The sequence below is a fragment of the Juglans microcarpa x Juglans regia genome, chromosome 3D, assembly GCF_004785595.1.
Source record: "Juglans microcarpa x Juglans regia isolate MS1-56 chromosome 3D, Jm3101_v1.0, whole genome shotgun sequence".
NCBI classification, from domain to species: domain Eukaryota; kingdom Viridiplantae; phylum Streptophyta; class Magnoliopsida; order Fagales; family Juglandaceae; genus Juglans; species Juglans microcarpa x Juglans regia.
In genome coordinates, this window is record NC_054598.1 from 24,577,350 (window position 1) to 24,649,438 (window position 72,089).

Here is a 72,089-nt window from a genome sequence, read left to right on the forward strand (position 1 = left end):
TGCTGATATGTTGACAAAGGGTGTTACACTTGAGAAACTGAAGTTGTGCGCAACTTCAGTTGGTCTTCTTGCATGAAGACAGGAGCTGTGAGTTGCAGAGGTGGAGGATATCATGTTTGAGGCAGAGGGCGATACTGTGGGTGTACCAGTCTCCAAGTGGGAGAATTGTTGAGTATTTGGAGTCTGGTCCACGGCGCTCGAGCGGAGCATCTAGCCGCTCGAGCGAATACAAGTCAGAGAGCTTCGCTCAAAGATAGCTCGACAGACCGCCAAGCAAAGGCAAGTCAGAGAGTTTCGTTCGACACCGCTCGACACACAGCTCGAGCAGAGGGAAGTCAGAGAGCTTTGCTTGAGGAGCCGCTCGACACATGGCTTGAGCAGTTGCAAGAAACAGGTCCGCTTGATGCGGGCTCGACACGCCACTCGAGCGAACATCACTAATTCTGCTGAATTTAGGGTTTCCGCCGCATAACATATATATAGTGATATTTTATGGCTTGTACGGTATGAGAGTGAACAGTAGCCGTTCTACATACATTGTATTGTGATTCTTCAAGTAATACAAATCCTCTGCAGCTCCCGTGGACGTAGGCAATTTGCCGAACCACGTAAATACTGTGTCGTGTGTGATTGCTTGTTTTCCCGTGTTTGAATTTACTTTATTGTCATCGTTTTTCACAACAAATGAAACAAAAAGGTAAGACATGTTTATGTGATATAGCGATGTTTGTATTCAGTCCTTCCATTTTGTGCAGGTGTGTATGGACAAGAAATACGTTGTTGTATGCCATGATCATCTACGTAAGATTTGAATTGAGTATTAGTGAACTCAGTTCCACCATCACATTGAAAAGATTTAATATTAGAAAAAGAATTGATTTTCAACCAGTTTGTGAAACCAAAGGAAAACTGTGAAGAAACCAGCTTTGGTTTTGAGAGGATAAAATCTTGTGAACCGAGTGTGATCATTTATAAAAATGGCATAAAAATGAAAACCATTGATGGATGTAAGTAAGAAATAAATGACCAGTTTTATTCAAAATACTAAGTACATTATTTGAGACATGCCCTAAACGAGCATGCCATACAGAAAAAGAGTCACGCAATTTATTGTTGGTAAGACAGGTCATAGAGGTTCAATATCCTTGATCAAGAATGTAAAGGCCATCGACACATCTGCCCGTTCCCAACTCCAGTCCCATGGCTAGATCTTGTATAATGAAACCAGAGTGAACAAATTTAATTGAGCAATGATTATAAGCATTGAGCCTACTAATGGAAATAAGATTTTTGGTGATATGTGGAACAACAAGAACATCAGGTAAAGAAAGAGAATGGGTGGGTTTAAGATAACCAGTATGTGTAATAGAGAGAGTATTACCAGTTCCAACTAGAACTTGATCATTGCCTGAGTATGAAGTAGATTGAATGAGTTGTGTGGCATCTTTGGTCATATGGGAGGAGGCACCATTGTCAGTATACCAATATGAATTGGAAGGTTCGTTTAGTGTGCAGTTGGAGCAGACTTCAGCAACATTGGCCATGTGAGATTGCTGATTATATCATTCCTAACATATTACAGCAGTGTGACTAGTTTTGCCACATATTTGACAAGTGGGTTTGGGCTAATTTGCAGCAACAAAGGATTTTGAAGTGGTGTATTTGTTGTTGTAGTGTTGGCAGTCACCATTATTTTGATTTCCACGAGCACTGCCTCTTGAATGGCGTCCACCACGATGATTAATATTACCCCTTCATTGAGTAGTAAAGGCCACAACATGTGCAATATTATCAATAAGAGAATTAACAAAGAAGTTATCGCTCTCAACTTTGGAAATGATATCCTTAAAGCGAGGCAATGGTGTGTAGGACAACATAATGGTACATAATGTAGAAAATTCAGAATCTAGACCACATAGGAACTAATGAACTTTGTCTGCATCATCAATATGACAACCCATGGCAGCAAGTTGATCACAAATAGTCTTGAAGGCTTGAAGTCTTAAGAATATTCACTTACAGTACGAGTACCTTTCTTCATCAATTGAAGATCATCCTCGAGGCTTAATTCTTAGGCTCTGGATTTGTGAGAGAAAGAGTGTTCAAGAGCAATCCATGTATCACGGGAGGTTGTTAAGCCAAGGACTCCACTCATTGCCTCTTCAAAAAGTGAGGAACACAATAGATTGAAAATCAGTTGCTCAGTCTACTTCTAGGAGAGATATTGAGGATTCAGAACAGAGACATTGTCTTCGGATATGGTGGGTAAGGGTGGTGAGATTGTTCCACCAATATAGCCAAGTAAGTTTTGAGTAGTAACTAAAGGAAGAAACTGAGCAGATAATGGGTGGAGGTGAGTTTGATAGAGATCATATTTGTATTGATAGAGAGAAGAGAAAAAGAAGAAAAAGAAATGTCAGAAGCCATGGAAGTGGATTTGAATCCTTGGGGGCTTGGATACCATTAAAGGATTTGATTTTCCCACACTTAACACAATGTGTGATCTTGTATTATATAAAGTAAACTGTACAATTATTACTTTAAACATAAAAATTACAATGATGAAATCTATACACTAATCTTGCTAACATGCCAAAATTATTCCAGATCTTGATACATGGTTTACAATTGTCATGACTTTCCTTGTGCATGTGATTGTACTGACTTAGTTGGTTGGAGGGCTCCAGTTGTATCTTTAACATAGGCAATAGAACCAATAAATTGAACACATGCCCTTGTTCCTTGGCTTGGAGGGGAACTGCTCCAATAGCAATTATAAAATCCAATTGAGGGATTTGTCGAATGCGATTGTGATCCGCATCCGCAAAAGAAGTATTACAACCATCTGTTCTAGAGTTATTAACAAAAGTCTTCACATCCTTTTCTCCTAAATTCTCAGTTAGGAAAAGCTATAACATAGCCAGATAATTAGAATTTGGCAGTCCAAGTCCCTGGCAACCTTTCGGAGGAACGTGCAACAAAGAGAGCATCTGTGCTACACGCGCCTGTGGGAACGAAGTAAAGGGCCGAGACCCAAAGGATCCGAAGGTAGGGAAACAACTGTGCTACGTGTGGTAGTAAAAGGGTGCGTCAAAAAGATGCACAACTTGGGTGGCACGTGTGGATCACATAGGGTCATTTGGCAACTCCTCCACTACGGTTTTGAATAGGGGTGTAAAAGTTTTCCTTCATATTGAAAAAACTGATTGGTTTCGATTAGTCCGGAAGGATTGGACCGAACCGGTCAAGGGGTCAGTCGGTCTTGGTCCAATAAATTAAAGAAATTGAATTTTTTGTCCGGTCTCGGGGTAGGATTTTTTCACCTCGGACCAAACCAACCAAATTTAATATATAAGTTTTTAAATAGTTTTTTATATGATAGTTATAATTTTTTTTAAGCAGTTATACATAGGGGTAAAAAAACCGGTGAACCAGTAAACCAGACTGGACCAGACTGAAGGGTTTGGTTCGGTACCGGTTTCATTTTTCTCAAAACAAGTCAAAATCGGTCCCGTTCCGGTTTTCCTTTTTCTAACACTGGACCAGTTCATATATATTTTTTAATTTTATATTGTATAAAATATTTTTATATGATTTTTTACATTATATATATAACTTTTATATATAATATATAAAATTATATATAAAATAATTTTATATTATATGATAAATTACTAATTAATACAATATTAAATTTTAAAATCCTATGTCACTATATATTATAATATAATACAATATATTATCACTATATTATTATATACTATAATATATTATATTATATATACTATATAATATACCTAAACAATTGGACCGAACCGGTAAAACCGGAAGTACCAGTTTAGGGGTGTAACCGGTTCGATATCAGTTTTCAAATCTCAAAACCTGTACCTACCGGTTCGATTCTAAAATATACCTAAAACCGGACTGAATCGGACCTGTTACACCCCTAGTTATATAAATTAAAAGCAGGTACTTATGTAATTTTCTTCTAACTAATTATAAATAATTATTTAATTCTCTTTTAGCCAAATTATTTATGCTTAGATTATATAAAAATTAAAGGTTAATAATTTTATGACAAAATATTAACTATTGATTATTGATAGTACATATACTATTAGTACTATTAATTTATTATACTTAATTAGTTAAGTACATACTTAGTTAGACAATTTAGATTATATCATTCACTTGATTTTTTTTCATCATTTTATATAATTCTTTTTGTCAAAAACATGGGAAAAAAATGACTTGGACTGAAATACCCTGATAAGACTGACCAGGCCGAACCAAAGCACCAAGCGGTTCGTTTTGGTCCAAAGTCCTTATCGGTCTAAACTTTTGGTGGATCGAAAAAATGGGTCCAGTCCAAAATTTTCCTCCAAGTCTAGATCGAGTATAGCCCTAATTGTGAAGATCAATGGCTGGCAAGCACAATGGTGGGGGCGCGTGGCAATCCGATGGCCCAAAAGTGACACATCATAAATTTTTAATCTAATGAAAAAGGAAACAAACAAGCAAAAGAAAACCAATGACAAACGAGAGAAAAAATTGGAAAAGCGACAATATAGCAGCTAAGGAGGACGAGCTCCTCCCTGCTCTCCAACGAAAGTTTAAAGTGAAGGTAGCTACTATGTAGCATTGTAGCAACGTAAGTTTATGTTGAAGGTTCCGGAGAGAGATAGAGAGATGAAGTACTCCACTTAATTTACTTCATCACCAATAGCATTCAATTGATAGCATATGAGTAGTCTATTTTTCAGCAAATTTTTACAAAAATGTTAGTGCATTTGTGTAAGAAAGACGAAAACCCACAAACAAAAGATCCAACGAAGGTTTTCTACAACCAAAGAGGCTTGGATTTCCTTTTGAAGCGCCATCTATATTCAGTTTTAGTATGTGGATGACGGCATGTTAATATGGCTTGATATGGCTTTTGCTTTGTGATAAATGTAGCTAAACCAAAATATAAAGGAATTGGAAGAAGGGCGGAATCATCCCTCGTCTTGGCCAAAATTTAAAAATAAAATTAAAAACAAATGTTGCTAGTATTTTTATATGGGATATATGATTTATGAAAATTAGTTTTGCTCTCTATTTTCATAATCCCAAAAAAAATCTCGAATATTATGGGTCCGTCACTTATTAGGAATCTACCGTCCAATGTGAATAGTATTTCCCAGCTTCTGTAGTGTAAGGCTGTGGTTACTGAGCACTGAAGGGGTTAGTATTTTCTAGCAGATGCTTGTCTGTTGGCAATGCTGCCTTCCACTAACCACAAAAGAATTATACAAAAACAATCCCACAAATTAACGTGACTTGGTGTACGTAAGATTGTAAAATGTAAGGATCATGAGGATGTGTAGTAGTGCAGTGTGTGTTGAAAGGAATGAATGTGCAGCAACAGAAATTAGCTAAGTGTGGGAACTGAGAAGCTTGTGTCGTGAGGAACTGAACATCAAAACGATGCATTGGGAATATTAATGAAACGGTGTGCAGCAAATGAAGGAAGAAAGCATTAAGTGAAACGGTGCGCAGCAGTTAAGGAAGTCTGAAGGCAAGAGCGTGTAACAAAAATAATAGATTGAAGGCAGCAGTTCTATTTTTTTTGTTCATCTTCTTCAGTGTATAAATACAATGTTATTCATCAGAATGAATCATTCATCCTCTAGGTTAAAGATTGTTCATTTCTTGTAAGGAGGTTCAGGGTTCCTCGAAAACCTTGCTCAAGAATCAATAAAGTCTGTTCTTGGTTTCATCTTTGTCTTGTGTGTGTTGTGTATTTTCTAGCAATTGCGTACTGGAATCTTGTATTGATACCTTACATAAAATTACTTTTATTGTAAAGTATATTTAACAGATCAGATGAAACCATGTCATTTTATAAGATTACTTTTATGTATTTGTTTTGTAGATGTAACACTCCTTGTATATATATATATATATATATATATATATATATATATATATACATACATACATACATACTAGATTTACTGTTGGGTAGTTTGGTGTTAATCTGGTTCTGGTCTTAGGATATTATGTGTGTGTTGTACTATAAATTGGTTTACTTTCAGACTCTGAGCCTTGTTTGTTTTCACAGTTCATCTCATCTCATCTCATCTCATCACATCTCATCTAATCATTATAATTTTTTCAAATTTGCACACAAAATATAATAAATAATTTAATTTTTTTCAAATCCCAATTTAATTTTTTCAAATTCCAAAATAAAAATAATACTAAAAAATTATATTCTAACAATATTTTATTCAATTTTTAACTTTCATCTTAACTTATCTCATCTCATCTCAAAAAACAAACGAGACTAACAGACCCGTAATTTTGGGTAGTGCCTTATCATCATCATTTTATCAGGACAAAGATGAATTGATTTGAATGATCCCAACAATTAAAAGACAAAAAAACGAATGATCCCAATTATTAAATCTATAAAATTGTGGTTGAAGTAGAAGTATACCTAAAAGGACAAAATAAAGAAGAAAAGCCAATTTAATTGTTACTAAGCACCTTTGAACCGCACAAAGTAAGATCCATAAAAGTTGATCAGCCTTGGCCAACTTTGAAACCTTGAGGCTCGAGTTTTTATTTATTTTTTATTTTAATAAAAGGGGATGCAAGCAAGTTTATTTCTTTTATTTTTCTATTGAAACTGGGGAAATTAAAGTAAGAGTTGCACTATCCAATTACTCATATAAGTAAAATGAAAACATTATGATAAAATAATCTAATTTATTCTCACGATGCTACGTTTTCAATATCACACAGTATATTATTGTTAAACAACCATTATATTATAAAGTCACATCATCCATTCATTATTTTGAATTTTTTAGCTTTTATATTTTAATCATTCTATTTTTATTTAATAGATTTTAATAATCTTACTCGTCGCAAAGTAAGACTGTTCAACTGGACCGGATTTTTTCCCAACCCGATCCGGAACCCGGAAATCCGGGACCCGGTTATGGGTTCCAACCCAGATCAAACCCGGGTTTAAAAACCCGGACCTATCCGGCCCGGATACGGGTTACAAACCCAGGTACTGGGTTTTAAACCCGGTACCCGGGTCTTTTTACGCTTCCTAAACGAAACCCCCCCGAGTTCTCTCTCTCTCTCTCTCTCTCTCTCTCTCTACGCTTGCGAAAGTAGAAACCCTAAGTCCGTGCGTCCTCGCCGTGACCCCATTGCCGCCGTCGCATCTCCGTCGCCATCGACCTTTCCCTAAGTCTCTACCTCCATCGTGACCCCGTGAGTCTGTCTCTCTCACTCTCTCTCTATCTCTATCTCCCTCTCTCTCTCCATTGGATTTCTGGGTTTGGCTTTCCAAGAGAGAAAAGTATCGTTTCTGCATATATATGATTTCGTAGCTCCAAGATAAAAATTGTTGTTCACAATCGTTAGTCTAGAACTCGGCCTGATCTGGGTTTGGGTTGAAAATTATTTGAGTATCTTTTGTTATCTAATGGATGATGCTTCCTCTTATGCTCAAATAGTGCTGATTGATTTATATATTGTTGAGTTCATCGAACAGAATCATGTATAAGGAGTTTGTCAAATGCTTGAGGCATATTTGTTTACAGAACAATATATGTATAAAATCTAAAGCACTTAGATTAAGAAATGATGCCATAAATTATTTTGAGAAAAATGTAGTTGGACGCCATCAGCTGTCACAACATTTGTTTTGAGAAAAATGAAGCCAGTTAGGGTTGGGACATGGATATGGTGTACAGGGGTGCAGCTTTATAAGTTTTGAGATAGAGTGTTCATTTTTTCCTATATCTATAAAAATACTAAATATTTATCAATCGGTCTCTGGAGTCATCATTGTTATTACCTTTTCTGGGCTTAAGAATTCTCTATAGTTGATGAACTTTCAGTGAATAGGGTGTTATCTGAACTATTATAAGCTGAATTACTATATGAAAAATCATAAGATTTTCCATGCATGATCAAGCCATTAAAGCTAAAAGAGGGCTGGCAATATGATCATATATGTTTTCTTTACTATTTCATACCTATTCTAATTAGTTGTGTATTACAGCTTTTTCAGAACATTTTAACATCAACCGAGCTGCAATTTCCACAAGGTAGTTTGGAAGAAATACATCCAGATTGTGTGGATCTTGTCCGAAGTCTATTACGTCAAAACCCAGGTACTCTGTTGGGGTATTAATTTATTATATTCTTTTTTATTTGTTTTAGGTCGGTTGGGTGAGTGGGGTGGAGCGTTGGTGGATGTTTGTGGATTTATTTATATGAATTAGCGGTCAACAATCGAACATACTTATTATTTGTTCTGCTATTAGTTATTATAATCTTAAGTCTTTTGCCTGTGTAGCTCATCTAGAAACCTCCATGTACTAGGTGTTTCATTTTTACTAGGGCTTGACATGTGATCTTGTTGGACTGTAATCTTTATATCGAGATGGGAGTCATTATTCTTGCTGCATTCAGCAGCAGTTTGGATTCGAGTTGTGGCCTTGTGGGAGGATTATTTAAAGACTTCACCTCAAGTAGTTATGGTTTCCTAGGACAAATTCAGTGCACATCTATTAGTAGAGCTTGATGATAAGTATATATAGATTGTTGTTCTTGCATCTAAATGTGCTATTAACTTTAGTATGGAAAATTTGCATGTGTAGATGTTTCTCCAGCAACTATGTTCATGAATGTGCATTTCTACCTTCATTTGAAAGAAAATTGATGTCAATATGTAAGCAAACTACGTTCATAGCAATTTATATTTTGTAATTAGTAAAAATTTTGTTTTTTCAGGTTCTCTAGTTTCTCATGACGTGCAGATACAATTAGTAAATACTTCAAGGACACAAAAGCAGCTGAATAGATGGCAGTTTCAAACTTTCAATTGAAACATTTTGTAATTTTTTGTTTTGTAATGTAATTTAATTTAACATTTTTAATGTTTTTTAGTTTCATCAGTTTGTTTGACACATTATATGTGGTTGAAGTAAACTTTTCTTTGTACTTTTTTAAATGAATATGGGTCTGTAAATGTATGGGTCATTTTTAGATTTGGTGATCTCGAATTACATCTTCTGGGTTTTTTTGATTGATGTGGAAGGGCTCATGTTTATTCTCAAAATTTTGTATATTTCTTTGTGTTTCTTGACGTGTTTGTGGATAATGAATTAGATATCTGTGGTAATTTGACTTATATGTAGAAATAAAATCAGATTTAATGCTTTGAAGGCCATTTTTGCAAATTCTTTTTTTTTTTTTTTTACATAAGATTTATATGATAATTAATAGTTATTATGGTTTATCGTTGGGGTAGAAATCTTCAATGTAACATGTTTTGTTGTTAAAAAGGGGATGTCATCTCTTATGGATCTATTAATCCTTGTTATTTTTTCTTGGTTAAATAAAATTGAGCATCGAATTTATGAATTCTATTTTTAACTTTTGAAATCAGTGCTCAACTTCACATCATTATCTTTTTTTTTTTTTGAAAAAAAATTAGATACTTCAGGCTTTTATTTAAAAAAAAAAAAAAACTGTGTTGAATCCGAACCCGGATTTCCGGGTTGCTTAAACCCGATTTCATCCTGGTTTCGGCCCGGGTCATAACCCGGGTGTACCCGAGCCGGCCCCGGTTTTGAAGCCCGGGTTCTGGGCTAGGTATACCCGGAAATCCGGTCTGGAACTCAGTTGAACACTCTTATCGCAAAGGTTTTACGACCATTGATAATAAAAACAAGAAGAGAGACATAACAAATTTATTTATTTATTTATATATATATATATATTTTTTTTGTATCCAATCAAAATTTCAGAATACTGGGAGAATTTAACAGATGATAGTCCAAAGTTATGGGAAGTAGTTCTATAATTATAAAAGAGGAGTTCTTTAGATCAAGAACAGAATTCCTTTAGTGGAATTTGAGATACTGAAAAACAATGAACCTTGTATTCTTTTTTTTTTTTTTTTTTTTTGTCTAAGCAAGCTTGCATATTATAAATAAATAAAAACTATTACAAACTACTAAGGAGGATCATTTCCACTGTCAATATACAAAATAGCATAGGGAATAATATATAAAGGAATGCTACCAAACAAAGAATTTGTAGCTGCCCATTGCGCAACCAAGTGCGCGAATCGATTTTGGGATCGATCAATCTTAACGTCTCTCGCGAGCTTCCCAAAGGACACAGAAGGAATTCGGGCCACTTCTCCACAGAGTTTCATAGCCCTTTGCAGCGCTCATGGAGGCATCTTCTATGGCGTCCCTGGTGATGTACACGGTAGCGTCCTTTGCGACACTCATAGCGGCGCTCTAGTTGGTGATGCTCACAGCGGCGTTCCTCTGGATTGGATGGTGAGGATGGCTCCATCGACTATAGTCTACAGTGGCTCTCAAATTGCAATAAATGGTTCTACAGCAACCGAAACCCCCTCATTCACTTCGGGTGTTAGCTCTCCTTCACCAAATCCCGATCCATCAATCACTCAAGAGACAAAGGGTTCTCAATCAATCTCCCAACAGGTACTATGCAGTAACCTCAAGGGAACGGACTCGACGAACCTTATCTTCTCTCCATCTACACACACCGAAGAATAGGTCTCCAGCTGGTTGAAGACAAAAGTCAAAATATTTATACAAACTAATTTGACTAGCATCTCATTAGTGGCTAATCACTCAAAGCAGAGTTCGGTTAATTACTCTCTACAGAACCCAAGGGAGACAGAAGAGAACTCGAAAAGCCCACAAGTAGGTATGGCCCAAAATAAAAAATAGAAGTTCGGCCCCCCTTTCAATGCCTCAAGCCCCGCTGGACCCAAAACCAAAACAATTAAATTTTGTGTCTTCTATCACTTATCACCCTATTGTCCTAAGTGCTTATTCGACAGATTCAAGGCCCAATATACATTCTGCTGAGTCCTCACTACCAGTGTTTTCTCAAGCAAGTTCTCAAGAAATTTCAACTTCAAAAATCCCTATCAAAAGGGCAGCACCTCTATCTGACCAAGGCTTTGAACCACAAAAAACAAAAGTGCAAAAGAAACTTGAGGTTGATAACCCACAAACGGGTCACATTTTCAAAAATCCTGGAGATGAGGAAGAAGAAGCAGCCGGTTTGTTACTGTCTATCAAATCAAGAGGAGCATCATCTGGTAAGGCAAAAATATCAAAGGAAGCTGGAAGATCAAAGCCATACACCAGAGCTTCTTCCAAGGCATCACTTCCCGGTAAATCCAAGAAAGCTAACGAGGCAGGCTCTACCATGCCTCCAGCTCTTCCATGAAGACCCTGATTTGGAATTGCAGGGGTCTAGCCCGCCCTAAGGTAATCAGAAGTTTAAGGGCTTTTATAAATAATTATAGTCCGGATATTATCTTTTTGTCGGAAACCATGGTGTCTGATAATAGCACCTCTACTATTGTAAATAAACTGGGTTTCCAACTTTTTGTACACATCCCAGCCTCGGGGAAAAAAGGAGGCCTTTTGTTATTATGGAGACCGGGTGTAGATATCGAACTGGTTCATATTAATGCTAATGTTATTTCTATTTTGGTTTATTCTGATCCTCTCAATAATCCCTGGTTAGCAACTTTTGTTTATGCCCCAGCACAATGGCAACAAAAAGCAAAATTCTGGACTCAAATGGACTCAACTCACGCCTCTTTTTAATGGTCCATGGCTATGCATAGGTGAATTCAACGATTTGTTAGGCCAACAAGATAAATATGGTGGTAGACCAGTAACATCCTCATCCATAGGCGGCTTACAAAGTCTAATGAACTCTCATGGCCTCATTGATATTGGGTTCTCTGGACCTATTTTCACTTGGACAAATAACTGAATGGGGAATGCAATGATTAGAGAACGTCTGGACCGTGGTATAGCCAATGCAAATTGGTGCCTACTCTTTCTAGATGCCACTGTTCAACATATTGTTTCTTCAACCTCTGATCATAGCTTAATACTATGAAGATAAGGAAGAATCTATCTCCTTTCAAATTTGAGGAATTCTGGACTCGAGAGCCACTCAGCAATGTTATAATTCAAGAGGTATGGAACCATCATTTCTATGGGAACCCTGCTTTTATTCTGTGTAACAAAATCAAGGAAACAAAAAAAGCACTCAAGCTTTGGAATAAAATCCATTTTGGGAAGATTCATACCAACATCCAACACCTCGAGTTAGAGATAAGCAATCTTCAAAGTTACTCACCAAATCAGTGGAGTCTACAGAGGGAGAAGTTTCTCCATCACAAGTTTCAAGAACAACTCAAAAATGAAGAAACTATTTGGCGATAAAAATCAAGAATCACATGGCTCACCACAACTGATCTCAACACAAAGTTTTATCATCTATCAACGACTATTCGCCGAAGACAAAATGAGATCGACTCAATCAAGCTAAGCCCAGGTATTTGGACAATGGATCAAGATCTCATTGAATCTACTTTCATAGATTTTTTTAAATCCATTTATACCTCTACAACTCCCATCTTCCCGGAGCACCTAGAAAATCTTTTCGAAAGACAGATTTCAGAGGAAGAAAATAATCTCTTAACAGCTATGCCTTTGGAAGGGGAAATATTTGTTGCACTCAAACAAATTCCGAATCATAAAGCACCAAGACCAGACGGGATGACAGCTCTTTTCTACAAACATTACTGGCATATTATCAAAAAAGATGTGGTTGCGGCGATCCAAAATTTCTTTAGAAGCGGGAAACTTCTGAAACAAATAAACCACACCCATATAGCTCTCATCCCAAAAATAGTAAACCCCGTTTCCCCTCAGCATTTCCGACCAATAAGTCTGACAAATGTCATTTATAAAATCATCACAAAAATTTTGGCAAACCGGCTAAAAAAATCCCTTCCATATATAATTTCACATTTCCAAATGGCCTTTGTTCCCGGTCGTAATATCAAGGAAAATTCTATAATAGCTCATGAGATGTTTCATCACCTAAAGCATTACAAAGGGAAGAAAGGTCAGATGGCTTTAAAGCTAAACATGGAAAAGGCTTTCGACTTTATTGAATGAGATTTTCTTTATGCTGTTATGAGAACTTTGAGTTTCAACTCTACTTGGATAAATCTCATTAAAGAATATATTTCTACGGCTTCATTCTCTATCCTCATCAATGAATCTCCAAAAGGCCTCTTCAAAGCTCAAAGGGGTCTTCGGCAAGGCGATCTCGTATCGCCTTTTCTGTTCATCCTATGTACGGAGGTACTTTCAAAGCTATTGCCAAGATCAGAAGAATTAAAAAAATTGGAAGGTATTAAAATCAACAGAGATAGTCCCACAATATGTCACATTCTTTTCGCAAATGATTTAATTATATTTGCAAAATCAAAAGGAAGGTCGATACAAACGATCAATAATATTCTAGAGAAATATCAAGCTTGGTCTGGCCAGCACATCAATCAAAGCAAATCTTCTATCTACATTATTCAAAATATTAGTCAAGCAACAAGAAGAGTAATTTCAGAGAATACGCCATACAAAGAGTCGTCCTCAAAAATAAAATATTTGGACATGCTGACAACTTTTGGTCGATCTAGGAGAGAAGACTACAGAGATTTGATGGGGAAGATCAACAAAAGACTGGATGGTTGGAAATCAAAGATGCTCTCCCAAGCCGGTAGAACGATGCTCATCAGATCAGTAGTAAGTGCCATCCCAACATATCAAATGTCAACGCGTATGCTACCAAAATCAATATGCAAGAAGCTGAATACAAGCTTTAAAAAATTTTGGTGGGGAAAATCAAATAACCAAAAGCACAAACTATGCCTAAAATCATAGAAATCTATTTGTCAACCGAAAACAGATGGTGGACTGGGATTAAGACTGATGGAAAATATGAATGTGACTTTGATAGCAAAGACAGGATGAGAAATGAGCCAACCAAGCAACAAAATCTGGCACAAGCTTCTATCCAAGAAGTATTTGAAAGCAAACATCTTCGAATTAGCAACTAAGAAGGTAACTAACTCGAGTCTCTTGATAGGAATTCTAAAGACAAGATGACTCTTGGAAAAAGGTACTTGTTTCAAAATTTATTCATACTGTGGCTAAAATTTCTCAGACTTCCTATGCAGCCAGAATTTGTTTTCTAGGAAATACTATTTTCTTCTTCTTTCTCGGAATTGGCTAATTGGGAAGACCACCTTACCTGGAAAAACATTGGGTGACAACTGAGAAACATCGAGAAAGAAGGAACACAAAGTCAGGGAGAGAGCTCCGATACAGAAGTCAGGCTGGGCTCCCACCCCAATCCTCGGATTGGTTTTCCCTTTGGGAGTGGAGGTACAAAAGGCTTTTTCCCTCTAACACGATTCCTCGTTGAAGGTTTCGAGTCTTTTGAGCACTTTTCGGTCCTGTCCTTGGATTGATAAAAATCTTTTGCATAACAAATACGCTCCTCCAGGCCTACTTCACCTACATCTATGGTGATCTTCCAATCCCAAGTCTCCTTTTTTACTGCAACATGTTCTTTTACCTCGGCCTTCTTCCAGAGTTTATGCTTTAGTTTCTGCACAGTTGTGGATGGGACTACATAGTATTTCTGACCAGGCAAGAGACTGTCTTCCGGACATAATAGGGAATCGTGTGGACTTTTGAAGACTTCTGGCCGCGCAACAGACATCCCGGGATATTTTTCCATCAGCTTAGATGCAGGAATTGCATTTGGATAGAGTTCCTCACGCCCACCTGCATGAACTATTCTGACGTAAATATTTTTTGCCTGTAATCTCACGTCCAAGGATATGGAAGCTCCTCTCACTTCTTTCTTCCCTCTAGATTCAGATGATCTGTCGTCTGAAGCTCCTTCCAACTCTTTCCTCATACTGCTTTCTCTATTGCTGGAATACCGACCGAACCCTACCAAAGGAACGCACCTCTTCAGCATGGTTGCTAATCAAATGTCGTACACAGACCAAAGTTTTCGTCATAATCCGCTGACAGGGAATGTGGAGTGATTTGTGTATTGTGTTGCTTGAGTTATGCCACTGTTATCAAGCAATGTCAATGGAAGATTCCTTTTGTCTTTGACGGACGGCTTAACATTTTTCAATAGAAGACAGCGATGAAACCAAGGTGAGCCTTGAAGTGAAAGGGAATGACTTCATCTTGTATCTAGTTGGAAATATGTCCTCGTTTCTTTGAAGTGAAAACCAAAGACGTGAGCCTTGAGCATAGCATGAAAAGGCATCATCGCCTTGGCCTCAAAATTAGCAATTCGATTTAAACTAGTGCAAGTTTTGCAAGCACATTCTTGTACTAGAATCATAATCCCATAAGCCTGACAATACCTGTCTTTCCAGCTTCTTCAGTCTCCCACCAATCCAATTGTTGTGTAGAACAAAGCAACCCATCTTCACACAGGCAGCTTTAACGTTTTTCTTCCGCCACAGATCTAGGTAAGCACCGTTTGGGAAGAGGTTTCTATCTAAGAAATGAACAGTCAGATTCGTTTCAGGTTCCACACATCTATTATCCCCCATGCGATTGGATCCACTTTCGCCACACAATGTGTCATAGAAGCTTGGCTGCTCGGATAGGGCCGACATGGCTGCATGCTTCACCACCTTCTCCATAGCAGCAATAGTTGAATTGTCAGAACGAGCAAAGTAGAAACCAGAGTTTAAGCGCCTAGGTAAGTTTATTGGTCCTGTATACGCCACATCAGCAGAGAGGGATGAATTCAGTCACATGAAATTCAGAAGATGTTATCAATTAAGCAATTATAAGTGAATCACATGAAATTATCCAATGTATCAATGTTTCCTTCTTCAATAGCATATTTGTTTTTTGTAAGTTGTACCACTCAGAGAGGGGGTTACTCTTTGAAGTTAGAGAATGCTTGGATTATGCACCTGTCTTGTTAAATTCATCAGACTGTGCCACCAGAACAGCAGGGCCAAGAGAGTGAAGCAAAGGCAATGGATTCATAAACCAATATACATCCACATCACTTAGGAGCACGTTGTAACCAAGCTTCAGTATATTCAAAACCATTCTGGATTTCACTTTGGTCACCCTCTGAAAGCATTCTGTACCAAAGTGGCATTCATTGAAGCTGATGTTATTCGGAGCCACTGGGTCCTTGAAAACAGGCAGACCCTACCAGTAACCAGAATTTGTTTAATTTAGATTACGCATAGATGGGGGCAATAATAATTCCAAGGCATCAGGGGTAATCAGCAGACAGCAAGATAGAACACAAGGCACAACTCAGCAACTCAAGGGCTTTTCAATGTGTTTGATGCTAAAAGTAAGAAGGATATCAATTATACTAGCAAATATCAGAGTCTTGTAAACAATATGCAGACATATGGAGATCAGTCCACTACACAGACAAGCTTCAAGATTTCAAGGACCAAGCAGAGGGTTGATAAATATAGAGGCCACAAATTTGCCACCCTTGGGTGCAAAATGCATAATTACAACTTTCTCAAATTTTCACACAAAATATAATAAACAATTCAATTTTTTCAAATCCCAAAATAATAATAATATTAAAAAATAATATTTTATTTAACTTTCATCTCAACTCATCTCATCTCAACTCACTATCCAAACAGCACCTAAATCTGCTCAACCTAATGCATATGCCAAATAGAGCACATGGTTGTCCATAAACACGCATTTTGTGTAACGGAGAATGACCAAAAAGTTTATTAGAACGAAAAATAAAATAAAGAGAAATGATTTGTACAAGCCCCAAATAGACAAGCCCCATACAAGCCTTTGTAAAAAAGTGGACCCCACTTTAAAAAAGTGTAAAAAAAACTATTATTTATTAGTGAGACTCATTGTTTTATAAAAGGCTTGTATGGGGCTTGTCTATTTGGGGCTTGTATCTAGCATTACTCTAAAATAAAATTGTAGAAGGAAAAAAACACTGTAAAACTGTAGTGAAGCCTAAATACCTGCAGAACAGAGAACGAGTAGGTTTCTTGGTCAAGAGCACAGATCATAAAATTTGTAATCAGAAGGCGGCGTAATCTGCACACCCAATTCATTAGCATGTCCTTATAACTATATCCAGCAACTGCAAGCACAATTGTCTTATTCTTGTCTGCAATTAATGGAAGGAGTGACTCCAAGGAGAAAGAAAAATCTAATGGTGCTGAGGGCCTCATCTGATCCTTCAAAGAGCAATCTAGTATTTTGTCCAGTGATTTAATAGAATCAACACAAGCCATGATCCTCTTTTTCCACCATGAATGCAAGATCCTTCTCTTACATAAACTGCGGGCCCTCTGGTATCCGTATGGATAGACAGTTTTTTCAGTTGTGTTGGTGAAAACATATTGTCCGCTACACTTCAAAAGTTTTATCAGGCTAGAGTAATTAGCCTCGCGATATACCAATGATCCATACAATGCCCCAATATGGGAATTGCCAACATACTCCCACCTTCTCTTTTCAATATCTGAAACTCTGGAATCTCCAACTATTCCATTAGGCCAATTGTCCTGATGATTTAGATGGAAACTTGAGATGGTCCAACTGGCATCAAATACAAACCTGAGTTCAGATGACACGGCCTCATTAATGATCCAGTGGTTGTGGATCCCCTTCCCATACAAGAAAGGAGGAAGAACTCCTGTATGTAATGGCCAATCTCCGCTGTTCCAAGCCATAAGCATTCTTCCTTCACAACGATTCCATCGCCAGGTTTTAGAAAGCAGCTCCTGCAACTGAAGAAACGTAGAATAGTTGTTAAACGGACTAGTCTCGAGTGGGCTCATCAACTTTCAACCTGGAACAAGTTCTGTTGTACCTCCTGGGTTCTCACCCATTTTCCATCCCCTCTTCGCCAATGTTTCCCAGCTTCATCCAAGTATAATGGGAAGTAGGAGAAATTACGTGATGAAGCAACAAGGAGCCAATCACGGTCGAGTTCATAAACGTAGTTTAGGGTGGAAATGAAGTCAGGCAGAAGAATGGTTTCAGGATCAACAACAACGAAAATATCCGATGTGAATGACCGCGATCTTGCTATCATTGAATGGAAGAATGGGGTACCTAGGAACCTATATACATATATATACAGATCAAAAGGCAATGGATTCAATGTTTTTCCTTGTAAATGAGGCAAGAAACAGTCCTCCAACTTCCAACATAGCAAAAAATACCAAATTGAAGCTTTACAGATATAGCATTCTCGTTCAAATTAATACGGTCAATTCTATTTGATGGATTAAAAATCAATAAAATAACTTAATATGCTTACGTGAAATCAATGTTGGGCTCAACCAAAACCCTCGAGCCAAAGGGAACAGCGAAAGAAACAACGGAAGGGTCTTGGCTGAAGAGAACAACAGTAATTTGTGAGGACAGAGCAAGCCATGACCGAACAGCTAGACTCTGCCTAGCCCCAACAGAGCCATTGAATGGACTAGGTGCTGAGAATATGGTAACCTTCGGATTGTCTGGATCGCCGACAGCTTCTTGATCAAGTTTGGTCACTCTGATCCGATGATCCTTGAGGGTAGGTAACCTCTGAGTAGAATAGAGAGAGATACCAATTAACACAAACCCAGATAGCCAAATTGACCATAATCCAACTTGAAATGCCTGTGAACCAAAACAAACTGCTGAGCAACAATCCGCATGAATCCAAAACAGGAAATATAAAAAACTACGCAAACAAAGAGTACGAGGTGGTTTCATAAGAAGGCATGGATAACAACTTGGCATATTGGGGAATCAGACAACTTAACAGCAGAAAGAAGTGAAAAGAGAAAGGACCTTCATTGCTGTGTTGTGAGAAGAACGAAATGAAGTTGGTATGGAGAGGTTCGTTTTGTTTATCTATGGACTGTGTGAGTGGCGGCTGTGTTGGTTTTCTTTTCGGGGGAGGGGGTTAAACTCATTTCGACGTAGAAATACTCTTGAGTTTAATTTATCTCATTTTATTATTATAATTTTTTTAATTCTCATATAAAATATAATAAATAATTTAATTTTTTTAAATTTTAAAATAATAATAATTTTAAAAATAATATTTTAATAATATTTTATTTAATTCTTCTAAAATCATTTCATCATATTTCACGGTCAAAACGAGCTTACCTACTGAAAGATAAAACATGCGCGAGTATCGAACTTCTCCACTGGTATCAGCGCCACCAAGATGGGGAAGACCATGAGCCATGTGAGGTTTGCCGACATGGACACGTTGGTTGCCATTAAAAACCTTTTCCAGTTCCGCATTTGAAACTTCGAAATGTGTCGGTCAACCGAGAGAGAGAGAGTGAGCTTTGATTTGAGGAGACTCTTTGGGAGACGCATCTCTACTCTCTAGTCTCTTCTTCAAGTCGGCCTGCCTAAAATGCGTGCTACAAAGCCGTTTCCCCCAGGAAATATGCACGAGCAATCGTGGAAAGTTGAAACCACGTCTTTGCTTTAAAGTCAATTCGCCAATATGTGCAGAAACCAATGCCTCCGAACCCTCCCATCTTTTTTATACGGAAAGATGTCACCTCTTGTTGAAATAATTTGCGACCCAAAAGGCAGTTTTATGAACTTATTAATTTGTAATAAAGGTTAGATTTATATTTCATTTCATATACATATGCTGTGGGTAATAAATATGACATGAACTAAAAAAAAAAATCGCATGTGAGTTCTTAGATACAATGTTATTTGGGTAACGTTGCAAAAAAATAATAATAATAATAATAATAACTCACATCAATTACTATTCACTACCTCACATCTCACACTCATGAAAAACACTTCACACCTTATGAAAAAAAAAACTATCAGTTGTGGGTGTGGGTGTGGGTATGAATAGTAACTGATGTATAGAAAAATACAATAAAAAATAATTTTGATGATTAATGAATCAAAGGCATGGAGTAATAATATTGTTGAATTCCTTGTAAGCTCAAAAAATTTAGGTCGGGGTTTCAATCGGTTTTTTGCAATTATCACGTAACTTAGGTTGTGATAATTAATTAAAGAATAAATCTTCATAGTAACCACTGTTTCATTGCATCCGGGCGCACACCTAACGTGTCTATCAAACGGTACGTTTCGTTGAGTGAATTGAAAGTGACTGGCATAAACGGATTTGAGATATAGAATTTGTTGATGGATGAGAGAGAAAGACCAGAGGAGAGAGAGAGATGATAAGAGAGAGAGTGTCGTAGACGAGGGAGAGAAGTAGATGAGGTCTGCATTTTGCATATAATAAAAGTTGAAAATAAAAATAAGGGATTGCCACGTAGGGTAGGGTGTGCAAAATTGCACACCGCTACAATGGACGATCCCTATCAAAACTACCTTAAGAAGACAAGTAAATGTACGTAACAGGTTCATACATTGAACTGGATCCAACCAATAACACTTTGTGGAATGATCACTTTTTCATTTACAATTTACTTATAATACTTAGAACTAAGAGATTTGTGTGTATTAATTGTGTTTTTGCACAGAAACTTTGATCGTCTCAACCTCTAATGCTTACATAAGGACTAGTTCAAGTGTAAAGTCAATAAATTGAATACATCTTCGACGAGGAGTTCAGTCACTCGGAGAGATCAATGGTATATTCATAGTGGAGTTGGGGTTGAATAAAAATCGGCAGGTGAGATTTTCAAACTACATATTTATTTATACAAGATATATTTTTTTGAATTATTGAGGAGTTCAACGGAATTATAAAATTGATTAAGAATGCATGAGTTAGGAATTACGTTGTGAGCTGTGCTATGGATTAACTACTATTCACCTGGGGTGCGATACGGATCATCCAAAATAGTGGCTGCTCCCAATAGTTTTTCATATGTAATAATTGTAGGCAAATGGGCCTCGATTTTAAACTTCAAATCCTCGACATCAATTCCACATTGTTAATGAGCATTAGTGCAATTTGCAGAAGCCAGAATCTATTATGGCTCGCTCAGATTTTACAAGTATATTGAAAAAATAAATAAATAAAAGACTATATTTTATTAAAAAAAATAATATTTTCAGTCATAAAATATGTAAATGTCAAATATTCTTTTTTAAAAAAACGAGAAAATATAAATTCGTATAAAAAAATTAATTTTTTTATAATAGACCACACTCTTTCAAATGAGTATACGACGGTTACACAACTCATGACTATATCTAACATTACTCTTTTGTTAATGATCAACTATCATAATCTTTGTGCCATAGTTTTCAAAACTCTTGAGGAACTAGAGACAACACAATTGGGTTGCATTAAGAGTAAATTTTCTGGATCAAAGACAGGATTTTGTAATATACCAATCATATCCTAAGTTCTAGTTTGGTTTCACAAATTTTTCAAACCATTTGATCTTATCTTATTTTATCTCAACATCCAAACACCATTCAAACACATTTTTCAATTTCAAATTTTCAACTTATTCTTCTAATCATTATCTAATTATTACAACTTTCCCAAATTTCCAAACAAAATATAAAACAATTCAATTTTTTTAAATATCAAAACAAAAATAGTATCAAAATATTATATTATAACCCTTTTTTAACTTTATAATTTTTTTATTCAATTTTTTTCTCTCATTTTTCAAAACCCCATAAAAATCTTAATTCAAATTATTTCACTACAATTCACAGATGAGATAACCAAACGAGACACCCGTTTGAATAGTAAAAATGTTTTATCTCATCATTACAACTTTCCCAAATTCCCACACAAAATATAATAAACAATAAAACTTTTTCAATTTCCAAAATAATAATACAATTAAAAAATAATATTCTAACAATATTTTAATCAACTTTCATCTCAATTCATCACATCTCAACTCATTATCCAAATGGCACCTAAATTGAATAAAATATAAATCGTTTTTTATCATATTGGTTTAACCAAAACTACCAATTATTTTATTAAATCAATAAACCATTAAATCCAAGACAAAGTCTTCAAACTCATAAATTTATTATATCAATACATCAACAAAAAATAATTGCTGGAGGGAATGGAATACGGTAGGCTCCCCATATCGTGTTCCGTACTTACGGGAAGAATGGCATAACCAATGACAATGGAACCACCAAAGCATACACCAAAATCTGCGCGCACGCGAGAGATAGAGAGAGAGAGAGAATAAGATAAATGATGGAAAATCTCAACAAAACATCATTTTATAAATAATACAACGCAAAGAAACTATAAAAGACAAATACAATATAACCGAAACATTACTCAGTACCTATGTTCTTCGGCTAGGTTTGGGAGTGGACTGTCAAAAGTGTCTTGTCCTGGTGGTGAGAGATGGTAGATTAGTGAACATACAGATCAACAGAGGACTGGCAATGAGGTGAGTGGACGACGACAAATCAGAGGCTTAAATATCCATGGATAAGGAAAGTGGAGGAAAAAGGGAAAACTTGAAGAGAGATGATGGGAAATGTGATGACCGCCAGCCAAACAGAATCGGAACAGAAGAATCCAATCAAAAAAGGTTTGAAAGATAAGAGGGCAAAGGGCACGTAGTGGCATGCCAGTCGAAAGCAGCATATGCTGCCAAACACCAACAAAAATAGAGCAAAGTTGGGTGACTCAAGGAGATCAACAGACAACAATTCTGATGTTGTGGGCGGAGAATGGATGATCTAACTCCCAAAACTAATAGAAAATGAGAGAGAGAGAGAGAGAGGATTTCTGGCTTGAGAGACGGAAAGTAGTAGAAAGCTCCTTCCCTTGGTAGCAAATGGTGTATGGGTTGGGGTGGGGGAAGATTAGTTTTAAAACAATAATTTCATCAGCCACTATTCACCCTCACACTCTATGAAGTTAAAAAAGAAAAAGTTGTCAAGGGTGAGATATGGGATAAATAGTGACTGATGTATAGCAAATCCAGTCTTAAAATACTAGAGGAAACGGTTCGGGCTCAGTCAGTCTGTTAATAATTAGTCTTGTGACTGGTACAACTCAGTCTGTCTGTTAATCAGGTCTTGTGACTTTTACAAGTTACAGGCTACCATTCCTCTTAACCGGATGGTAGTGTCTCAGAATAAATACCACAACCTAACAAATAAAAATCAAAATGAAATATACGATTACACTTCAGGGGTTACAATTACAGATGATTCCTATAGAAAATATGCAATCCCAAGGCCACAAAACTGTAATAGAAACTTCTCCAGGAGCAGGGGAGTCAAGACGTGAAAACACAACATCTGTCAACCTTGATCCATCATTAACCCGTCTCAAATGTACTTTCCATTCATCTATCTGACCAACAAAGATATTACAGGACGTGCTTAACTTCCCTCACCATACACTATAATAGTGTCCAGGGTAACCGAGTACATCACTCAACCAAATGACTCTGCACCGATATTAGTGAACTCGAGCTTAACTTACCCTTGACATACACCAACACGATGTCTGGAGTAACCAAGTACATCAGTCAACCACCATGACTATGCACTGATACGAGTGAACCCGAGCCTAAAAGTGCCTATGATCTGGAGGGCTCCTCTCAGATTATCTATGCCTCCGAACAGGTGATTTGGACCTTGACCTTCTTCCCCTGCATTTAAATTAGTGAAATAAATGGACTAAACAATGTGGGGAGATAATTCACAAGCCTGACTCTTTCACCTGAGTTGCTTATTTGCTATGATGATGGGAGTGTATGTCACAACAATATTAATAATATCTTAAGCTAAGAGATATACCTGGTGGGATCAAGAGAAGAGTAGGGAGAATGCCTGCGCTGAGAATGCTTGCTATGCGGGGACCGCGAAACTTGTCTAGAAATGAAAACATCCATCATACTAATTTCGTGAGTTATATAAACGTAATTCAGGAGAGAAACGTTCAACCTTTTACATAGTCAAACTTGATAAGAATTTGCCTGTTTAGCATAGCATTTTCTGTTTATGATATAGAAATTAGAATGAGATAATTAAAACATCAATAGGGATCAATCCAAAAAAGAGTGAATATTGCTAATCCTCAAGAAAAACTGCAGATCCACCAATGAATATGATAAATCTTCTCCAGAGAACGCATTTTTCACATTTATTAAGAATTGAAATCAAATAAAAATCTCCCGTTACTATGATAGTAGCCTAGCAGACAGTACAAACAATAAGTATGTGACAGATGCATCAAAGTGAAACCACTCGATGTTTGTTGTCTACACCTGACTACTAAATACATTTAATAGATATTAATTAGATTAAAGAATGCAACAAAAAGATGAAACCATAATCAGAAGCATTGAAAGCAGTACAAATGATATTAATAAAAGATTAATGAACTGGAGAAACGCTCTAAATTCAGGAAAAATCAGTCTCCTCTATAAATTAATCACGAGGGGAAACCTGCCTTGCAGCTATAACTAGATTTTTCACAACTGATGTGAGTGTTCAGAAATAAACAAGGGCATATGCCAGCATACTGTTTGCAGCCAGATAAAAATAGAGGCAAAGGGAGGGGGAGAGAATCAGTAGAGAGAATTGACAGTCACTTGAAAGGAACTAATAGTATGATTTATATCAGTATGACTACTGATAGAAATTGAGGATCCCAAACGAATGATAAAGGAGCTAAAAACTTCGGTTTTCAATACTATATTCTTTTGGACAGCTTTTATAAATTTTAATAGGCTGAGTTTACATGATTTTCTTGTCTCTTTTTCTATTTCTAATTAAGGGTTACTCTTGCATACTTCTTGTCTACTTGGGATATGCCTTCTTTGTTCTCTAATAAATTCCTCGACTACTTAAAAAAATGAATTGACAAATATATCAAACCTTAGAAAATTGTCAACTCAACTCAACTAGGTTATCCCAACCAAATATGGAAGATGCAAGAGAATGGTCAGTTAGCAGAGTTAATATTTAGTCATTTAACCATTTCAAGAGCTGCGTTTACTGATTTTAAAAATAAAGAATAAAAAACTATTGCAAGAGCTGCGTGCAAAGAATAACTTAGTCAACACCCACACAGGAACTAAAAGGTAGCAAGGGCAAAGCATTAGAAGCTTCATACATAAAAAGGCTAAAGTTAAAATTTAGGGTGTGTTCCCTGAAAATATGCAGAAAGCAAGACTTAAGTGCAAACCTTAAAAGTCACATGGAAAGCATATTCTAAAAACTGAAGCACCCAACTATTTTCATTATTACATATCTATGTGCAAGCTTGCATAAATAGCAGTCTCCACAGAATGGAATGTAGAAAATAAAACTTCACCTTTTTTCTGGATAGGTAAAATAAGATTTTATTGAAACGTGTAAATAGGCATGGGCGTGGGCAACGCCTATTTCATTCTCATTAATAACGTTACCTTTACTTATCAAAAAATGTAAATAGGCATTGCCCAAGTTCACAGAAAGTAAACAAAAGGAAACACCTAGTTACAGACTAGCAACTAGAAAATGATACGAGAAACTTCACCTAAATTGAAACTATAGATCACTATTATTATGCAGACTTCTGACCTAACAGGATCACCCACACCAAAATCAGAATTGCAAGCTTAATCAGTCACATTTTTAAGATGCCTTCACCGTATATGTGAGTAACAGCATACTATCACAGTTCACTTCAATCATCCTTTGAGACCACAAAGTTTGCAAAAAAGAAAATGTTCGAAGTATATATTAGTATTGTATTAAAAGTTAAGTAAAAACAAATATTATGCCAGGCACTTAAACATAAACAGAAGTTTAACAAAAAGATTGCATATTTTTTTTTCTTGTACCAATAAATCAACATGCTAATGTCTTACATTTAATTTCCTAGGTGTTGATATCAAGTTAGTTTTCTAAAAATTAAGTAAAATAGAATGGGGTCAGTTTGATGTCGATAGGATTTTTTAAACAGCCCCTTGACATTTGTAAACCTGAACAAAAGCATAGAGATTTTGATAAATGGGTACCTTCCCCTAGACCTGACAGGTGATGGTGGTGTGTTCCGTTTCCTTGATTGCATCTTCCTGCAGTATATGACTGCAGATAAGGACCACTTAACACAACTGAAGACGAGAGGCAGAGTAAGAAGATTGTAATGGCGAACCTTTTAGAATCATCGGAGGCTTCATCACTTGAATTATTGGCATGACTAACAGCGATGTCCTTGCTGTTTCTACCTTTACTGCTAATGGAAGAAGAACGTCTTCTTTTGTGCCTGCTTGACTCACTTGCATTCTTTTTTCGTGACCCATCTTCCTCCTCATTCTTTCTGAGTTCTCTTTTTCTACTGGTATCTTCTTTAGCACTACCCCGATGGAATCTCTCTGCTTCTTTCCTGTCTTCCTTGACATCAAGATGGTCAGACTTTTTTCTTGCCTCAGATTGCTTTGCTTTTTCCCCGGGCTCTTTAATTCGCTCCTTTGGCCCATTCCAATCATCTTCTTTATCCTTTCTTGGATGTCTTTCATCTGGTCTCCTACGTTTCTCCTCTCCCTTCGCATCCGCCTTAATCTTACTACCCTCCCCCTCCTTGACAAAGTCTTTCCCAGAACTCCTTTTACTTTCCTGTTGATCACTTTTATCTAACTTCATTCCTGTTTCACTGTGTTGGGGATCATTAGTTGATGTTTTCTTAAAACTAACATACTCTCCAGGTTGTCCAGATTCCATTACTCCCACAGTGTTCTTTGAGCCATTGGTTCTATCTAGCATTTTCCCACCAACAGCAATTCCTTCATCACCATCTTCAGAGACCACCTTGGAAGAATAAGCATGGCCTAGACCCCCATCCACCCTATTATCATTCAACTCACTAATAGCAGCACCATTGTTGTTTTTGGGTTCAATGGAGCTGGTTTTGCCCATGCCACTCTCCATATTTTTCTTACTTCTGCTGTGCTCTTGAAGTTCTAGTTTGGAGATTCCATTCTCAGCAGCATCATGCGTATCTTCGGTAAGCATTGTAATGCCTGACTGCTGATTGGAATTTGTTAAACTTGAGCTTCGGATTTCATCATCTCCATCTTCATCATCAGAAGCATAATTTCCAAGACCTAAAATATCTCCTGGGGAGCTGGAACTAGATCTTTCACTGACACTTTTAGTGTTAGAATCTTTTGCAGATGCGGGAATTAGAACTTTCGCAGATGCCTTAGGAACTGGAACTGCCGGCAGAGACGATGGCGATTCCTTGTGATTGGAAGTGATAGTGTTCTGCTCAACTGTTACATCATAGTAAAGTTTTTTCAAATGGCAGAAAATTATAGCACTTCACAGCTAGCAGCACTAGTATATGGAAACTGATAACAAAAGTTGGAGGTTGAGATCCAATTACCACCGACTGTTAGATCATCTTCACCAATAACTTTAGTGGCAATTTCATCAAACAGCTCATCAGTAACCTAATAAAAATAATAACAATTAGAACTACAGAAGACACAAACTAAATAAGACAACCATCACACTTTCAGCAACTGTAACCTTTAAAAGAACTTCAGTTAGCACACGTTTTATTTCCTGGTTAATAGCTGCAGTTCTTTCTGCTTCCACATCATCCTACACAGAGCAAAACTATGGCTTATGAAGAACAAAAAGCAAACAATAGCTATATCACGAAGAAAAATTCATGAAAGAAGTAATGGAAAGGACTTCTCATGGTATGAAAAGAAACATTCACCAGAGGATAAAAAACAGAAAATCAATCATCTTTTTAAATCAACCAACTGAAGTATTGAAATGTTAAACAGTTAACGGAATAGAACCTCATCTTCTTCTTCTTCGGTTGACCTAGAAGAATCAATGCTTTTGCTATCTGCCTGGTCACCCTTCCCAATAGATTTATCAATACCTTCATCCTCAACGGATTGTGTTACCTCCTTAGGATGGTCCACAGAAGAACTTGTAATGACTGCTTTCTTTATTTCCTCTTTAAGCCAATTAGGCACTGAAGGCTGGAAAAAAGTTCCAAAAACAACAAATTTTAACTATGTCACTGTTTAATAATGAAGGCTGAAAAAGATTACCTTTTTAGGGCGTTCAGAAACTGTAGAAATTCCATATGCATCACCAGAGAAAGCTGTGGTAGGATGAAGTGTAGGTCCTGTACTGAGAGCAAAGGGTACACCACCAGATGGAATTGCTGGCTGACCTGGTCCATGGAACCTTCCAAATGGTGGGGCAACATGTCCAGGAACAGGAGACTGTATGGCCAGGGAAGGATCATGCTGCTAAATGAAACAAATGTCAGCATAGTCACATGAAGGCTCAAGAATTGGACAACTCAGGAAGCCAGAATCAAGACCTGTGCCCCTGATGTAATATCTGGAGAAATTGAAGGATAAACCAAACCAGGTGTAATAGGGGGAGTCCAGCTATTTATTGAGTGCCCTGCTGCAACAGGGTCGATGCTTCTTACAGGTCCAATTGAATCATGATGAGAATAAGTGGATTGCATATGTTGATCACGATCACGGTTAAATCTAGGTGCAAAATCTAAAGGCTGATCAGCAAGATTGGTTGTGGCATCAGCTGATTGATTGCCATATGTGAAGGGTACATGCATTGGTAAATGGTGTTGTCCCTCCTGAGCTGAGGAATTTGGCAGAGGCAACAGTTTGTACGACTGCTCATTTTGATCTGTTTTATCTTCTTTACCTGCCAATTAAGTAAATAGTCAAACAGCAAATAAAATGGGTCGTGTGTGGATGCATACTGGGGGGAAGAGGGGGGGACGGGGGTGTTGATGAAGTTCAGAAGGCTATCAAGAATCCACAACATAAAGGTAAGCAGACAAATCCTGGCTTCTTTAGACTTATAATTTTGATGTGATCGCAAGATTAGTGATGTAGCATCCTGTAATGAAATTATGTATTGCTTCTCATCTTAACTACAGCAGAAGCTGTGATTAAAGTGGAAACATAAAATAATTCTCTATAAGGCCCCAGTGATAAATTAATACAGTACCATAGAAGTATTTACTAAAGAGGGTTCCTTTGTTCCAGGACACACGGTGCCAACAAAAAAAAAAAAAAAAATATTAGTAAAAGAGTGTTCCATAGCAGCAGTTCTTTAACACAAGTTTCATGTACAAACTCAATATGCTAAGTGAATCATTACCTGTAATAGAAGAATAACTAGAAGGTACCTCCTGCTGATGAACAGATGAACTTGTGAGTACGTTTCCTTGATGATGAAATACAGCACTTGAATCTCCAGCCGATGTCCCATCTCTAATATTGTAAGGTAGACGCGCATCTGGAACATAAGAAGATAGCTCAGAGCCAATGGATGCAATCTCCTGGGAATAAACTATTGATGGCTGGTGAAGAGGTGCACCTGACACAGGAAACTGTTGATAGCTTGGAGCAGAAAGAGACTGATCTTGAATATCTGGGTAATGAGCATCAACGGCTTGTGGATACTGATCATAATAATGACTTTGATCTTCCACCCTGGCAACTGGTGTAAACTGAGATTGTGAATGCTGATTCTCCATTGCTGTTTTAGCATCTGCCCATGCTCGAGCCCTGGCAGCCCAATCTTCTTCATTATTATGGGCTGCATTATATAAACATGAAAATTTAAACCAAAACATCAACTTTTTTTAATAAGTTTAACCAAAATGTCAATTATTGATGAACTTAATAAATTTTTTTGGTTAGTACGAACTTAATAAATTTCTTACTCAAAAGGTAAAATATGGCCCACCCTCAAATAATAAGCAGCAGTATCATACATCAGTTGCACATTATGTTTCGAATTGCAGGTTCGACTGCTTATATGTATGGTTGGAATTAGCAAATATATTTTTATAAATAAGATTTTAACTATGATCCCATAGCAAGTAGTATGTATAATTACCATCATCACTTTAAATGCATAAAACACCTCTTAAATTACTATTTTCTGCAGCCTCACTGATACAAAGGTGTAATCAAGTAAACACAATACAGCCCAATGTCTACACGGTTAAGATAAAGCAGTGAGGATTACATGAAAAAAGATTATTTGTACAAAATTGTCATCTCTCAAACATAAAACCTACATCTGTTCTCATCCGAACTGGCTGTCTCCCAGCTTAGTGTGTTCCGAATATGTGTGGACACACCATAATAACACATACTTTGGGTGTCACAAGCCTTGCAATTAATCACATGCCATTTCAATGAAATGAATATTCACTAAAGCAAAATAATTATTCCTTTCTTCTTCATAACACAACTCTCACAACAGCATGAGATTGAGCCAATGACTTCTCCCTCCACCTGTAATACCCCAGATTGTGTATAGGAAAGTGAGATCCCACATTGCTTGGGAGGGAGAAACTCAAGCCCTTTATAATGCTTCCAAGGGAGTCCAATTATAACCTCAACTAGTTCTTTTGGAGCATAGGGCCAATGAGCCTTGAACATTCTTTGGATCATTACAAATGATATCATAGTTAACCCAACCAAAAGTGTGCGAATTGAGTCATGCCACTTACAATGGATAGAATGGCACGGTGAGGATGTCGGGGTTTTGAGGGAGGAGATTGTAATACCCTAGACTATGCATAAGAATGTGGTCACATAGGAGGGAGAAGTTCAAACCCTCCAGCTTCCAAGGGTCTCCAATTGTAACGCGAAAAAGCAGGGAAATAAAAGAAAAAGAAAAAAAAAAAAAAGGGCATGAGAGGCTCGGTCTTTGTAACTTGTTCAATATTTTTTTTTTGATAGGTAATCAAAGATATTGTATTCATAGAAATAGGCAAAGCCCAGGTACACAGGAAGTATACATGAAAAATGCCTAGCTAGGGGTTACAATAGAAAGAAGAAGATCATGGACACTAAGTCCATTACCAACTATAGCCCCCCCGCCCATAGGAACAATGACTTAAAAAAGAAAACTTTAAGCTCATCTATTGTTCTCTCTTGATCTTCAAAGCATCTAGCATTTCTCTCCCTCCAAATACACCAACACATACATATTGGTATCAATCTCCAAATTGCCGCTACCTGAGAGTCTCCATATAGTCCTCTCCAGCTTGCGAGGAAATCCACCAATCTACTAGGCATAACCCAAGACAATCCGACTCTTAAGAAAAAATCTTCCCATAAAACCTTGGCCACCTCGCAGTGTAAAAGCAGATAATCAACTGACTCCCCATGCTTCTTACACATACAACACCAATCTATGACAATAACCCGTCGTTTCCTAATATTATCTGTGGTGAGAATCTTGTCCAAAGATGCTGTCCAGACAAAGAATGCCGCTTTTGAAGGAGCTTTCGTCTTCCATATACTCTTCCACGGGAACATAGACCTTCCGGAGTTCGTGAGCTTTTGGTAAAAAGAACTGACAGAGAAGATACCTTTTTTAGAATGGTTCCAATGAATCTTATTTCCAGAGCCCCCTGGAATACTTGTGGAATATAATGCCGCAAAGAACTCCATAATAGACTCCAACTCCCAATCATGGGTTGTCCTAATGAAATCAATATTCCATTGAGGGGTGCCGTTTGAGAAAACCAGAAGGTCGGCAATCGATGCGTCCTTTGCTCTAGCAAGCGCAAAGATGGCAGGGAAGGTATCTCGTAGACAATGGTTACCACACCATATATCAAACCAAAAACGGACACGCGAACCATCACCTACAACAAAATGTTCATGTCCTCGAAAGGTCCCCCACAGGTGCCTTATGTTTTTCCACAAACCCACACCATAAGGGCCTCGTACCTCATTCGAGCACCATCCTCCCCAAGCTTCCCCAAACTGAGAATCTATAACAGACTTCCATAAGGCCTCCCTTTCATTTTGGTACCTCCACAACCACTTACCCAAAAGAGCTTGATTAAATTTCATCAAGTGGCGGATCCCCAACCCTCCCCCGAGATTGGTGTACAAACTGTTGACCAATTAACCAAATGGAATTTGAACTCTTCCCCCAATCCACTCCATAAGAAATCCCCCAATCCCAGCACTCTTTCTTGTTCAATATATGAATAGTTCAAAGACACCATGAGATGAATTGAAATACTCCCATGAAGTGTTTTATAAGACGTTTGGATATACAAGCAACTTTGGCCGTACAAAACCACCTCATATGGTTTGTGTTTCATCTAAAGCCCCAAACAAGGCCTCTCTCTCTCTGTGGAACTTTTGCCATAAACCTATGCCACTACATAGTAGCTACCCTTTTTCGGAGTATGGGCTTAGATATGGCTTGAGCCTTCCTTGGGTCGTTACACATGATATCAAAGCCAATCCCAACTAGAAGTGTGGGACTTGAGTTGTGCTACCTATGATGAAATAGCGGACATTGGGGAGATTATGATATCTCGAATTGTGGAAGTTTATTAGGAAATGATGGGATTATTTTGTGAAACAAGTCAAATTTGTGGTTGGTGATGGTTCAAGAGTTCGATTCTGGTTTGATGCTTGGTGTAGTGAGAATGCACTGTTTAGAGCTTTTCCGGCTGTTAGTCAGCAAGCATCAATTTTAGAGTTGATAAGCTACTCTAATCGAGAGGTGCATTAGATGTTAGATTTTTCAGACCTGTCCAAGATTGGGAAATTGAGGAGGTCGATGATTTTTTTAGCTTGTTGTACTCAGTGGATATTAGAAGACATGACAGGGATCAAATGTTCTGGAGATATACAGCATCTAAAAATTTTTCTGTTAGATCATTTTATAAGATGTTGTCCTTTCCTTGGAAGAGTATTTGGAAGGCTCATGTTCCGTCAAAGGTTGCTTTTTTTGTATGGACAGCAGCAATTGGGAATACTCAAACTACTGACAATCTGAGATAGCGTGGAATGATTGTTATGGAGTGGTACTTCATGTGCAAGAAAGCTGCGGAATCAGTGAATCATTTATTTCTACATTGTGATGTGGCTAAAGTGTTATGGGATGGTGTGTTTAGAAGATCTGGACTGATCTGGGTTATGCCAAAATCAATGGTAGATTTACTCGCATGTTGGACTAGACTTTCATACTTGCTCTCAAGTGGCAGCTGCGTGGAAGATGATTCCTTTGTGCATTATGTGGTGCCTTTGGTTGGAAATGAATGAGAGGTGTTTTAATAATAGGGAACACAATGTAGAAGAATTCTGGGAATTTTTTATGTGTTCCTTGTTTAGTTGGCTTTCAGCTATTGTACTCAATGGAGGGGCTGTTAATGAGTTTTTGTCCTCGTTTTTCTAGTATTAGAATGTATTTAGGTGTTTCTTTTGTATATTTCCTATGTACATGTACTTCGCCTATTGCATTTTATGAATAAAATTTTTACTTATCAAAAAAAATTATCTCGGATTTTGTATAGAAAGGTGGTAAATGAGATCCCACATTGCTTAAGAAGAAGAAGTCTAAGCCCTTTATAATGATTTCAAAACATTCCAATTGTAACATCAACTAGTTCTTTTAGAGCATGGGCTGATGTAGCTTAGGTCTTCCTTGCATTGTTAATACAATCTTTGGAATGGAAATAGGTGCCATTTGGCCAAAGACCATTGGCTCTCTACAACAAAATAAATGAAGCTCGAGATGATTATGCAAGATCAAGATTGCAAAGACAGCATAGACGCGGACATGTGACCTAAATAGAAGAGCCTAGAAATCCTGATAAAATCTTAATTACTTAACCAAAAAAAAAAATCCCAATAACTCTAGCACGGCATATACCCTGTGCACCAACACCTTCAACATGTATAGCATTCCACTTGAAATCATTAATAAAGATAAAGCACTATATTTTAAGCGTTGTTTCTATGTGACCAACTGAGCAATTTTAAAAACCACAGATATCAACCAAATTAAACACTTGCAAATTTTATTTTTTTTTTATAAGTAAAACACTTGCAAATTTAGCATTTAAACATGCTATATGCATCATTACTTAGTCACCAACAATCCTCTTCTCGGTCTTTTCAGAACATAATAGCTAAAACTCCATAATTTTTCAATCCAAGCAACGGCCACATCAGTCAAGACACAAACTGGAGATCATTTAATAGCAAAATTATTAAAATGATGCCTACTTTGACAGAAAATTATCATCTTCCATTTTACGTTGTTACAGAGTAAGCAGAACGTGAGGAACGATAATGACGCAATGCATTTACATACGAGAACGATGAAACAATTAATATATAGAAGCTTACCAGGATAACTCCAACCTTGATGGTGAGGCCAATTTGTACTGCCCCAGTCCTGCAAAAAAGAATATAATGAGTTAGAAAGCAGTCAAATATGCAAGCTACTCAATCATCCCAACTACGGGCTTGAGTGCGAAAGCATGCCGTCTCAAAAAAGAAATGAATGATCTGACAAGCATAGTTAATAACACTACACGATCCAACTAAAAGAAGCAATAAACCACCACCACCACACAAGAGCCTAACGAACCAATCAACATGAGATTCTAGAGACAGATACAAATTAGTGACTCAAAACCGGATCCTTAACTCAGAAAATTTATTCGAAAAGAACAGGAATGAAATTGATAAAGAAACGTAAAACCCTAGAGAATAAAAAAGGGCAAGATTAAAACAAAACCAAAGCTAAATAACAGAGAGAGAGTTGAGATTACTTGGCTGGCCTGAGGATAAGACTGGGGAAACTGGGAATGAGGAGGAGGAGGAGGAGGAGGCGGAGGAGGGAGGTGGGGAGGCACGTGGGTGCGAGAGGGGGGAGGAGGAGGGAACTGGTTGTGGTGGTGGAGGGGTGGCGGGTGCGCAGGGTAAGGGTGAGGGGGCGTAGGATAAGCAGAACCAGGTGGAGGAAGATGGTCCGAGTGAGGAGGAGGAGGCGGAGGAGCCCACTGCAAAGGAGGCGGTGACGGGGACTGGGAATGATGGTACTGAAACTGGTTGGAGAACCACGGCGGAGGTGGTTGCTGGTGATGTTGGAATTGTTGGTGGTGGGGATCCGACGTCGACGGTGGCGGTGGCGGGGGCCTCATGTATCGCTGAGGCTGCTGGTACGCGTCCATGTGGGGTTGAGCTGCGTGACTTGTATTAAAGGCACTACGGGCTTTTGGTCCTTCAATATTGGGATGGCCGACGAGGGTTCCTCGCAGCAGTGCAGCTGCAGGGGATGAACGAACGAGCAAATGAATGGAACGAAATGGGGGAAATTAGATTTTAGGAAGAGGGGGGGAGCAGGGAAGTCTCAATGACTGCTACCATTGGGAATTACTGCCCGTTTCAATTTAGACCCTACCGAGTTGGGCCTTCCACACCATTTTGGGCTTTCTTTATTATAGATCTGTTTATTAAGCCCCAAAGGACAGGCTGGGTTCAGCGAAAGCCATCTGCATCGACGCATAAGCAAGCAACACTTGGCGTTGGGGGTTAGGGACTGTTGTGAAATGTTATGGAAACATACACACTAACAATGATAAATAAAATAAAAACAATACAATCAAGAACACAACATACAATATACGTGATTTAAAAAATTGTCTACCTCCACAGAGCTGCATAAATCTTATTAACTAGAGGAGATTACAATCACTAATCTCAACTCACTCTCTAGGGCTTTTTGCTCTCTCACACAATATGTACTCACTAGACAATTATTCTCTCTCAAAAAATGCTTGAGGTCATCCAACACAAGTCTAATATGATATATTTATAGCGAGTGGCGCTGGAAACCTAATTTGGCAAAAATTACGTACTTCACTCGAGCTGAGTGTCAAACGCGCCTCAAGCGAACAGCCAAATGAACATTGGCTCGAGCGGAGTGTCGAGCGAACACTAGGGTTTTTGTCTCTCTCAAGTGGAGTGTCGAGCGAAACTCAAGTGAACTTTTCGGACTTGAGCTTCGCTCAAGCGGTATGTTGAGTGACAACGAGCGAACCAACTTTTAGCAAACACTTTTTCAGCTTTAAAACCAGTCTCCACATACACCCCAACAATCTCCAACTTGGAGACTAGGTCTCCACATTCCAACCACTATTTCCAGCCAAGCCCTATTATTTCTGCAGCTTGCAGCTCTCGTCTTCAAGTTCAAAAACGCACTAAAGTCAAGCCCGACTTCAGTCTTCCACATACATCACCCTTAGTCAGCACATCCACAGGGCAATTCACAACTCCCACTGCACCAGGAGTATCCGGTCTCAAATCGATCTTGGCAACCTTAGCCAACTTTCTCAGGCTTTCATGAGGAACGACAAAACTGACTCCATTTGGCTTTCTCACAGGTTTCACGCGATCAAGCCTGTATTTTTGCACTCTTGTATTTCTCCGTACATCACTGGACCCTGATGTTAAATACAAAGAGTTAGATCTCTTACCATGCGCTAGGACCAGTGCACCCTTAGTGATCTTCCAAGCTCCTCCAGAGAACGCTACTGCAAAACTGTTGTCATCAAGTTGTCCCACAGATATCAGGTGTTTCTTCAAATTTGGAACATGTTAGACTTGCTATAAAATCCACACGCTCCTGTTTGGAAGTGTGATGTGCACATCACCCACTCCCACTACATCCAGTGCCTCTCCATCAGCCGTATACATCTTTCCAAAATCACCAGCAATACAATTCTGCATGATTTCTTGATGTGAGGTGCTATGGAACGAAGACCCTGAATCCAACATCCAATCATCAATCAGACTGTGCACTGCAAGGAGTAAGACATCATGAATTTCATCTGTCACTACATTCGCAACATCATTATTAGAACTTTCTTGATTCTTACAGTTTCTCTTGATGTGGCCCGGCTTACCACAAATCCAGCACATGATCTGCTACCCAGATCTCATATTGCTTTTCCCTCTACTCTTGGAGTTTGACCTGTCATATCCTCTACCCCTATTTTCAACAATCAGGGCCGATCCAGAACCCGAGGACTCACCCAAGTCTCTCATACGTACTTTTTCAGCAAGCATCATGTCACGTATGTCATCGTAGTTCAATTTTGCCTTACCGGCTGAACTACTCACAGACATCCTAGTGGCCTCCCAACTATTTGGCAACAATGACAACAGAATCAACTCTCTAATTTCATCATCAAACTCAATCTCTACCAAAGATTATTGATTTTTGATCGTATTGAATTCATTCAAGTGTTGGGCTACAGATATACCTTCAGACATCTTCAGATTGAACAATTTCTTCATCACGTGCACCTATTGTTCGCAAACTGCTTTTCATACATACCTCACAAAGTCGCCATGAGATCCACCGTGATTCTCTCCTTACTGACATTGTATGCCGCTGTTCTGGACAAAGTCAGCCGAACAAGACCTAGAACCTGTCGATCTAACAGGGTCCACTCAGCATCAGCCATGTTCTCCGGCTTCTTTCCCAACAATGGAAAGTGAATCCTCTTCCCATAGGGATAATCCTCGATTTGCATCTTCCAGTACCCAAAATCAGTGTCGTCGAACTTCTCGATCCCGATGCGTTCACTTTATCTCCAGCCATCATTCTCCTTCAGATCCGACCTTGGCTCTTGATACCAGTTGTTGTGAAATGTTATGCAAACACACACACCAACAATGACAAATAAAGTAAAAGCAACACAATCAAGAACACGACACACAATATACTTGGTTCGGCAAATTGTCTACATCCACATAGCTGCAGAAATCTTATTAACCAAAGGAGATTACAAGTACTCAATCTCAACTCACACTTTCTAAGACTTTTCGCTCTCTCACACAATATGCACTCACTAGACAATTATTCTCTCTCAAAAAATGCTTGAGGCTGTCCAACACAAGTCTAATATGATATATTTATAGTGAATGGCGCTGGAAACCTAATTTGGCAAAAACTACGTACTTCGCTTGAGCGGAGTGTCGAGTGAACACTAGGGTTTTTGTCTCGCTCGAGCGGAGTGTCGAGCGGGATTCGAGCGAACTTCTCGGATTTGAGTTTCGCTCGAGCGGTATGTCGAGCAAACTTTGGCTCGAGCCAACTTTCAACAAACACTTTTTCAGCTCTAAAATCAGTCTCCATGCAAACCCCAGTAAGGGACCTGGGGTTGATATCAACATCATATGGTTTGGAGATGATGAAAAGAGGCAACACTTTGTTTGCGTAGAAGAAAAAGGATGGAAAAACATAAATATTTTACTAACAAACATATTACATAAAAATAAATTTATAAAGTAAGGTGATTTGATATAATTCGTCAGATTATAAATTTATTTTTATCGTAAAGTATATCTAATCACGCAAAACCAAGTCAGTTTATGAGTTTATTTTTGTATAATCCTTTTGTGTCTATAATATTGAACTCTGGTTTTTCTTATCTATTTTAAAATATGAGCAGATCAATTATTTTATAACTACTTATGATGCATTCCAACGGCTAGAAAATGACTAGTTTTCTTATTACATAACAAATGTTGTATAACAACCAGAAAATGGCTAGTTTTCTTCTATGTAACTAATGTCGTCTACTATTTCCTTCTTCATATATTTCAATGAGTTGACGTTCTCCGTCAATGCACAAGATTTTATTTAAACATATAAAAAAAATAAAATATTACATTCTTATTTAAAATACCCAAAAATAATTTTCTCATTTTAATAAAATCTAACATTCTCCCACTATTTGAAACCATAATTAACAAAAACATTATTATGCATATGGAAGAAATAAATTGTTTCGATAAAGATGCCTTTTGGACTTAAACCTTTACCTAATGTAATTATATCAAAGTTATGTCAAGGTAATAAGTGAACGTATCTTGAACTGATGACCTTATTAGACTAGCCGAATAGAATTCAAGCAATTATTTTCTAATTCTCCAAGTGTTTTAATTTAGCTTGCACTCTTATGGCCTTGTGCATATCCCAGTTTCATGAGAACTCTAGGCATCGTCAATACCATACGAAGCGGCCACACTTCCATTCTCATATAAGTAAGATCATCTAAGGTGATCATGTTTCACCTCGACAAAATTAATCAATGAACTTGTTAAGAGTTCTATTCATCTTTTAAACTCCAGAAACTATTAACATTAGAATACATCTTTTTGAAATTGGGTGTAAAAGGATAATTTCTTTTTAAACAGTTATCCAATATTAGACAATCATCACTCTATTGACTTGTTGATACCCATTGAACCTTGCCTATATTTCAAGTCCAAGATTAGGTTCCTATCGTAGGTGACTTAATTTATAGACCTCAGCCCCATTCCCATTGATGTTTTATAAATCATATCTCTTGGTATGCCTTTTGTTAACGGATCCACCAAATTTTGACTAGATTTAACATATTCAAAACTAATCACACCATTATTGAGTAATTCGTGCACATAATTGTGCCTTAAACTAATATGTCTTGATTTATTGTTATACATCTTGCTTGTACCTACTCGCAAGGTTACCTCACTATCACAATAAATCGTTAATGCAGGAAATGGTTTTGTCCAAATTGGAACATCTACCAACAGGTTCCTAAACCATTCTATTTCTTTACATGCAACTACTAAAATAATAAACTCATATTTCATTGTAGAATGAGTTATAAAAATTTGTTTCTTTGATCCCCATGAGATCGCAGCTCATCCTACGTAAAAATCCACCAACTTGTAGACTTAAAATTTGATTCTACACTATTTCAATTAGTATCATTGTATCCTTCTAATACATCGGGTTCTCCTTGATAGTGTAAATTGTAATTCATTGTCCCTTTCAGGCATTTTAGAACTTGAGAAATAGCATTCCAATGCTCTTTACTTGAATTGCTAGTAAATCTACTTAACATCCCAATACGAAGTGCAATATTAGGTCTAGTACAATGCATAACATACATTAAACTCCCTATCACACTAGTATATTCTAATTGGAATCTACATCTTCATGTGTTTTCTCTCAATTTAAGACTAAGATCATATAGAGTTAAGATTGATTTTTGGTCTTCATGACCATACTTCTTGATCACTTTCTCAATATAATGAGACCGTGTCAAGGATAAACCATTGATTGTCCTCACAATCTTGATTCCAAGAATCATGTTAACCTCTCCAATATCTTTTTTGTCAAATATTGAGGACAGAAACCTTTTAGTTTCTTCTACACATTGAAGATTACTTCCAAATATTAACATATCATCAACATACAAACATATGATCACACAATCATTATTATCTATTTTATAATAAACACATTTATCAGCATCATTCACTCTAAAATTATAAAATAAAACTATTTTATCAAATTTTTCATGTAATTGTTTAGGAGCTTGCTTTAAACTATAAAGCGATTTAATCAATTTACAAACTTTCTTTTCATGACTAGCCATTATAAAACCCTCGGATTGCTCCATATAAATCTCTTCCTCTAAGTCTCCATTTTAAAAAACAGTTTTTTACATCCATTTAGTGAACTACTAGATTATTGAGGGACGCAAGAGAAATTAAAATTCTAATAATGGATATTCTAGCAACAACAGCATATGTATCAAAATAATCTATACGTTTTCATTGTCTATATCTCTTAGCCACTAAAAGAGTTTTGAATTTATTAATAGAGCATCAGCATTAAGCTTTTCCTAAAAATCTACTTACATCTTATTGCTTTTGAACCGTAAATCAACTAGTTTTCAAGTTTAATTTGAAACTATTAATTCAATTTCATCATTTACAGTCTCTTCCCAAAAAATGACATCTTGTGATAACACAGCTTCTTGGTAAGATAAAAGATTACTTTCAATGTTAAAAACAAATTTAAATTCATTTTTCACCTCATTTCTTTCTCCTTCTACAAGATAGATAAGAAAATCGGGTCCAAATAATGTTTCTTTTCGAGGTCTTTTGCTCCTCCTTAGTTCAAACTCACTAGGAAGCTCAATTTCATTTTCAGAAGTATTTGGGATATGAACACAAGAATCATTCGGGATATGAACACAAGAATCATTCTTTCGAAAATCCGACTTAGTCAAATTTTCAAAACCTTCAACATCTCTATATTCATATATCTCATTTGAATCTAGGTTCAAAAATCTATAAGTCATGCTATTTGGGAATATCCAACAAAAACACATCTATATATTTTGAAACCCAATTTTAATCTTTTAAGATCTGGTTTTCTAATATGGGCTAAACAGCCCACACTTTCAATCTATTCAAATATGAAGAATATTTATGTCATAGTTCAAAATGAGTTTTTAAAACTTTCTTATGGGGCACTTTATTCAAAATATAACAAGCGGATAAAATTATTTCACCCCAAAAGTTAAGAGGAAGACTGAAACTTAAAAACATAGCATTCATCATCTCAACAAGAGTTCTATTTTTTCTTTCGACTATACCATTTTGTTGAAGTATGTAAGGGGCCATAACTTGGTGATTTATCCCATAAGTTTCAAAGAGTTTAGTAAACTCATTTGATAAATATTCATCATCACAATCAGACCTTTAGACCTTAATCTTTTTTTCCTTGTTGATATTTTACTTCAGCTTTGTAAATCAAATTTTTTGAAAAAACTTCATTTTTACTCTTAAGCAAATAAACATGTGAATATCTAATACAATCATCAATAAACGTAAGAAAATACTTATTACCACAACAAGATTCAACATTTTTAAGATCACAAACATCACTATGAATAAGTTTAAGAATTTCAAATTTACGCTCAACACTTTGAAAAGATTTTATAGTTATTTTTTATTGAGCACAAATCTAACATTTTTTAACATTATCATCAAAATTAGAAATCAAACTAAGATTAGACATATATTTTATCAGGACCAACGGTCAGACCGATGTTAAGGCAACAACAACATCCAATACAATTCCTCCACGTAAGCAAGCCCACACAAAAGCCATATAAGATCAATACACTAGATTCTCCCTCTTTTCTTCTCCCAGGCCATCTCTAATTCTTTCCATACTTGCCATCCAACTTTTCCTTTGTGATAATATCTGGATGAATTTAATTATTTTGCCTATTGAATATTGTGGAGGCTTTGTATATTTATAAGCATAGATAGTACAATGGAAATAAAAGTTTAATTACAATAGAAGTCTAGAAGTCTATCTAGAAAACGGTTGTTGTGTTGCTGTGTTGCATCTTTATCGGAAGGGATGAGTGTTGCTGGTGCTTATCAGTTGCTGAAGGCTTATCATTAACACGTCCCCTCAAGCCCAAGGTGGTGGACACCACGTTGAGCTTGTCCCTGAGAGTCATAAACCGAGTAGTAGACAGTGTTTTGATGAAAATGTTTGCTAGCTGATCTTGAGTAGACAGAAACTGAACATGAAGCCATTGTTGAGTTACCATATTGCAGACAAAGTGGAAATCAATTTCCACATGCTTCATGCCGGCATGAAAAACTGGGTTTGCCGATAGGTACGTAGCGCCAATGTTATCACACCACAATATTGGTGTCTTAGTTTGAGGAACACCTAGTTCAAACAGCAGAGATTTGAGCCATTGAAACTTGGCAGCTGTGTTTGCCAAGGCTTTGTATTCAGCCTCAGTGCTAGAACGTGCAACTGTTGCCTGCTTTTTACAACTCCAGGAAATAAGATTGTTACCAAGAAAAATGCAAAAACCACCTGTGGATCTTCTATCATTGCGCGAGCCTACCCAGTCCGCATCCGAGAATGCTTGGAGTTGAGTGCTGGAGGATTTTGATATTCGAAGACCAAATGTGAGTGTTTGTTTGAGATACCAAAGTAGTCGCTTGACGGATTGCCAGTGAGGTAACTTGGGGTCTTGCATAAACTGTGAGAGCTTGTTGACAGAATAGGCAATATCTGGGCGAATGATGGAGAGATATTGTAGAGCACCAACGGAACTACGATATAAAGTAGAATCTGAAAATGGTTCACCATCAAATGCCGAGAGACTTGTTGTTGTTACCATGGGGGAACCGATTGGTTTAGCGTCAATCATATTTGTTCTTTTTAACAAGTCAAGAATGTAACGATGTTGTGAGAGCACAATGGCTTCTTTGTCGCAGACAACTTCTATGCCAAGAAAAAAAGTTAAGCCACCCAAGTCTTTAATTGGAAATGATGCAGATAGGGAGTGTAGTAAGACGTCAATAGTAGAGGGCTTGGAGCTAGTGATGATGATATCATCGACATAGATCAAAATGTAAGTAGTGATGGTATCTGTGGTTTGTATAAAGAGAGAAGAATTGGACTGGCAGCCACGAAAACCAAGTTCTAGTAGTTGGTTTGTCAATCTAGAGAACCATACTCTTGGAGCTTGTTTGAGGCCATAGATGACCTTATGTAATTTGCAAATATGATGTGGATATTGAGAATGAGAGAAACCAGGAGGCTGCAACATGAACACTTCCTCAGAAAGTTCCCCGTGCAAAAATGCATTATGAACATCAACTTGACGGATTGACCAACCTGTCGAGAAGGTTAGAGATAGCACAGTGCGCACGGTAGTGGGTTTAATGACAGAACTATAAGTTTCAAAATAATCAATACTAGATTGTTGACGATAACCCTTTGCGACTAACCGCGCTTTGTACCGATCAATTTGGCCATTAGCTTTTCGTTTAATCCAAAACACCCACTTTGACCCAATAACATTATGAGCTTTATCTGGTGGAACAAGGGACCATGTATGGTTATGCAGCAGAGCATCAAATTCATTATTCATGGCCTGACGCCATTCAGAGTGTTTTACAGCAGAAGAATAACATGTGTGTTCAACCAGAGCAGAGTGCGTTTCGGCAATGAGGGCTTTGGGAATTGGGTAGCGGGTGGTGCCATCAGTGTAAACTCTGGGTTTAATTATATGCTTACGAGCACGAGTTATCATGGGGTGTGTGGAATAACTCGTGCTCGTAGGTATGAGTGGAGTAGGTAATTCAGGTTCAAGTTCAAGAGTGGTTGAGGGTGAGGTTGATGATGGTGTTACACGTGTCTGAGTTGGGTTAGGTGCTTGAGGAGAGTAAGATGACGTGCATATGGATGGACAATTTTCTGGACGACCAGTATCAAACCTGGGCTGTACATGTGAGATAGAGAGTGTTTGATGAGAAGATGAGTTAGTTGGCTGAGAAGAAATATGAGTTACAGTTAGAGCTAGGTAAAATTCTAGAAATTCCGACTCCGACCGACATCCGCTCCGATTCTGACTACGACGGAGTCGGAGTGGTCGGATTTCGAAGTCGGAGTTCGGAGTAGCTCCGAACCTAGTGTCGGAGTCGGAGTCGGAGTCGGAGTCGGAGTTCGGAGCTCCATGGAGCTCCGATTTTTTTTAACAAAACCCAGATGTAAAATGACGTCGTTTTACACCTGGGGGTTTTGTTAATGTGGGACGGCATCGTTTTATGGAACGGAGGGGGCCAAAATGCAGGAGCCCCCTTCTTTCATCCTTCTCAGTTCTCAGTTCTTTGTTCTCTCTCGTGACCTCGTCTGCTGCGTCCGCGACTCCGCGATCTGCTGTCGTGCTGCATCTCACGTCGCTCTCGCGTCTCCGTTGCCGCCGTTCATCGTTGCTCCTCCGTGCGACTTCAAGCCGAGCTTCAGCCTACGATGAGAGTGACGGGTTCCGAACTTCTGAGCCCTAGAATTAAATTTAGTAGTTTAATTAATTAATTTTATGTAAACGTCTCTCACTCTCTTGTGAATTGGTATTTTGTTGTGATTCCTATGAATTGATTTTGTAAATTTGTAGTAAGAAAATGTGTTTAATGAAATGTATGATGGATTTATAATTTGTTGTGTATGCATGCATAGTGTTTGATAAAATGTGTAAGAGATCTTCTCAACACGTGAATGCTGTGTTTTTTTTTTTTTTACAAATATCAATATGTGCATATTGATATTTGGGATGAATCTTAGACTTGCAAACGAAGGGGAAAAAAGAAATGGGAAATCAAAAGAAAAAGAAGAGGTTTAGGAATATATTATAGAGACATACGTATTATGGAAATAGAAAGGAGAGGAGCACAGACAATACATCCATTAATTCGACTTTTTAGAGACAAAAGCAAACTAATCCCCCCCTCCCAAAAAAAAAAAAAAAAATTAACTGCCAAAATCTGAATCCCATCAATTTGTAGTGCACCCAAGGGTTAAAGTCAGTTAAAAATTTGTGTAATTTTCGACTCATAAGTCATGAGCACTTTTAATGCTAAATTTTAGGCAGACATAAAACAAATTAAAGATATAATCAAAATTCAGTAACAAAATCAGAAGGAATATTTAAAGTATTGAAAACTCTTGAATAAACCAAATATGTGTAGATGGTTCACTTATAAAAAAATATATATGTTGCTGATTTCCGAACGGAGGTCGAAAATTTCATTCGGAGTCGGAGCTCCGACCATCGTTCGGAGTTCCGATCGGATGTCGAAGCTCCGACCTCCGATCGGAGTCAGAGGGGCAATTTGACTCCGACTTTTGTCGGAGTCGGAGGTCGGAAACGACAACTCCGACTCCGTTGGAGTCAAAGCCCACCCCTAGTTACAGTCTGGAATGGGAACTGAGATTCATCAAATACGACGTTGCTGGAGATTACGTATTTTCCAGTGGAGGGATTGAGACACTCATAGCCTTTGTGATGAATACTATAGCCAAGAAAGACACAACAAGTAGAGCGAGGTTGGAGCTTATAGCAGTTGTAGGGTCGAAGATTTGGCCAGCAAGCACTACAAAAATACGAAGAAAGCTGTAATTAGGAGTGAGTTTAAAAAGAGTTTCAAAAAGTGATTTGTGATGAAGAAGAGAGGTGGGCATTCGATTTATTAGATAGCATGTAGTGTGAAAAGCTTCATCCCAGTAGTTTAGAGGGATGTGACTGTGATGGAAAAGTGCAAGGCCAGTTTCAACAATGTGGTGGTGCTTTCGTTCAATGGCACCAATTTGTTGGTGCGTGTGAGGACAGGAACGTAGATGAACAATGCTGAGGGTGTCAAAAATTTTGGATAGAGGGCAAAACTCACCACCCAATCAAATTGGATGGATTTTATTTTACAATTGAAGAAACGCTCAACATATGGTTGGAATTTGTTAAAAATGCTAGTAATATCACTTTTGCAAGAAATTGGATAAAACCATGTGTATTTGCTATAAACATCTAGAAATGTAATGTAATAACGATTTCCATTATTTGAAAGAATAGGGGAAAGACCCCATACATCAGTGTAAATTAACTCAACAGGACTCAAGGAACGACTAGAAGACCGAGAGAAAGGTAATTGTTTGATTTTGGAACTTAAACATGAAGAACATGTAAGTTCTGACTTATTGGATTATACTGGAAGGTTGAATTGGGAGATGACTCTTCGAATAATGTTGAAAGCAGGATGGCCTAAGCGAGAGTGCCAATGGGAGAAAGAGGTACGTTCACCAATGAGAGCTGAAGGAGATGACTTTGTGATGGGTAAGAGTCGGTACAACCCATGTTTACTCGGCCCGTGCAGTAGAATTGTCCCTGTTGCTTGGTCCTTTACAAAGAAACAAGTGGGGTGAAATTCAAAATAGGTGTTAGTGGCTGTAGTGAATTTTTGGACTGAAATAAGGTTTTTGGTGATGTTAGGAACATGTAAAACGTTGTGTAATAAGAAAGAAAATTCTGGTGTGGATATTCGGGTAGTGACCAACTGATGAATAGGAATTGCATTACCGTTACCCATTCGAATCTGATCAAATCCAGTGTATTCCTTAGCTTTAACATTGAGATTGGCAAAGTCAGAAGTGAGATGATGCGTTGTGCCAATGTCGGGATACCAAGAAGGATCATAATTTTGAGATGACGAGGCAACATAGGCTTGTATGTTGGATGATTCACTTTGATAGTTGTCATCGTGCCTGTGGTAACAACGGAGAGCAGTCTGACCAGTTTTGTTGCATACTTGGCAAACCATTTTGGAGGGCTGAGAGCGACCACGCCCACTGCCTCGTGATCCTCTGTAAGAGTTGGTGTTGGTTGCACCTCGATAGCCAGAGAAAGATTGAGAACGCCCCCCTCGGTTTGGACGAGAAAAGGAAGATTTACAGTAAAATTTGTGCCAGCCACTGATAGATCTACAGTAGGTTGATGCTGCTCTAGGCGGAGCTCATAAGTAAGTGACCATAGTGATCCTGAATAGAAAACTAAGATGACAAACGGATCATATTCCAGACCGAGACCTGCTAAAAAAAATGAGACAAGTTCGAAATCATTAAGCGGCTGATTTGCAACAGCCAAGGTGTCCGCAAGAGATGTGAATTTATGGAAATAGTCAGCTATGGTGGAACTGCCCTTCTTGAGCGTTGCAAGCTGGTAGTGCAGGTTCATGGACCGAGCATGAGAGGAAGCAGTGAATAGGTTTTCTAAAGTGGACCACACATCACGAGAACTGGTGCAATTGACTATATGAGTCAATATTGATTCGGATAATGAGGAATTGAGGGCACTCAAGATGAGTTGATCCTGAAGCATCCAAGATGTATAGGCTGGATTGGGTACTGGCTGATTTGAAGGGGAATTTATAAGCAAGGGTGGGCAGATGAAATTGCCATCGACAAAGCCATAGAGATGTTGGCCTTTCAAATATGGAACTACTTGCGCCTTCCATAGAAGATAATTGTCCCGTGTGAGTTTAATGGTAATGAGATTGTGAAGGGGAACAACAGAGGTGGTCGTAGGTGGTGGTATAGGGGGGTACGTGAAGAAACAGGGGGGACATATCAGAAGCAGAGGAAGATTCAGCCATGAGATTTTGACGTAAGTTTGTTGACTCTTGATACCATGTGATAATATCTGGATGAATTTAAATATTTTGCCTATTGAATATTGTGCAGGCTTTGCATATTTATAAGCATAGGTAGTACAATGGAAATAGAAGTTTAATTACAATAGAAGTCTAGAAGTCTATCTAGAAAATAGTGGTTGTGTTGCAAGTACTGTGTTGCATCTTTATCGGAAGGGATGAGTGTTGTTGGTACTTATCAGTTGCTGAAGGTTTATCATTAACATCCTTCGTTTCCGAACTCTCTCTCTCAAGTCAAGTACAGAGCTACAAACTTTTTTATCAAATGCAAACGCACAAATAATTGCAAAAGCACAACCCAACCTCTGTCTCGTCTAAGCCACCGCCCTACCTAAGCCATATTGATGTCCCATTGCAGCCTGCAAAAGGAGAAGAGGGCAAACTCAAGGAAGCACTGCTTCTGTTGGAACAAATTGCTTTTCAAATTAAAATAAGCATCGTTTTTACTGAAATGCATCGTTCAAAGGCTGCAAGTTCATTTCTTTGCATGGATTTTCTGAAATCCACTAATACTTTTGTCGACAATTACCTGGGAATTTGAATTGTTTATTTTCCCTTCTCTTTTTCTTAATAGCTCCTTCATTTTTCGTTTTTTAGTTTTTTTGTATGCTTGTTTTGGTTTATATTCAACCAGAACTATAGATGTTAAAGAGAAGTTTTTTCTTTCGACAGAAACAGCTCGTTATCTGGTTGAAGAATTAGGATTTAACGCATAGTAAGTAAATGGGGTGGGGGGGGGGGGGGTCTGGGAGTTATTTTCTCTTTGATGGATTTCATGCGAGAGGATGGGAGATGGGAGATAGGGGGCTGTGGGGTGTGGGGTTTCACGTAGGGTCAGCGATGGTGGCTTCGATCGAGTGAGTTGGGTTACAATTTCCTTTTCGAAGAAGGGTGGGTGGAGAAGGGGTGGGTTTCATGCGAGAGGATGGGAGATGAGAGAGAGGGCATTGGGGGGTGTGGGGTTTCACGTAGGGTGCAAGCACATGAGAATTAAAATGAGGAGTCTATTTCTCAACAACCCATTGGAAGGCTGTTATTTGAGTTTATTAGACCGACCGGTCTGAAGTTATCCTCATATTTTATAGAACTATAATTTACATGTCATAATCTACCTTGTCATAAATTAAAAGAAGACACAACATAAATTGAATTCTCATCCTTTACATTCAATTTAATCATTTCATTACAAGAGTAGGCTTTCCCTACAAGCACCCTATTCTTGGATAAAATAAGTTTATCCGATTCATATACAAACTTAAAATCTCTCTTATTCAAAAGATCACTAGAAATTAAATTCGTTGTTGTGCTAGAAACATGGTCTACATTGACAAGAGTCAAAACTTTTCTAGTGGTGAACTTTAGCACAACGGTTCCTTTTCCAATGACCTTGGTTCGAATGTTGTTATCCATTTTCACTTCAATTACATCATCAACCTTTCATAAGTCTTGAAAAGTCTTCTATCCTTCGAGATATGAATTGTAGCTCCAGTATCAAGCCACCCTTGAATGTCACATGGTTAAATTCACAAATCGTTGCCACGAGATCATCGATCATGGCATTCACTTCTTCTTTCCTATATTGACATCGATAGGAACGATACCCTTGCTTGCCATAAACAAAACAATGATTTTTTTTCTTATTGTTATGATATTTGGGGTTAGGGCCATTTTTCTTCAACTTTTTTATTATTTTTTGCATGAAGCTTATTCTTCTGCTTGATTAACCTTTGTTTTCATTTAAGAAGAATCATTTTTTCTGTCTTTATTCCTAAAGTCTTCTTCAACGCGTAATAACTTTGAAAAAATATCAATTCCCTTCGGTTTAAGATCACCAACGATAAGCAATAATTCATATACTTGGGTTAAAATTGGCTTGTCGGTACTCATATTAAGATCCATAAAATTTGAAATAATAGACATTTAAATACCTGCTTGCTTGATTTTATATTTTTTTTTCCAAACTCTTCCATAAATCCATTGCTGAAGTAGCAGACGGATAGACATCATATATCAAATTGGACAACGCGTTGAGGATGTGGCCTTTGCATAGAAAGTCATCCTATTTCCGCTTCCTTCGCTTCTCCTTCAACTCAACATTTTCTTCTGGAGTAGGATCGGGAATTGCCTCCAAGTCACTTCCAAAATGTATGCAAGCTTCAAAATAGTGAAGAAGAACAACATCTTTTGCTACCAGATAATGAAGTTCTGACCATTGAATTGATCAAGACAAACAGAGTCTTGGTTCATCACTTGAATGGACTGCATTGCCTCAATGATACAAAATATGTTCTAAAACTGTTAGAAAATTATAATGAAAATAAGAATCACGAAGGCAGATAATAAATATATGGACTCCAATAATGATGATTTTTTAGAACATATTTTGTCCCCTTTCAACGTGCTATAAAGTATTGACAAAATTGTTTTCAAGATACAATGAAGCCCTCTCTTCTCGTTGTTCTACAATAGCATTTTTATAGAACAACTCAAAAACACTGTTTTTATTTAGAATTACAAGATTGAGAGATATATATTTTAGAATGAGAGCTTTGGTTTTTCTTATTTGTTCTAAAATTTGAATATATCAATTATTTTATAATAACTTATGATGCATTCCAAGTTCCAACGACTAGAAAATGACTAGTTTTTTTATTACGTAACAAAAGTCGTATAATAGCTAGTTTTCTTTTATATAACAAATGTCATCTAATATTTTATTATTCATATATATCAATAAGTTGTCGTTTTCCATCAACGAACAATATTTTATTTAAACATATAAGAAAAATGAAATATTATATTATTATTTAAAATACTCAAAATCAATTTTATCATCTTAATAGAATCTAACAATGTATTCCTTCGTTAAATAAATGTATATTTATTACAAACTCAAAGAACATGTGGAAACTTTTTTAAAAGAAGTGCCAGATCCATAAAATGATAAATAAATTTATAAATTAATATGATTTGATGTGTTACGTATATTTATTTTATAATAAAACAGAATTTTACAATCTATAAAGTTTGTAAACTTATTTTTGTAAAATATATTTAAGAATGAAATCATATATCTATTTTAAATGAGTTGGAGTAGAGGAAAAACCCGGTAATAGATTCATAAAAAATAAAAAAAATAAAAAATAAAAATCCACTAAAGAAATTAATTTAACTAAATGTGATATATTTATTTTATAATAAAAAAATTAAATTATAATTTATTAAAATAAATTATTTATAAATTTATTTTTATAATCAATATATTTGTTTTTAAAAAGTTAAGGGAGAAATGACTATAAATTGTTAAAATAAAAGAAAGATGTTAGAGCATTCCTAATGGGTTATGTAATATCCATATTTCTATAAAATTTAAAGAAATCAGCTCAAAAGTCCGTCCAATGGCCTTTATATTTTATCTATAATTTCGTTGCTACAGTGTTACCGCTACATGTAGCATGGACTGTTCATAAGAAAAATTCTAAATATAAGTCTCACACTCCTGTACATCACTTAAAAATATATAATTTTATAATTTTACCTTTATATTTCATGAAATATAAAATATAAAATATGAAGATAAGAAAATAAAATTATATATTTTTTAAGTGATGGGCAGAATGTAAGACTTCTGTATAATATAACTCCTGTTTATAATTGTATTTATTTTTAATTCATTTCTCCCTCTATGTACTTTCTTCTCCACTACCGAATTTCACTTTATTTCATTTCAGCCCCTTCCAGCGTCTGTTTATTTCGCGCGTCTTCCCTTCTTCACAGTTGGGTTCTGCTCATCTTCCATCAACCACAGTTTGCTGTCTCAAATCTCTACATTTCCAGTTCAAGCATCCAGTAGTCCGCCTGAGGTAAAGCTCCTAAAAAAATTCTCCTTGTCGCTCCTCCTTTTTCGAGTGGGTGACCAATAATTCCACAAAGTCGAGGAAGTATTATGCTAACAAATTCCAATCTTTGGGAATTTCAGTCACTGAGGTTATTTCTTTAAATCCGATTCTAATTTCATTAGCGTTTTCATAAATTGATTCTTTCTTTTTAAAGCTGATTCTCTCTCTTTTTTTTCATGGGATTTTTTTTTTTTTTTTTGGGCTTTAGGATGAGATATTCAGCTCATCCTTTGCAGCTGCTATGTTCTTGAAGGTCAGTAGTTTTTCTAGAGGAAAAAAGGTTCCTTGCTGCTTCTTTTCACTTATTTATTTTGCTTTTCGAATACCCATTTATGTACCTTAAAATAGAGAGAGAATACTACCTCGTAAGTTGTTTAATTGACTGGAGAATCGGTAGCCTACAATGCCACTTAAAACTATTCAGAATGACATACTCCCCATCCAAAGAAACATATCCTAGTACCATTGTCCAGTAAAACTGGGTTGTGGTGGTCTAAAGGAACTAGTATTTCTCATTTCATGCCTTGTTGTTACAAAATATTGGAAGGGACTGTATGTGGCACCGCAGGTTTATGCGATAGGTGGGGAGGTTATACTGGAAGAGCTAGCTTGTTGGGTATAAAGGTCTTGGTTGCCCGGTAATTTAATTTGTTATTTTGTTTACAAATTGAAGTTCTGAACTTAATAGATAAGATACATAACCAATATTATCTAATTCCACTCGAGTCTTTATTCAAAAAATGAGGTGATTTTAAGGCCAGTCCATAGTTTTGGCATTCCAGTTGGCTGGTCTGCTCTGTTAGGAAAAGAACGGGTTTCTCAAAAATATGAATGCTGATGAAATCAAGATATTGCAGGAAGATGGCAAAAAGACAGCACCATGGGAAACAAATTGCCTCTTTGAACACGAAAAGACAGTAATGTAACATATGAGCAATGCTATATGTAGACGTGAAGCGTACAAGTGTCATGCAATCGCTTTGAAAATGAGTGTGATCCACTATTAAATTTTTTTGTTTTTTTTTTCATGTGAGTATCTTATATATTCATTTTTTTAAAATAATTATATAGTACTTACACACTCATAACTATAATTATTATTTCTCGTAACATATTACCCATCGTGTGTGTATTTCCATTCGGCTTCCAAGCCATTTTCATCTCGAATATTGGTGCAAGTCATCACGGATGCCTTTTTATTGCTACCAACCGTGATGCAATTGGACATATGACTGATTTGCAAGAATGGCCTGGTGTTTTATTTATTTATTTTTTTCTCTTTCACTTTCAATCTTTATTTTATTTGGCCAAGTTTGCAAGTGGCCAGTTTTCTTCATTACGATTAAACTTGCAGGTGCAGGGTGTAGTTCCTATGTGTTGGGTTTGCTCCTTTGAATCCCACGTTGGTGGGAGAAGAGTCAGGGGTAAGGCTCATGGCCTATATAAAGGAGGCTTAGTTTTCTTGATGAAATGCACGAATCATAAACTTAGCTAGTAACTTGTGGTTATAATAAAATTCTTCTATTGTTCTTTTGTAAGAAAGAGAAGAGGTGAAAGTCAAAGTTTTGATAGTGAGGTAGCTTTGTGGGTGTCTTTGGGGTGAGGAGAAAAAATATAATTGTAATAATTTTTTGCATAATGAATTTTCTTCTTTAGATCTGGTGGTTTTTCTTTAATTGAAGAGTTTTCCACTTAAATATTTATGTTGTTATTATTTTTCTATTTTTTTTAATATTTCTGCAAAGTGTAGACTCTGGAAGGTGAATTTGAGAGGTTCAAATTTCCAACGCTATGTGTATTGCTACTATGTTTGCATCAACCGAGAAGGAGCCTATTGTAGTTGGAAAACCATCAACGTTCAGTAAGCTCTCTAAATTGAATATTCTGTCACAATTATCTTGAGAATATATTTTCAAAATTATCTAAAATGAATATTTTCATAATATATTTTGAAAATATTTTTATAATATAATCTCTTTTTTCTTATATTTTGAATCAATTTAAATTTTGATTTGATTTATAAATTTGGATTAATTTAAAATGTGACATAATTATATAGGTAGATATTGTAAATATGAAAAGATATGAGGATATTTTTTATTGTTGTAGAAAATATTTGAAATAAATAATAAATATTTAAAAAATATAATATGTAAATGATATAGAGAAAAAAAATAAATAAATTGATATATGATATATTATAAAAGTCAATATATAAAATAAAAATAAATAAATTTTAATGATATATTTTAAAAAATAAGATTAAAAAAAAAAAAAACGTTAAAAATGCTCCTTAATGCTTGAGACGCCATCGTATCTTTGTAACTTTGTTCACTCAACAAACCCGAAGATTTTCTCGGTGACGTGTTCAACTTAAATCAAGCTTCTTTTTCCGCGAGAAAGCCCGACGGTGCAACAGTTGCCACACGGCTCTCGTCCACATAACGCCACGTTTCACATTCTTTCGGACGATAGCATCCCTACGAAAAATAAAAAATATTCCAAGTCATAGTAAGCAACTGAATAGGCATTTTTGTCCTTACAACTTCTTCAACAGCCTAAATATCTCTCCCCCAACTGTCTTTTCAGCGGGAACCCCATCCCTCACCCTCAATTCTCTCCGCTCTATCCTCCGGCATCATGGCCGTCGTTCTCGGAAATTTAGCTCTGTTGCTTGACTTGGCCTCGCCTCGGACCCTACTAGCGGACCGCAAGAGCCGTCCGGTGGCGCTCGACGTCGTTTTGAACCTGCCGAAGAGATCCGACCCTCTCGCTTCCTACTACGCTTCTATTCCTTCCAAGAGCTTCGACTCGGACGGGGAGGCTCGGAACAAGCGAGTCGTTGCCCGTGGCAAGGCGAATTCGAAGGTCAACGGCGTGGATTTCGATGCGGGATCAAGCGACGAAGAGGGAGAGGAGGAGCCGTTCGATTGGGAGAAGGAAATGCGGAGGAGAGTGAAGGAGATCGAGGAGAGGAGGGAGTTGGAGAAGAAAGCGGAGGAGTTGCAGAGTCGACTGGAGGATGGTGAAGGCGAGGGTAAAGAAGAGACCGAGGAGGAGAAGAGGATGAGAGTTAAAAAAGAGCTCGAAAAGGTTAGCTGGTGGATCCTAAATCTTTGTGATTTGTTTGGTTCCTTAGTCTCTTTCTATGGTGTTTCGTTGTTCTAGTTTCTAGAGGTAAAATTTTCAGAGTTTTGTATATTTTTGTAACCTGGCTTGCGGAGCCTTGGTATGGTTTTGTTTATTGGATTGGTTATAGTGGTTTTGGCCACGAAGTGTAATCAGATTTTGTTGTGTTTGGGTCTGAGAGAGGCAGGTGGCTAAGGAACAGGCGGAGCAGAGAGCCACGGCACAGCTGATGTTCGAGTTGGGCCAAAAGGCTTATGGAAAAGGAATGTACGGACGGGCCATTGAGTTTCTTGAAGGTGCCCTCACTATCATCCCTAGGCCTACACTATTTGGTGGTGAGGTTGGTGTAGTACCCGCTGCGAAAATTCTCTTTTGGGTAGGAGATGGTTTGGTCACCGACTGAAAACGAAAGGATTCTGATTGATTTTTGTGTTTCCAGATTCAAATATGGCTTGCTATGGCGTACGAAGCCAATAACCGCCATGCAGATTGTATTGACCTCTACCAGCAATTGGAAAGGAAGCACCCAAGTGTCAGCATCCGACGCCAAGCTGCAGAGCTTCGTTACATTTTGCAGGCACCGAAGCTAAAGATTTCCCAAGAGGAGATGGTTACTATACCGCTCATTGGTTCTAGTTATGACAGGTAAATTTGATTCTTTTCATTCAGTTATAACTTGCATGTTAACCTGGTTGTTGATTTTCCTGGTTGTTAGAATCCGTTCATTTCACACCCACCCGTGGGTAGCCCAAGTGGTCAGGGCAAACTTGTGTGCATGTGCTCCAACTGCCATGGTAGTGGGTTGCTGTGCAAGTCTCCCGGGATTTTAGGTTTCATGGAGGAGTCCTGTGGGCTCTGCCGTGGAATGATTTCCCGTCATATAAAAAAAATAAAAGAATCCGTTCATTTCACGAATAGAGGTTTTATTTATTTATTTATTTATTTATAATGTAGTTTTGTGTTGTTTTTTTCCCGTTGAGATTGGGTTGTTGTTCAGTCTTCAGTATGGTATGAGATAAAAAAGATGGCATTGAATGGATGCCGGGCATTGAAAATGAAGCTTTTTGTGGTGAAAGATCATGGAGAGACTCTCCTGCTAGTCTCTGCTCTTTGGACTTTAAAGACTAGTGAATTGAAATTTTTCAAGTCTCTGTTTCATAGGACCACATTAGATCATTGCTGGTATTAAGTTGATTATTTCCTTCTTCATTGGGCTATGGCGGTGCCTAATCTGCTGACTAAAGGTTCTGTCTTTTGGTCCTTGTACAAATGCAGTCAATGTTTCAAGAGCCCCATTGAGATTGGTAGAAATCTATTTATTTTAACCTTGCTAATGTCATCCAAGTCTCACTAAACATTTTGACGATGCTGGAGGTTTTTTTCTTTGCAACGTATTTAAGGACCATGAGGGGCTCCTAGAACAATATCAAGTCATCTAAGTGTAATTTTACTTAGGTACTGCCTTAATATTCTGGTGCACAATTATTTTTTTAATGGATCTCCAAAAGTTTGAAATCTAATGCTAATCCATGTGATTATAACTGAATTTGATGTCCTCATCCTCAATGGGCCATTTACTGGCATCAGGAGCAAAATAGCTTTGGCTTTTTTAATGAGCTACAGAATGTAGTTTTGAAACGGAGCATCTGTGAATGCATTCAACCTTCAGCAAATATTTTCATCACTGATTTTTCTTGCTCATAGATTCAACGACTTTGGCCTTGATTGATGCCATCCAGGACCTTGGTCTTGACTCTTGCCTTTTCTTCTGAATGTTGAATTTGCATTTACTGACTGTTCATGTTTCAGACTCTGATCTGTGCGACATTTTGAGTAATAATAGAAAGTAATTGGATGTGTTGTTTGTGCGTGATTATTGCAGCTATGCTGGAACATGGAGTGATAAATACAAGGACAAGGATGAAAGGAGAAGTTGGTCAACAACCAATCAGCTTCCATCATCCAGAGACTATCTTGGTGACTTTCTGGTATGGCGGCCTCCTAGTGGAGTTGAGAACAGTAGACCTCTCTGGGTGGCTTTGACATTATGGTTGGGCTTGGTTGGAGCTGCCCTCTTCCTTCAGAGATGAATCATATATGCATATAGTATCGGTATTTGTCCATTCATGACGTGTTCATTAAAAAATATAGGTAAATAGGTTGGTATTACGTTCTATATTGTAATTTTAAGCTTGTATGTATGAAGTAGATGTATTTCTTACATTTCCTATAATTTGTGGAATGTAATTCTTTCATCTTTTCTTTTGAGTGCCTTCTTTACTAACACTACTGCATGGTGGGTGTTGATACATTTTCTGGCCTTGACAATATGAATGACCCTCTCCTCTCGCATGGTTGTTCTTGGTGGTAGTGTGTTTAAGGTGTTCATCCATAATTTGCTTGATAATTAATTGCAGGAAATAAAGAAGACCAATATTTATGTGGTGCGGCACTAAGGTCTACAACCACGAATTTGGAGTGTAAAATCCACTATAATCTCTCTCTCCAGCTCTCTACAATTGCTTCCATAGAGTCTGGAGCTCTCTGTTCTTCCCTTCCTTCCAGATCTCCAAATGAAGTCAATGCCTCTTCTCTTCTAGTCTATCTTATTAGTTTATGTCTCATCCCTCCTACGTTATGTCATCTCTCCTCCAGCTTTATTGGTTGATCAACTCCTTTTTGTAGATTCTCTCTTCCTCCCTTCTGTTCTGACATAGTAGGTTTCAATCTTTTATGGGTCTTCGGTGGGCTGTGCACGTGCTCATTTCCCCCCCACCCCCCCCCAAAACAATGGGAAACTCCATTGCTGCACAGTTGAACTTCTTCAAAGGCTACCCAATTCAGTCAGGGAGTGCTTAAATGTCATCAGCACCTAGCTAGTATATACTCCATTTTAGTATCTAAGGAACTTTGTATTTCTTGCAAAAATGGAGAAAGTATGGGAACTTCTGGCTCTTTCGATCTGTTTTAAAAACATTAGCAAAACTCTTAACAGCAATTTGAAATTTATCAGGAAAGACTTTGGAATATGGTCAAATTGATATCACTGTCTCAAAAACCAAATTTAAATTTCTTATCAAAATTAAGAAACCAAGATAGAATAATATGAATTTGAACCAAGCATCAATGTAATCAAAATAGTAGTCAGCAACACCAAAGTTAGGATTTTTTTGTAAGTATAGGGATGTTCCCCATTCTTCTTCAGTAACTAGATTTAATATATAAGCACTGTGGTAGATTAGTTTGGTCTTATCAATCTTATCGTATTGGGTTTGATTATTAGGGATTCTGTTTGTAGAAGAATAACATTATAATATTGGACATTTTTAGTAGGATGTTTAGGAATCTAGTGAAAACCAAGAAGAAAAAAATCAGAAGCAATTTTGAAGGGATCAGTGTACATGGACCAATTGCGTTCAATGTAAAACAGACTTTGGGCATAGAGTTTCTTAACATATTCAGTTTTTGAAGCATGATAAAAGAGTTGGGATTTAGTAGTAGTAATAGATTTAACATAAGGATTATATGGAGTATTAAGAGCAGTTGAAAATGAAGTAGGCTTAATAATAGGAATACTACCAAGAGTAATAAACTTGTTAGCAATATCAAGAGGAGTAGCAGACTCATGTTTAACAAGTTTGTTATCAAGAATTTGAAGAGTAATAATCTTGCTTTTTTCTTTTTTCTTACTCATCATTTCTACAAAAACTCAAGAGTAAGGAAATCAGGAATATAATTTTGGTATCCTTTAATATATGCAATATCAAAATCAAACACACTTAAAATAGCTTGCCATTTGCAAAAAATATGTTTTGATGTAATGTTTTCAAATATTTTTTCTAGAACATATTTAGCACTTTTACAATCAATACGTAATAAAAATTTATGATTTAGTAAATCACTTTGAACTTAGAGATGCATAATACTACAGATAAAATTTATTTGTTAATAGTACAATAATTAGTTTATGCAGTATTCCAGACTCCAAAATGGAAGTGAAAGATTTGCTCATATGAGTCTTGTGAAATAATCTATTTCAGAATGACACCATAACTAATATTAGAGGTATCTATTTCAACAACTTTAAAAGAATTAGTAGTAGGGATACTTAGACATGGTAGAGTTTTAACATGTGTCTTGATTTACTTAACAATAGAAGTATGAATATCAGTCCAAGGAGGAGGGTTGGACTATAATCGCTCAAAAATGGTTTACAATATTTCCTTATGTCTTTGTAAAACTCAACGACATAATTAAGTGGAAACCTTTGTCTCAATAGCACGATTAATAGGTCGAATCTTGCCTTCAAAAATTTCTTAACCAAGGAATCACACTTTGGTTTGAAGTAGTTTGATTTTCTTAGCAAAAACAACAAGACCATATTGTCTAATAATGTCAATGAACGAATGCAAATATTTTTAATGTTCATCAATAGACTTTGAGTAAATAAAAATATCATCGACATAAATAATGGTGAAATGGGCGAATGAATTGAAGATATCATTGATAATATGCTGGAACTCACTAGGAGCATTCTTGAGCCCAAAAGGCATTACATTCCACTCATAATGGCCAAAGAAGATAGTAAAAGCAATCTTATACCTATCTAACTTGCTAATTTGGATTTGACAAAAACCTGATTTCATATCAAACTTGGAGAAGACTACTTCATTACTTAACCTAAGAATCAAGTCATTCTTATTAGGGATAGAATAACTAATCAACTCTAAGACTTTCTTCAATGGTTTGTAATTAATGACTAGGAGATGTGTCACTCTCTCAATCTCAGCATTTTTTTTAATATAGAAAGCAACACATGACCAAGGAGATTTACTATTCCTAATAATCTTTTTCAGAAAAATCTTTAATATAAGGCAAAGAAATAGCATTCATTTTTCTGTGCCAAAGGGCATTTAAAAGATTAGAACAAACATCATCGACCAGTCTTTTATTAAAATCATTAATTTTTTACTGTAACAACTTATTAGATAAGTGTTTAACTAATTTTTTTTATATTTGATTTCCTGTTGTAGGAAATTCAAATGCTTTGTTTTAGCAGAAACCAATGATTTCAAACAATTATTAGTATCAATATCAAACTTTAAATGAAATTTTAATTTTACTTTATGACCGAAATGGTTAGTAGTAATGCCATTATGTTCTGAAAGGAATGGATACAAAGAGGAGATAAAAGGAATTCCTAGCATGATTTTATTTGTCATATTTTTAACAAGTATATAATGAATTTTAAAGCAGACATTATCTTGACAAACATGTACATTATTAAGCTCATACTTGATCTTCATCTGAGACCCATTAGTATAAAATAATTTTTCAATAGATTTTTCTTAATACTTATTAGGAATTATTCCTTCTTGGATAAAATTCATATCCGATCTAGAATCAATCATAACAACCACAATGAATTCAAACTCATGACGAACGATAATAGTAACTTTAGAAAATTAGTTGAGAGAAATAATATGATGGATTAAACAAATTTGATTGTTATCAGGAGGAGGAACTTCCTTTTGACTAGAATCAGAATCATCATTTTGTTGCTCATCATTGTCGAAAGGAATATTTTGATCAAATTGTTTATCAATTTTTAAACATAACAATTATTGTTTAAAAGAGTTATTGTCAAATTTGATATTATTTATCTCAGTTTTGAGATCAACAATATCTTTTTTAATAGAAACAATTTCATGCTATAAATTATTAGTAGAAACTTTTTTGGACTTTTTCTTATCAAATCATCCCAGGGTTTCTTCAAAACTAATTTTGGATTTAGAATTCTCACCTTCTTGATGAACCATGATTTTCTTGAGCTTTTAAAGATATTATTCTTTGAGCTCGAGATTAACAATTGGGCTGAGCAAAGTTAATAAAAGATTTTAATGTTCTTCAGTTTTAGTTAAAACATTGATTATTTTACTCAAAGGTTTGCAACAAAAATCATTACATCCAAGCTTAATATTAAGAAAATCAGAAAGTTTAGTTTATGAGTGATAATCAGAATCACTTGAACTGAATTCATTGATATCGGATAATTCATAGGATTTTTATTCTAAAATCCAAATCAATTCCTCACGATCATTGGTATTAATGTTTAATTGATTAAGCTTGTTTTGAAATTTACTAGGCTTTTGGTGCATTCTTTGGAAAAATGACCGTACATGCCACAGTTATAACATTTTTCTTTTGAAGGATTTTGAAAAGTATTTTTCTTACAGGGGATTTTTTTTTTTAAAATAAAAATCAGTAGGTTTTTTCTTATAAAAATTATCATGCTTACTATAGTTTTTTCTTAGTGTGAGTTTTGTATTTAAGAGATTTATCAATATGTCTTTGCTTTTTTCCGTAATGAGCAATAGGAGGAAGGTTAAATTATTCACAAAAATCTCTCATCTCATACTTGGCTTTTTTTCTATTCTTCAGATGTTGACGAATTTTTTTTTTTTATCATTGCACATACTAATACCAAATTTTTTAATTGTATTGATGATATCATTATAGATGTAATTGTCATAATTAAGAAGTCTCGAGATATCAGTAAATTCGTCCTTAACTTTGTGAGCAGATAAATGAGATAATCCATTAATAAGTTTTTCTTTCCAATATAGTCTGACTATATTCTCTTAGCATTACTTTAGAAAGAAAGACATTTTGGTACTATCTATAATCAGACATAGTAGGACATATTAAATTATTCAAATAATCACTAATACAACTATTAATATTGGAGGGAGTTCTAATAAAATATTTAACAATAATATAAATCAAAATATTAACACCACCAGAGATATCCCGTCTTATGGTTTCATAAAAAATAGGTATACTATAATCATCATGTTTAACAACTTTTCTTATGGTTTATCTTGACTCTTCAGTTAGATGTTTATCCCACTTATAAAGAAGAGTACCAGGGAATCCGGTGGTTAATAAATCAACAATCCCAGTTTGACCAAGAGTGTTATTATTAACATATGCATTTGCAACCATAGACATTTGATTCATTTTATTGAAGATTTCTTGTTCAGATAATCCATTAATATTCTATTCATACAACTTATCAGCAGAAACATAAAATTGAGTTTGAAATTTTTTTTCTTTGAACTTTAAATCAGAATGAGTAGATCTGAAATACTAATTTTTTGTAAGACTCATGGGATTAGGTTTTTTGAAGAAAATCGTTTAATAAAGGTTTTTGTAAATCAATTTTGCCAAAAAAAATTTTCAAGTAAAACAATATTTTATCAACAGAAGAATCAGAATCATATAAGTCTTCTGAAGAAAGATCATAAATCACTCATTTACCTTTGCTATTCAAAGTACTAGTAGATGGTTCTTTTTTTAGATTCGAAAGTATTTAATTAATTTTATCAAGAGTTTTGGCTTGTTTAGTCTTGGGACTTAAGCCTTACCTTATTTTTGATAAATTAATCAAAGGTTCTTCAAGCTTAGTAGTCTGAGTAGAAACAAGGCTTTCAATTTTTTCTTCACTATGGTCTAACTGTTGACTAATAAAATGAAGAGATATATTGACAAAATTAATATATATATATATATATATATATATATATATATATATATATCTGTGTCTATTTGGATGGAAAACACTTTTAAATCTACAAAACATCATTCCATATGTCAATACCTAATTAAACGATGATAGAAACCGATAATGAAAGAATTGATAGGTGCCCTTAGGACACCTACACATCCTACCGACTTTTTTATTTTGTATTTTTTATTCAGGGAGGGGGTCGAACATAAGACCTCCATTTTGAAGGTTTGGGTGTTATTCCATCAGGCCATATGCATTCGGCCATCCTAACGACTCTTGATTATTTGAGTTTCCATATGGTAGGTGAAAACCATTTGATCAAACATTTTTTTTTTTTTACTTCAATAGCCAAAGCGGAACTTGTTTTGAGGTGACTATACTTTAATAAGGAACTAAGCTTTCTAATCCAACTTGAAAGGTTTTGGATAACAGTCTGCTATGAGATGTGCACCCCTCCAAATTTTGACTTGTTTCTAGCCAATGAAATCTCCCAAAAAATAATGGATGGAAGTAGGCTGTAGCTGAGCAATCTTGTGAAATTGATAAGAACTTTTGAAAAAGATAACCAGGATATAGCTTTGTCTTTCAAATCATAAGAGACGACATGGGAAGCCTGCCAAAAGAAATAGAAGAAAAGGAATCGTCACAATTTTTATGCTAAAATACAATCCATGAAGACATGAGTGGCAAATTCTGAGTAATTTTTGCAGCAACCACGTTAAAGCCAGTTGGATTCCGCATTGTTTTCTGTCAATCAGAGGCAATTTGTTGCAATGTTTTGAATACCATTTCGATAGAATTATTGAAACGAGATATTTCGGTACTGATATCATTTCAGAATAGTCTATATATAAATAAATTATATATAAATATATATAAATTCTAAATAGTTTGGTATGAGTTGGAGGTCAAAAAATGAGCTTGCAGTTTAAAGAAATGAAAAAAAGAAGAAGTAAAGGCCGAAATCTAATGTACCGGTTGATACTGGCCAAAATTTTATTGTCAGTACGAAACAATATACTTTTATGTACCGACTATCCGGTCAGTACGGTATATTTCGACCGTACTGACCAGTACAAAACAAAATTCAAAACATTTATATGTTGTGCCATAGTTTCCAAGTAAAGGCAACAACCCCAGATTCAATAGAAGAGCTACAAAAGATATACAACTATTACTTACAAGGTTCCATTCAGATTTGGAAGAGAGAGTTTCGACCTGAGTGTCTCCCATATTCTTTCTCCCCTCCATCACTATTCATTTGCTATCTTGATGCATGATAGGCAGGAAGTTGCTCATATATTTCGAAGTAGATAAGTGATAACTTTTCACAATTGGATTATCAAAGTAAAACTAATTTTATTATCAAATAAATTTAACGTATCACATAAAATCATGTTAGTTTTTTTTTTTAATAAAAAAATCACGTTAGTTTATGAATATATTTTTATAACCATAGCACTATTTTAAAAAATAAATCCCAGGGTATATATGATATATCTAAAGATTGTGTTTCTTAAATTTTTACTAATTTAATTTTCATGGATTTTAATGGACTGACTAAGGATCACAGATTCACAGACTCATCGTTCTTGGCCCAACACCTCCTCCGTTAGGCCTTATATAATAAAAGCCCATTTCAAAATTCCATCACTAGTAACTACTCGCTGTCATTCGCAAACCCTAAGGGCAAACTCGTCAACCACAAAAACCCATCCCTCATTTCTGAATCGTCCGCCCAATAAATTCCAAACTCCACCTTCCTTTCACTACCTCGTCTGTCGGCCGCCGAACCCCAGCGCACAATCACAGAGGAAGAGATCGGAAATGACGACCCGGTTCAAGAAGAACAGGAAGAAGCGCGGACACGTGAGCGCCGGACACGGTCGTATCGGGAAGCACAGGAAGCATCCGGGAGGCCGCGGAAACGCTGGAGGCATGCACCACCATCGGATTCTATTCGATAAGTATCACCCGGGGTACTTTGGTAAGGTTGGTATGCGGTACTTTCACAAGCTCCGCAACAAGTTCTACTGCCCCATCGTCAACGTCGACAAGCTCTGGTCCCTGGTCCCTAAGGATGTCAAGGACAAGGCGTCCAAAGACAAAGTTCCCCTGATCGACGTCACCCAGTATGGCTTCTTCAAGGTCTTGGGCAAGGGCGTGTTGCCGGAGAACCAGCCCGTCGTCGTCAAGGCCAAGCTCGTTTCGAAGATTGCCGAGAAGAAAATTAAGGAGGCCGGTGGTGCTGTCGTTCTCACTGCTTAGGTTTTGCTGCTTTTGCATTTTAGTTACATTTTTGTTCTTTTTAAAATTCTGGTCTATTTTGGAACTTCTTCGAGCCGTGATTGGTATTATTATCTGTTTTTAATGAGATTTTTAAATGATTGGATTATTTTATGGTTGTTTTATGTTATTCACAGTGGTAGATTTTATGGGTTTATGTCTTAAATATTATTTTATTCTGTGAATCTTCTAGTTTCACTATAATTTTGTGAGATTGTTTTTCCTCTTTAGTTACTTGTTTTGGTTTTTGATAATGGACACTTTTTTGTTTATGATGCCATCGATGGAGCTAATATGGTGGATTGTTCAACATTTTCTTACAAATGTTTGAATTAGATTTTATTGGTTGGATAAATTACTATTGGTGGGCTCTATTGGGTTCTCTTGGCATTTTATTTATGTTTCCAGTACTTTGATAATGGGGGATGATGAGCTTTCGAGTGAAATTGTGTGTGGGTAGTGATATTAGTGTTTTAATTGTCTATGGTGTTGTGTGTGGGTATTCTTGTGATTTTCTTTTGTGGAAGAACTGGAATATGATCCAAGATAGGAAGAGAGCTTGGCCCAATCTTACTCCATTGAAATAAATTGACAGAAATTCTTTGATTTCTGAAGTAAAAGGATGAGCCTCAAGTGAGAGGGCTTATTTTACTGAAGTAAAAGGAAGGAGCTCTTTTGAGCCATATCTAAAGACAGCATAGAGCTTCTAGGTCAACTGAGCGAGATAATATACCGCTCCATGAGCTCTAAAACTGGTGTAGTACACGTAAACCTATTCACGGAGGTCCCATGAAGAAATTCATTTTTGATGTAGTGACCGGGACTAGCAATTGAATTGACAAAATAACTCATGGAATGAATTGAGTTCGGCAATGTCTTTCCAAATATAATTCTTTAGTGCCTTGTTTCTTCTATCATATCTATCTTTTACTGAGATTCCGGCTAGAAGCATTGATCATGGTGTTTCAGATATGACATTAGGATATTGATATTCTAGGGCTTGTTTAAATGTGTTTTTTTGCAATCAATGTATAGCAAAAAAATATGGTTGCGGTCGGTTGGATGAGTCCAGTTTTCAAATGTGTTATTAATGTGATTGATTTGTGAACTAGAATGCATTCCTCCTGCAGCTGGTCATAAAAAAATAAAAAATAAAAAAATAAAAAAAAATTAGCCTGTCGACCATTGCTACCTTGTCTTGGCATTGTCTTTGACAGCGACATTGATCTTCTTTGCATGCATTGTTTAAATGGTTTGCAATTGCTTGGCTCAAGATAATTATCCCTGGAAACATGGAAAATATGAATGGTTATGCATGTATTGCATGAACGGTGGGGAAATTTTTTGTGCAATGTAGTTCACTATTGCCAAAAAAATGTTCTCGGAGTTCATACCTATTCTTTTCATTGTAAGCTGACAGTATTTTTTGTTTTGGATGACCACGTCTCCTCTGCTTTCTTTGGTATATTTCTGGTTTTTTCCTTCACAAGGATTCTAATGAAAGTGATTTCGTTGGCTGTGAATCTAGTATCAACCTACTCATTCCTTCGTTTTCAAGCATCCTTTTCCTGCTCGTTAGGAATCTACTGCTCTATTTATTATTGTTATTATTATTTTTATGTCGGGAACCTCTCTAAGGCAGGGTCCTTCAGACCGACCCTTGTATAATAAACTCCGATCCTATGCACCGCATTCTTGGAAGTTTTCCTACACAGAACTAATCGCTGGCTTTTCATAAGGAGTGTAGTCCCAAATGATTGTTTGAAACCATGAGATGTTGGACCTGGGACTTTGAAGAGAGTGATATGTCAAGACCAATGCCTTAACCACATCCCTTGGGGTTAAATCAGTCTTCTTTAGCTATGTTTAGCTTATGGCATGTGCCTGAGCTCACTTCCCCTGCTAACACAACGTTTTGTTCATTCATTCCACGTTGGACTTGCCGCCATCACTCGTGTTATATCAGTGTTCGTTTATACCTAGGTACCTAATGTACCAATGAAATCCTTTTTGCCTAGGTTGTAATGATCAATGTCCAATCTATATGGTAGAATAGGCAATAAAGCGTAAGATGTTTGGTGTTGCATTGAACTTGTAACAAAAAATGTTTGGTGTTGTTTTGATATTGGCGTCGTATAGATGGTTAATTTGGCTACTGGGTCTAAACTTGGAGCTGTCTTTCTGGTCAGATTAGTTAATTTCTTAGTTTTCTCTTAGATACACCAGCTGTTAAAGGGGCGTTATGTCTTCCTATTTTGATTCAGAACAGTTGGACAATCTCAAGATGAGACTTTTCCTGTAAGGATGTGAAATTTTGTTTCTCCTGATGAGGAGCTCATCCATGAAAAGGGGGAAAAAAACACCATTCAAGCCAAACAATAGAAACAGCTCTTTGCTGCCTTGGAGTAGTATAGCATGCTGGAGAAAATTGGCTTTTTGAGGTATGGCCTCTGATTTGCGAAGATCTCTGGCTTGTTGCCTTGTACTTTCACGTTTCTGTTGTTTCGGCTACATCGTTCTCTCTGATATCTGTGTGCCCTCCCCATTTCTTGATTCTGTCTTCTGCCTTAGAAGCCTGGATTTAACACCAATTTAGTAAATCCCGCAATGTTTAATTGGGGTTCAATGTTGAACATAATTTCTGTAATTTAAGCTTGTCCTTGAACCAAAAAAAAGAAAAAAATTGTCAAAGGTTTAATTACCTCTTTGCTCCAGTTGGTCCTGTAAATCATGAAGAAAAGGACACACGTCTGTGCGATTGTTCCAGTCATCATTCCATACCATATTCCCTAAAAATTAAAAATGACAGCACATTTAAGTAAGATAAATGAAGTAAAAAAATAATAGGAAAAGAGGGAGAGAAAATGTTACTTACCCTGACCCCCAAATCAAGTTTGTAACCCATTATGACACCCAGAGGTACCCCCAATATGTAATAACATGCAATATTCACATAAGCAACAACAGCTTGCCATCCGGCTCCAATGGCCACCCCTGTTAAAGCATCACATCAAATGATAGTTTCCTTTACACCTAAAATCTTTCAAAGATTGTAGTAAGAAGAAGAAAAAACGATAGAGACTGAAAGGCTTATATTACATGCCAAAAGAAGGAAAGAAATTTACAAGATCGAATTCATGAGTTTAAAGTTGTAGGTACCAGAGAGAACGGGTTGAACGTTGTTAATGATAATGCAGAGAGCGAGTACTGGAGTGAGCTCCTTAACAAGGTCTTCGACTTGGGTATCGGTCGAAAAGAAAGATGGGTAGTCGTTTCGTGTCAGTATCAGAATGAATGAGATTACGAGACCGATTATAAATGACGTCAACACTGCCACCACTAATGAGAATTTTGCTGTTCTTGGATGACCCGCCCCCAACTCATTTGAAACTCTTATACTGCATTTTTATATTCCCAATTGAGACTGGAATTAGAAGATCACGATCGTTTTTTTTTTTTTTTTTTTTTTTTTTTTTTAAAATAAATTAGAAAGAAAAATAATTTATAAACAATATTTTTTACAATATCTTACAAAAATATATTTTAAATTAAAAATATTTTTATAAAATATCTTATAAAAATAATAATAATTTCATAAAAATACAATCATCTTATAATATTATTATAAAATATATTATGAAAATGTGTTGTCACGTTGTCCAGGCTTAATTGGTGCGAGGGAATGGGAGGTCAAACCTTACGGCGGCATTCATCCCAAGCCCAACCATGATTGTCCAGCCCAATATGTTCATGCTGCAACGTCAACAGGCAACGGTCCATAAAGAATAAATATACACCTCCACTATTATTTTTTTCATTATTCGATAGGAAAGAAAAATACAAGTATGCTTTTTTGTAACATGCAAAATAATTAGATCATTTTGATTACAAGTCAGCAAAGTACATGTGACATGTCATTATAAAAAAAAATTATTTATTTATGATCGGATATTTCCTATAAAAATAATTATTTTTTTTTTTATCAAGATGAGTTTATTTTAATCGTAAATAATTATTCTCATAATAAATAATTTATCATAAATATTTTTTTTCCTTGTAGTGTGTTTTTTTTTTGGGAGGCCTGATATGTCGCTCTCACAAGCATGAAATTAGAGTCTTTGGTCACAAGGAATTAAATGTCATATGAATGATGAGGAGACAGCATTTTGGGACAAAAGAAGAGTCAAGGAAAATGGCGAAGATTGTTGGGTTAATTAATACATTCCTAGCTGTAGTACTACAACAACCACCATGAGATTCTTTTGAATTTCGATGGAGTAATTAGGCACAGGCTATTTAAGATAATTGAGAATTTTAATATTAATGCTTTCATTATTCTCATTATAAATTTTACTATATATATATATATATATATATATATAATTGAAACTCACGTACGTACCATATGGACAAGGCATCTACTGAAACTTCGGCATTCTTTAGATATCCAGCAAAGAGGATCAGCGCCATGAAATACCAAACTTCCAAGCTATATGTACAATCATCACAATATGAGATCAACACAAAATTATTGAACGTTAAACGTACGTCGATCGAATGTTGTCAACGTACCATGAAAATCATGCTAACATGCAACTTAATTAATTCACATGATGAACCACGGCAGACCCCATGCATGATAATTAATATTCCACGTACGGACATACAGCTCTATATATCTTATTAATTTCTATATATGCTTTTAAATATTACTAATATTTACTTCGTTCGTTAGTCATATATAGGAATTCGATCCATTTTAATAAAAAAGGAATGAAATATCGGATATATTGTCAATTATTTAAACATGTCAATATTATACCAGCATTCTAATTTCTATCACAATTTAATTAAGACCGATCGATCTCTCAATCGAAAAAACTTTCCAACAAAAGTAAATATTACCTCATTTATTTATCCAGAATTAGTAAGTCAGCAAAACTAAGATAAAAATAAAAGAGTCTTCTTCCTAATATGTCATTAATTCCCAATTACACTTTGTGACATGGCAGCAGATTCCAAGCTAATACCATTTAAGTAGGAGAAATGATATTTGTAGTCTTAGGAGTGGTTTGATTCAAAGATAAGCTGAGATGGGTTGAGATGTGTTGAGATAATTTGTAAATAGTAGAATAAAAATTGAATTATTTATTATATTTTATGGGTAAATTTGAAAAAGTTATTTTAAGATTTGAAAAAGTTGAATTGTTTATTATATTTTGTGTGAAAATTTGAAAAAATTGTAATGATGAGATGAGATGAATTGAGGTGGGTTTCGAATGCAAACAAGGCCTTAAGATGTGCAAGTTTCGCGCATTCCATTTGAAAAAATAGATAAATATGAGACTTACATAAAAAAAAATTAATCATTTAATGGTAGACTCTCACCCTTCTTCAAAAAGAATACACAGAATTTACACACCCTAAGATTATATCGAGCAAAGCAGTTGATAGAACCGGTACTCACTTTAAATACATCTCATCATGTGATCTATTTGATGATTATATGATTTAGAGTAATATATAATTTTAAAATGTATAAATTTTGCCTCTCTTTAAAAATAATAGAATCCACCGTTAAAAATTAATTTTTTTCACACAATTCTTCATATTTATCTTTTTTTTTTTAGCGAAAATTCAAATCCAAAGAGGGCAAATATATATAATTTCTGAGAAGGAAAAGAATAGCATTAATATTAAAAAATTAAAAGGTCAAGACTGATCTCACCAGAGCATCACTGCTGAGGCCACAGATAGCCTAATGAAACCCCATAGATTCTGAAATGCCTTCAACGAAAACCCAGACCAGGCCCTGCCACAACTCCCACAAAAAATATAAATCAGCTGCGCCAGCACTATGAACCACCACGCCGAATTCAACACTACAGCCCCTCCCGCCAGACCCCATCCTAACTTCATCATCAGCAGCCAGCTAAAGAAAGTGTGCAGAACCAGAGCCACGCACGCTATCATGGCCATCACCATGATCTTGCTCTGCGCCTGCAGAAACTTGGCGATCGGGAAGTTCATTGCGTAGGCGAAAAGTTGCGGAATCATCCAAATGGCGAAGACTCCCGCGGCTTCCGATATAGATTCCGTCTGGCCGATTAGTTTCAAGAGTGGCCCGGCAAATATGTACAGAAGGCTTAGAAGCAAAGCCGTGGACACGAGAATCAACCACGACCTTTGCATGTAGATCCCTAGCATATCAATCTGCCCAGCTCCGTACGCTTGCCCGCATAGAGTTTCGAGTGCGCTCCCCATTCCAAGCTAATTCAGATTCAAATATTGATAGTTAGTTCAGTAATCAAGAACAAATATCTATTGTACAGAGATTGACAGAACAGTAGTATGATTATGTACGTGCCATGATGCCGAAGGAGAAGCCGGCGATAACAGAATTTTCTACGGAGAAAGCAGCGAGGGCGAGAGTGCTGACATGGCCAGCGAAGACTTGGGTAACGGCCCCGAGCGAGTACCGGCATATGGTGGTGAAGATGGCGGGCCGGCTAGGTACCAGAGCTTCTTTGACTGGTTGAGGAACTCTCTGAAAAAGTCACGAGGCCCCTCGATAGGAAGGATGTCAGGGACACCGGCGACGAAGATGGCGGCGGTGGAATTGTCTGCTGCTACAGGGAGGGACTGTAGCGGCTCTTGGTTTTGGTTTTGGTCCTCGACGCTGGAGGACAGAAGTGGCTGCAGCTTACCATCCTCCATGAGAGTGAGAGAGAGAGAGAGAGAGAGAAATTGATCTTTAGGGTTTAGTAACTGTAAGTGGTTTAGTTTCTTATTGGCGACTCTCTCTCGTATATAAACGACGAACTCTGATCATGATTCATGAAGGCAAGTAAACTTTTCATGTCTCATTATAACAAGAAGATCGTCTCCATGCGTTGTCTTGTACCCACTTACCTTTCTGGCTTTCTTGAAAGATAGATCATTTACGATTCCCAAAAATAAAGACTAAATTAATATGGTTTTATGCCGTACGGTTTTTAACAAAGTCATTGAAGTGACACGTAATGTATATAAGTTTGTAAATGTGGCCCCCATAATACTTGTCAAAGAAAAATGTAAAATTGATAAAAAAAAAAATTAAAATTAAGAAATTTATTAAAAACCAAAAAATTAAAAAAAAATCAAGAAATAAAAACGTGAGCAAGAAATTAAAAACTATACAAAACATAAAATGAATATAAAAATATAAAATAAACATAAACATAGAAAAAAAAACTAAAGAAAACATAAAACCAAAACATCTAGGTTTCGTTTGTTTCTTAAATTTATCTCAACTCATTATTACAACTTTTTCAAATTTTAATATAAAATATATAATAAACAATTCAACTTTTTAATTCAAATTTTAAAATAATAATAATATTAAAAAATAATATTCTAATAATATTTTATCATTTCAACTCAGCTTAGTTTAACGTCTAAATGCAGTCTAAATATTGAAAAACATTAAAAACATATAAAAAAAAATGAGGATGGAATTAAACTCCCCTCCGGCACAGCTCACGGATTAACTAAAACGTTAAAATGAAAAAGCTAAAAACGTAAAACAAAATGAAATAGTAAATAAGGTTTGAGCAATGTC

At 36.4% G+C, this 72,089-nt stretch overlaps 5 protein-coding genes, 1 long non-coding RNA gene and 1 pseudogene across 6 annotated transcripts; 3 read left to right on the plus strand and 4 right to left on the minus strand.

Moving 5' to 3' along the window:
• Positions 1-14,172: 14,172 nt before the first annotated feature.
• On the minus strand, positions 14,173-14,925 carry LOC121256419. The gene has a single exon (XM_041157213.1). It carries the CDS (start codon positions 14,923-14,925, stop codon positions 14,242-14,244), a length of 684 nt encoding a protein of 227 aa, XP_041013147.1. The 3' UTR covers positions 14,173-14,241.
• LOC121255169 lies at positions 14,173-35,101 on the minus strand. The gene is given in 17 exon segments (XM_041155443.1): positions 14,173-15,687; positions 15,893-16,139; positions 16,949-17,722; positions 17,806-18,058; positions 18,259-18,602; positions 23,394-23,406; positions 23,667-23,774; positions 25,910-25,966; positions 26,047-27,163; positions 27,277-27,343; positions 27,423-27,497; positions 27,704-27,892; positions 27,965-28,168; positions 28,243-28,595; positions 29,058-29,498; positions 34,079-34,127; positions 34,507-35,101. Coding segments are annotated over 17 exon segments (5,115 nt in total). The 5' UTR covers positions 34,909-35,101; the 3' UTR covers positions 14,173-15,265.
• Positions 35,102-45,943: 10,842 nt separating this feature from the next.
• On the minus strand, positions 45,944-46,907 carry LOC121256420. Its single transcript, XR_005938988.1, has 2 exons — positions 46,477-46,907; positions 45,944-46,297 (listed from the first exon to the last, which is right to left on the minus strand). It is a non-coding gene; the product is annotated as an uncharacterized LOC121256420 (long non-coding RNA).
• Positions 46,908-47,064: 157 nt separating this feature from the next.
• Positions 47,065-52,430, plus strand: LOC121255170 (annotated as a pseudogene).
• Positions 52,431-54,020: 1,590 nt separating this feature from the next.
• LOC121256421 lies at positions 54,021-56,901 on the plus strand. The gene is made up of 4 exons (XM_041157215.1): positions 54,021-54,597; positions 54,821-54,973; positions 55,073-55,278; positions 56,516-56,901. The coding sequence occupies exons 1-4, from the start codon at positions 54,145-54,147 to the stop codon at positions 56,721-56,723; spliced, it is 1,020 nt and encodes a 339-aa protein (XP_041013149.1). The 5' UTR covers positions 54,021-54,144; the 3' UTR covers positions 56,724-56,901.
• A 7,014-nt stretch (positions 56,902-63,915) lies between these two features.
• LOC121256423 (60S ribosomal protein L27a-3) lies at positions 63,916-64,597 on the plus strand. The gene has a single exon (XM_041157217.1). It carries the CDS (start codon positions 64,031-64,033, stop codon positions 64,469-64,471), a length of 441 nt encoding a protein of 146 aa, XP_041013151.1. The 5' UTR covers positions 63,916-64,030; the 3' UTR covers positions 64,472-64,597.
• Positions 64,598-66,757: 2,160 nt separating this feature from the next.
• On the minus strand, positions 66,758-71,381 carry LOC121256422 (protein DETOXIFICATION 29). Its single transcript, XM_041157216.1, is given in 9 exon segments — positions 66,758-67,064; positions 67,192-67,278; positions 67,365-67,483; positions 67,649-67,887; positions 68,186-68,242; positions 68,892-68,978; positions 70,218-70,759; positions 70,857-70,990; positions 70,993-71,381. Coding segments are annotated over 9 exon segments (1,566 nt in total). The 5' UTR covers positions 71,207-71,381; the 3' UTR covers positions 66,758-66,977.
• Between the last annotated feature and the right edge of the window lie 708 nt (positions 71,382-72,089).

What these genes read in the sequence shown, in the direction of transcription:
- LOC121256421 (XM_041157215.1), top strand. Translation starts at nt 54,145, where the DNA reads ATGGCCGTCGTTCTCGGAAATTTAGCTCTGTTGCTTGACTTGGCCTCG. An exon ending in TTAAAAAAGAGCTCGAAAAG is followed by an intron (nt 54,598 to 54,820) that starts GTTAGCTGGTGG and finishes TGAGAGAGGCAG; the next exon opens with GTGGCTAAGGAACAGGCGGA. An exon ending in CTACACTATTTGGTGGTGAG is followed by an intron (nt 54,974 to 55,072) that starts GTTGGTGTAGTA and finishes TTGTGTTTCCAG; the next exon opens with ATTCAAATATGGCTTGCTAT.
- LOC121256423 (XM_041157217.1), top strand. Translation starts at nt 64,031, where the DNA reads ATGACGACCCGGTTCAAGAAGAACAGGAAGAAGCGCGGACACGTGAGC.
- LOC121256419 (XM_041157213.1), bottom strand. Translation starts at nt 14,925, where the DNA reads ATGCTGAAGAGGTGCGTTCCTTTGGTAGGGTTCGGTCGGTATTCCAGC.